General features: G+C 40.1%; 4 protein-coding genes and 1 pseudogene across 7 annotated transcripts; 4 read left to right on the top strand and 1 right to left on the bottom strand.

Annotated features, from left to right (window-relative positions):
- Positions 1-3,774: 3,774 nt before the first annotated feature.
- On the bottom strand, positions 3,775-7,500 carry LOC117533991 (zinc metalloproteinase nas-14-like). 2 transcript variants are annotated; one of them, XM_034198023.1, is made up of 11 exons: positions 7,409-7,500; positions 7,276-7,329; positions 7,156-7,191; positions 7,019-7,069; positions 6,899-6,952; positions 6,772-6,818; positions 5,456-5,525; positions 5,256-5,370; positions 4,589-4,761; positions 4,236-4,317; positions 3,775-4,078 (listed from the first exon to the last, which is right to left on the bottom strand). In XM_034198023.1, the coding sequence occupies exons 1-11, from the start codon at positions 7,461-7,463 to the stop codon at positions 3,946-3,948; spliced, it is 870 nt and encodes a 289-aa protein (XP_034053914.1). In that variant the 5' UTR covers positions 7,464-7,500; the 3' UTR covers positions 3,775-3,945. The 2 variants fall into 2 exon arrangements, with proteins under 2 accessions (XP_034053914.1, XP_034053915.1); XM_034198024.1 differs by lacking the exon at positions 7,156-7,191 and having other exon boundaries at positions 7,409-7,457.
- An 8,182-nt stretch (positions 7,501-15,682) lies between these two features.
- On the top strand, positions 15,683-18,961 carry LOC117533993 (zinc metalloproteinase nas-14-like). Its single transcript, XM_034198027.1, has 10 exons — positions 15,683-15,783; positions 15,854-15,907; positions 16,113-16,163; positions 16,230-16,283; positions 16,364-16,410; positions 17,210-17,279; positions 17,365-17,479; positions 17,973-18,145; positions 18,419-18,500; positions 18,658-18,961. The coding sequence occupies exons 1-10, from the start codon at positions 15,729-15,731 to the stop codon at positions 18,788-18,790; spliced, it is 834 nt and encodes a 277-aa protein (XP_034053918.1). The 5' UTR covers positions 15,683-15,728; the 3' UTR covers positions 18,791-18,961.
- An 11,935-nt stretch (positions 18,962-30,896) lies between these two features.
- LOC117533992 (zinc metalloproteinase nas-14-like) lies at positions 30,897-34,182 on the top strand. 2 transcript variants are annotated; one of them, XM_034198025.1, is made up of 11 exons: positions 30,897-30,997; positions 31,077-31,130; positions 31,214-31,249; positions 31,336-31,386; positions 31,453-31,506; positions 31,587-31,633; positions 32,431-32,500; positions 32,586-32,700; positions 33,194-33,366; positions 33,640-33,721; positions 33,879-34,182. In XM_034198025.1, the coding sequence occupies exons 1-11, from the start codon at positions 30,943-30,945 to the stop codon at positions 34,009-34,011; spliced, it is 870 nt and encodes a 289-aa protein (XP_034053916.1). In that variant the 5' UTR covers positions 30,897-30,942; the 3' UTR covers positions 34,012-34,182. The 2 variants fall into 2 exon arrangements, with proteins under 2 accessions (XP_034053916.1, XP_034053917.1); XM_034198026.1 differs by lacking the exon at positions 31,214-31,249.
- Positions 34,183-44,291: 10,109 nt separating this feature from the next.
- On the top strand, positions 44,292-47,473 carry LOC117533990 (zinc metalloproteinase nas-14-like). Of its 2 annotated transcripts, XM_034198021.1 has the most exons (11): positions 44,292-44,392; positions 44,472-44,525; positions 44,609-44,644; positions 44,731-44,781; positions 44,848-44,901; positions 44,982-45,028; positions 45,821-45,890; positions 45,976-46,090; positions 46,582-46,754; positions 47,027-47,108; positions 47,264-47,473. In XM_034198021.1, exons 1-11 carry the CDS (start codon positions 44,338-44,340, stop codon positions 47,394-47,396), a joined length of 870 nt encoding a protein of 289 aa, XP_034053912.1. In that variant the 5' UTR covers positions 44,292-44,337; the 3' UTR covers positions 47,397-47,473. The 2 variants fall into 2 exon arrangements, with proteins under 2 accessions (XP_034053912.1, XP_034053913.1); XM_034198022.1 differs by lacking the exon at positions 44,609-44,644.
- Positions 47,474-52,879: 5,406 nt separating this feature from the next.
- Positions 52,880-56,638, top strand: LOC117533994 (annotated as a pseudogene).
- Positions 56,639-71,535: the final 14,897 nt, after the last annotated feature.

Below are 71,535 nucleotides of genomic sequence, written 5' to 3'. Positions count from 1 at the left end.
AGAGCTATTTTAAAGTTGCCAGTCTGTCGAGATCTACCAGTCCAAATAGAGAGGCGTAGCCATTACTGACAGCCTACTACCAGGTAAATACACACTTCTACTTGTATAAAACTGACCTTTGTACGATTAATACTTAATAAAATCCTGCAGATCCTTTATCTTACCTCTTTCTAATCTACACACATACAAGTATTTAACTGAAGTCACACAACAGTGTTGTTGATACAGAGTTTATTCACACGTCACATACTACAGTGGGTAATGTTTTCAAGAAAAATTGAACAGTGCTGCCACATATGACACAGGACAAAAAGAAAAGACTCTGAACCCTTTCTTTGCCATTATATAAAAATAGTGTTGCTACAAAAGTATAAATTAGGCTTACTAATAAGACAACTCAGATCTGAAGCTACTCAGGAATCTGCTGCCAAAGTGCAATAAAAAAGACAAAATTAATAGAATCAAACCCTTTTTTGTTGCATTTTAGTAGATTATAAAAATAAATGCCTTTTAAAATAGGATGCAAGCAACACTAGTTTCTTAACCTGAATTGATAATAGACTATAATCAATTTAAGTTTGCATTCTTATACCATTTTGTACAATAATTATAATGAATAAGTTCAAACAAACTAAAACTTACAGCTGATTAATAACGGTATCTAACTTGAGTTTTTATTATATCAAAAACCTGTTGAAATTCTACTGTTATTTTTACTGTCCCAGAAAAGCGCGTCGGCAGCCTCCAGGAATGCTTCTTTCACAACTTCGCCGTCTTTGAAAGACTTCATGTGTTTCCAGGGCCGCCCCTCACTACAGGCCAATCACGCAGGCTGCATGGGGCCCCGCCCAGAGGGCCTCAGCTGCTGTGCGCAGTTCTCCGCTCAGTTCTCCGCGCACCCCAGGCTGACACGCGAGAGTGAGAGGTGACAAGGGGAGCACGTCTGTAACCCGACACCGTTGCAATGAATCGACATCTGACCAATCACGGCTTTGATACGGCCACTAGTGCAGGTGAAGAGATGTCGGTGAAAAGACAGTTTCAGTCCGGCGCAAGCTAGAGGGAAAAAAAAAAAAAACTTTAAGAAACTAGAGCATCACTCGAAGGTGGGTTATTGTATGAGTCAAATGTACAACTTGCGAATGTTGTATAAGTCAAATTGCCAATTGCCATATTAAAACATCAGCTGCAATTCACGACATGAAGAAGGCAGTCTCTGCATAGCATATAGGCTAATGGAGATGCAGTTATTTCCAGCATTCTTTATTTACCATTCATTCAAGTATGTGATGCCTTTTATCTGCTAATGTACAGGAGGAAGAGTGATACACTGTCTGTCTAGTTGGCTTACATAACAGTTAAAGTTTGCAGCCTAAAAAATATGGAGCATTTTTCCCCCTTATATTCATTTTTATGTCAATTTGCACATTTCATGGTGATGCTCAGCCTCTCCCCTTAACTCCTAACAGTCATCGTCATGGTGACGCTCAGCCTCTCCCCTTAACTCCTAACAGTCATCATCATGTCAACCACAACACAGAGAAATACTGATAGAAATGTGTGTGTAGTTGTTGATACATTGCTGACAGAGGGAACTACATTTGAATACAGATTTAAGAAATATCAGTTTTTGAGCATGTCATAAGCATGTTTTGTCTTGACTATACAACTATATTATAATAAAATAATATAGTATTTATATTATTGAATTGATTATGATTATTATTATTATTATTATTAGTAGAAGTTGTTTATTTGCATTAATTATATTTTAATCTTTTTGAGGCTAGTATTTGGCAGGAAATGCAGACGTATTCACCTGTAAACGCATACTGAACGACATACATGCACAACCATTTACCTCACTGCATAAAAAAGTGTTGACAATAATAATAAACAGAAATTATATTTGCAAAGTAGCCTACTTTGTTTCCAAAAAAAATGTGTTTCACTCCTGTCGGTTGGGGGGCGGGGCCTCATCTCACAATGTCGCTTAGGGCCCCAAGATGGCCAGGGGCGGCCCTGTGTGTTTCGCAAGAACGTGACTGACACGATAAGATGCTATGGTAGCAGCCTTGCTCTTGTTGTTGGGCCGGGTGAAAATGGACTGCTGTGCATTTAGCTGTCCTTTCAGACCCCTCCCCTTTTGGAGCGTAGGGCAGAATTAGGAGGGAATTCCGTCTCGTAGCGTTTGTGCACTGTTTTGAAATGCCGCTCCTAAATTACCCTTCTTCGATAAAGCTACGCTCGCATTGCAGATGAGTGTGTGTGCGGACTGTCACTCCTGTTGACACGGACAATGTTAGCGAACTAGTCCACCGACACATGGGGTCACGCCGGCCAATCACAAAGCTTTGATGCGTTCAAGTGCATTATTCTGGCACAGGAAGATTATGTTATAGAACATTAACGATAAAACAGAATATTGTTGTTCTATTTTTAGACACATCTCGCGATCGACTGGGAGGGGACCCCTGCTCTACATCATAGTCTATCGTTTCTGGCAGGTAAATGAAGTGATGGTATAAGAAGCTGTTAATGCAGGGGTTCCCAAACTTTTCAGCCCGCGACCCCGGGAATAACAGTGCTCGTGACTGGCGACCCCTGTCAACTGGGGGGGGTAGTGAATCTCGCGGGAATATCTCCGCAAGAAGAGTTAAAATGTCACTTTCGATTGCATGATATAGCCCAGCGCAACACCTTCGTCACACGTTGCCTGTTTGTACCATTTTCAGGCGATTTGTAATCCGTTCTAGAAAACTTTGTTTTTAGGATTTCAAGAAGCGTATAGAACAAACAATGGATGTATTTTATGAACAATTATCCAAGCTGGAAGTAGATTTATATGTTTTAGGAGTGAGAGATTATTATCTAGTAGGGGAGAAGGGGGTAAATTGAGCCAGTGGGTAAATTGAACCACCTCTGTAACCAGGCAACGCCTTATAGTTGTAATCAAGTGACTAGAAATTATGCAAGCTCCTCCCATTTCTCTAATATTTTCACTGCCCTTGATCATATATTAATTATCATTGCCATTGATAGGAGACATTCAGAACTATAGGTTTGTGTTTTCATTTTTACTGTGTCATTTCTCCTTGCTTAGAGATCAGCATAACTATCAAATGGCTCAACTTACCCCACTCTCCCCTATATGCATCCAATCCATGCATCATTTTTTTTTTTAAACTTAAAATAAAATGTGTTTTGTAGGCAGACCATGCAGGCCAGCCCGATGGTCACCAAGGTTCATGTTTTAATAGCATTTTTACAAAAAAAGCCCAGGCGAGCCCAACATGTGAAACAATGGCTTAAGTGTACAGTACACAGGCTGTGCTTTTAGCTCCTCCTACAACACACACGGTTGTCAGATACAATCAGAGCCTACTGTTAGCACTTCATTGTTTATTTGAATATATTGTGGCGATACCAACGAGGGTTAGAAAACTGTTTAAGGTACAACAAATGTTGGCATTTTAGCTCTGGATATTACTTACTTGGGTAAAAGAAAAAACATGAAGTGGCCTTTCCAGTAGTGACCCCCAATTTGCTTTCAATTAGATGAATTGATCACATTTTCTGAAAATATAAAAAAAAGTTTTCACAAGAAAGATGTTTTGATGTTTTTATTTCAGTGTCTTTCAAAGATGAATAAATTAAATACTTTCAAATTGTTACTTCTGATCACAGAGCGGTATATTAACCATTATAAAAATAAACAATATGCATTAGGGCTTGTAGGTATACGTTTTCAATAAAAGGAAAGAGCAAGCGGGGTAGGATTTTCAAAAACTTTATTAATCTCATGGTTAATGTCAGTTAACATCAGCGTGGCTCAGTGCGTCCTCATGTCTGAGTAAAGTTTGAATACTTTGCATGAACTGAAAACTGTACTTCAGTTTTGATTATGCATGCGTCTGTAATATATTTTGACAGTAGCGCAGTTGGTTAGTCGTCACCACAGTGGTAGAGTGAGTTCAGCCTCAGTACATCCAGATCACTGAGGTGTGACCTTTGACCTATCTGCACCCCGCTACTCTTCGACAACACCGTCGGACTGCCATCTTGACTGAAGTAATACCTGAAACAAAAGATCATTTACTAAATAGTTGTGTAGGATCATCACATACAGTTCTTCCCAAGTTAGAATTCATTCATCCTGTATTGGCATTATTATTCGTTTTTCTTTTTAAATGTGATGCAGGGGAAGAAATACACGAGGATGGGTTCAGACTTACTCTCCATAGTGCATGATGGAGTTGAGGTCATACGGCAGGTTCTGAGTGTCTCCTTGTTGCACCTCGAAGTTGCGCCGTTTCCCTTTTTAAAATCAGGAATTATTCATTACACCTTGATTTCTGCAGAACATGGAGTTGGTTTGTTCTAATCATCCTAAACTACAGCACCATTTTATGTTTTATTTCTGTGCCTTTAAGGATTTGTATCATCTAAAATAAAACATTAAAACCTTACAATGTACTTCTACATCGAATTGCCCCAAAAATACATATGCAGTTTAAAATATGCGAAATGGAAAACTATTCATTGTGTTTTCTTAATACAGGATAATGTCTCACAGCCAGGTGTTCACCTGGCATGATGTTGCTCCACTCCACAGAGATGTACTGGTCGCGGTCCCTGCGGTTGTGTTCGTGGTGCAGACCCAGAGCATGGATGATCTCATGGCAAACATTACCCACAGAGCACGAGGGGGCGGAGTACAGCCTCTGGGCTCCTCCTACACATCCAACGTAGGACGAACAGCTGCAGAGACAAGAAAAGGCATTTACTCTCCTACTTCTGGTAACATAAGGCCATGCAGAAAGACATTTTTTTAAACCAAATGTATCCACTTGTTGCTGCAGTATAGAGAGGCGAAGTGCCTCCCTTTCCGGGGGACCTCCATGGGACCTTATTTCTGAGAGTTATTTGCACCATTTTTACCCCAAGAAAATCTATCTTCCCAGTTATCATTGGAACTATACCCACTGGAGAAACTCCCTGAAATAAATACAAATAAATAACCTTCAGTCGAGGCTATTTATACGAGAGCAACACTTGTATTTTAACTTCTAATACTTAAAAAACAAAAGAGTTTGCCTTCATTTGCTGCCTTTTGTGAAAATAAAAATATATATTTAAGGTGTTCACAAGTGTTATATTACTACTAGATAGTTATGAGTGTAGACACGAATCAAAATACCTCTAGACAAGAGAGAAATAATAATAGTTTTGGGTTGAATAGTAACATCTCTCACCCTTTGCCATTGCGGAACTCGATGTAGTTCAGCTCTGTGGTGTGAGGCGTGAAGCGAATGCAGGTGACGTCTGAGATCATCTTGAAGGCAGCGTGGATGTCAAACGCTCGATCAGCTGTTGGAGTGAAAACATAACAGTTGCTAATCACTTGTTGCTAATGAGTCAAACATTAGAGCGGGTTAATAAAGAATCCACCCACTGAGTTCCTGACTGATGGTGTACGGCATGACGGCGTCCAACCACAGGTTCTGCACGGCATTCCTGTCCTCCTGAAAATATAAACAGCAACAACGGTTCGGTTTTATCACCACACTTTCAACACTTCCATGGATTTATAAATATAGTTGTTCATTGTCTTAATTGACCAGTTTTGAGCCCAATTTCCATCAACAATTGCAGAATTCTGCAGACTTAATTTTACAACTTAAAAGGTGGGGTTGTGGGTAAAGTCTTTAGTCTTATACATCCATGGGTAAAGTACGCAGTCGAAAAAAATCTGCCTCTTCCTTCAGACTTCCTCACAGAGCCCTTCCTCCAACACACACATGACCAATGAGGGCACGAGATGAGTTTGTGCACATGATTGGTCGTGCTTTTTACAGCGCTACGGCTTCCACAGATGACATTAGCATTTAATGTATTCATTGCTATCGGGATGTTAAGATCATTCCATGGAATATTCTTTCACACACACGGGTTTTGGGCCGAGGGCGACACCGTACTTCCGGTAACAACCATTTCACACGAGGTGCATACAGAATATCGTAGTCTATTCCTTAATCAATATAGTCAACTCTAAAATACCACATATATGCATTGGCATGATAATATTATTGTGACAAGTGGGGTATTCACCTGGTGTTTCCAGAAGATAGACGTAGATGCTGCCAAAATCGACCGAAGGCCACTTTTGAGGGTCGTAATTCCATACATTGTACATCCAACAACCACAGCTCTAGTTTACGCTGGTAACGACCTAAAGCACACCCCTCAAGTCCAGAGATGTAATCCGAAGACATGCAGCGATTTCTTCGGTCGTTAATTCAGAAAAAAAACCTAGTGCGCTCTGCCTGGTTACATTAGCTAGCTGTTTATATTAGCATCGCCAGGATTTTTGCACCTCCAGAAAAATGGCGTCTTTATAAAAAAATATATGGCGCGCGTTGCATTGTGGGTAGCTGTGACGTCACTGTGTGTGAAAGAATAACAAGTGTTTCTGAAGTGAATTACCTAGCCCACCTTTAAGGTCTTCCGGACTTAAAAAAAAGCATTATTATTATTTGTAATAATTCTAAGAAGTAGTCGGGGAGGGGAGTAGTGGTGGCAAAGGTAGAATTGGTATTAGTTTAAATATTTGTAGTTTAATGCATTAGTTTTATTAAGTTCCCCTTCAATGCTTTCCCTTAGTGTGCCGGCTCGCCCCTTGGTGCTCTTGTTTTGCAATAATAAAAACAGTTGGCCAGGAATGTCATTGCATCCTAAAGAAATGTGGGAAATAAAAGTTGTCCTTCTTACCGGGATCAAAATGTCTCCCTCATGGACAAACACGTCATCTTCAAGCCCTAGGACGTGATAAAACGAGTCACTGTACATTGCATCTATGAAATACTAGATTTGTTTTACACATGTATTCAAAGTTTACCTTCTAGAGTTTCTGAACTGGATCGCTGTGGCTCTAGCATTGAAACCAACACACCTAGAGAAATCTGAGGGTTAAATCTAATCATTTTAAAACACGACATTCAATATCTGATAAACGCACCTGTTGCAGGATGAGTCATATTCTGGGTGCCATTTAAGGGAATGACACTACCTGTACATTAAACATTCAGTGAAACATAGTTTAAAACAAATAGAGATAGAAACAGAATGTTCAGTTTCTATAAAATGACATTTTACCTTGTTTTTGCACATCTGACATCGTAGAAACATTGTCTACAAAAACAAGGAATTCCTCGTTAATAATTTGTATATTTGATCAAATGCTTTAAAAAAAACAATAATCAATTGAACACCAACCTGTTGCATGACTGGTATCCTCCTGTGTTACATTTATAGGGACACCACCAACGACTGCATGAAAAGAAAGAGTGAATAATCATTATTATTATTATTAGGCACAATTTGTACTTTTGAATGCTTACATTCTCACCTGAAAGCATGCAGATGAAGACCAGAAGCCACATAGTGCAACACAGTTTCAACATACTAACAAACTAGCGTCCTGACTGTCTCCTCAGCAGCTGTGATCACTTCACTGATTATAGGCTCTATATATAAGCATTCAGCCTGACCTGTAGAGGGCGCTGCAGTGGTTTAAAGGGGCTAACACAGTATGATATCTATTCATAATGTATTGATGTTATTTTTAGGCTTTTTCTTGACATATATTGCGCAATGGGGACTAATTATTAGGGTGTAGATCAGGGGTGGGGAACCTTTTTCCTCTCAAGGGGCCATTTCAATTTTTTCAACATCCTCCGAGGGCCGTACAAATCATTGAACTCAACATCTGCTTAAAAATACTAAAATCACCTCCCATTCATTTCGCCTTTCTTTCATGCTCTGCAAAGAAAAAGCAACCTCTTAATCCAGATATCTTACCATGACTCGCGTATGCATGCATGTGCATGGTTGTAGCAAAAACAGAAAGATATGGACACAAGATGTGTGCAAATGTATTTAGTATCCTATCCATGTGGACATTATTTAAGGGGGGGGGGGACCTAACCTCCTCTAGGGGGGTCCGGGGGGCATCCTCTCCCAGGAAGATTTTTTTTTTTAAATGTTGAAGTTAAAAGCATCAATCTGGTGCACTTTGAGAGCAACATTAAGAGATCTATGGATACATCTCTCAACATCCATATGAAACAGAACTGTAAGCAGATTTTATTTTTCTTTAAAAAAAAACTGTATTCTTGTTTATTAATAACAACTTTTTTTTACAGTCATATAGTATTTTATACCTGTTTACTTCATTCTCTTATTTTTTTATAACTATAATGATCATATAAAGATGTGCCTTTACCTCACTGGTTGTAGAAAAAGCTTCTTATATTCGTTAGCATAGCTAGCTAACCAGATGCTAATAACAACAAAGTTATTGACTGTATGATCAGTATGACAGATGAACAGATCGCCACTGGGCTTTCAACTAAAGACACAGCCACGCAAAAACTGCGGCATGTGTACGGCTCTTTATGGGCAGCGCCACATTCTATCTATATGGCGCTGCTTATGGGTAGGCTACTGCCAGAGCCATATAATAGAAGAGTTACGACAACGGAAGTCCAAAAACGGTTATCGTCACGTGGTTCATGTAGAAGAGGATCGTTCCCCGGAAGTTCATGGCGGGCAATGTGAATGCATTGATAACAGGAGATAGAACTATTTTTGGTAATTATTAGTGAATAAAGGTTTTGATTTGCAATATTTATACAACAAATCGATATGTGTATGTATTTACATCAATATGTTTAAAAAAATAGAATTTGCTAATATTAAGTGATAATATTAGGATTAGTGTGAACAACTAGTTTACATGTTAGGCTGACAGTGCCTTGGTTAAAGAGCCTGTTGCTGTTTATTTATAGCATTGAATTCTTTAAAACCAATATTATCTTCTTAAACTCGTATGGTAGTCAGGAGCATCACTTTCTAATGTTTATTGATATATTTAGAGGGAGGGGATCTAAAGTAATGCTTTAAAATTCAGATTAGATTAATGTCTACCATTTTCTTAAATTCATGGTAGTTTCAGTAATCCCATGGTAATTGAGGACACAAGTTATCTAAATGACTAATGTCATCTTTATGGCTTTCAGAAAGGACAGGAGACCGACATGTGACTATCAAAGGACTAGCAGCAGCAGCATGATGATGATGTTAAATGTGTTGTTTTAGGAACATCCATTGCAAATACATGGAATTCAATAAACATTGAATAGCATATCATGCAGTTTGTCTGTGCCTTTTCCTCCGTGTTGTCCTGGTTTGCTGTGCTGCCTCCTAGTCGCCACCATGGTTTGCTGTGCTGCCTGGGATGCTCAAATCGCTCCGAGAAAGGAGTACGAATGTACGGCTTCCCCACTGACACAGAGCGGAGGAAAAAATGTCTGGCTCAAGTCAGCAGGAGCAATTTCACAACCAACAGCAAAAACATATGTGATGTAATTATATACAAACACTGCATTTGCACTTTTTCACAAAACGAAAACCACACCATTGGGAAAGCTTAATGTTTTGTTTAATACAAAAAACAGGGAAAGGCTTGAAAAACACAGAGTTGAGACTCAGGGTGCAGGGTCTCAGTGCAGCTATTCAGCCTCCATTGAATCCCCCTCTGGTTCTTGTGCTGAAAGAGGGAGTAACAGACAGGAGAAAGGGTTATACACACCTATATAGCACACCTATTGGATGGGAAATTGCCTTGGGGAGATATGGTATTTACTTATATAAAACACTAGTATTAAACTTACCTTGTGTTTTCACTCTCACGTAAGTCCCTCTCCCTTTGCCATCAATCCAAAATCAGCTGAGCTGCAACATTATACAGACAGGTAATAATCAACATAATCACAAAGACACAATATGGCTCTGCTAAAAACACTCACTCTTACACGCACCAAAGTTATATTTATCTAATATTTAACTCCCTCCACCCCCGCATACAATCCCGTTTAGAAGCCCCTCTTCTCTAATTCAACAACGTTGGACCAAATAGACATTAAGAGAACGGAATTTACAATTAAAAGGCTGTTCAACGTGTGTTGCTAACTTGCTTCGGTATCCTAGCTTAATCTGTTATCTGTAAACGTTCCCTAAATCTACTAATTTAGGGATAATCCACTGACATCCTTTAATACACATGTTAATTTGAATCAGATGTACTGATAATATCCGCAATATACATCTTTAAACTTCTTCTTACCTTTAAAAGTCCGTCACGAACGGTCTATTATGCTGCAACTCCACAGCTCTGCTAGCCTTGGCGCTAACTTCCGGGGAACGATTGAGAGGCTCCACGATCCGCCATTGCTGTAAAAAAGTGGTCCATTGGAGTGAACGGAGATGTCGTAACTCTTCTATTATATGGCTCTGGGTACTGCCATTTTTGGAAGTGGCGGAGTAGCGTTCTGGTGCTCTCCGTCAGAACTGCACCCCTGTCAGACGAGACATATACCACGTGATGACACGTTAGGCTCGTGTTGTGTTCAAGGACCCTGACCTTGGCCAGGAAAAACAGGCACTCCCTTGTTTAATTTTTTTGCGGTCCATCCATCCATCCATCCATCTTCTCCCGCTTATCCGTGGTCGGGTCGCGGGGGTAGCAGTTCCAGCAGAGAGCCCCAAACTTTATTTTCCCTGGCGACATCAACCAGCTCTGACTGGGGGATCCCAAGGCGCTCCCAGGCCAGCAAAGAGATATAATCCCTCCACCTGGTCCTAGGTCTACCCCTTGGTCTCTTCCCAGCTGGACGTGCCTGGAACACCTCCCTAGGGAGGCGCCCAGGTGGCATCCTAACTAGGTGCCCGAACCACCTCAACTAGCTCCTTTCGACGCGAAGGAGGAGCGGCTCAACTCCGAGTCCCTCCCTGATGACCGAAATTCTCACCTTATCCCTAAGGGAGACACCAGCCACCCTGCGGAGAAAACCCATCTCGGCCGCTTGTATCCGCGATCTCGTTCTTTCGGTCATGACCCATCCTTCATGACCATAGGTGAGGGTAGGAACGAAAATGGCCCGGTAGACAGAGAGCTTTGCCTTCTGGCTCAGCTCCCTTTTCGTCACAACGGTGCGGTAAAGCGACTGCAGTACCGCTCCCGCTGCTCCGATTCTCCGGCCCATCTCACGCTCCATTGTTCCCTCACTCGAGAACAAGACCCCGAGATACTTGAACTCCTTCACTTGGGGTAAGGACTCATTCCCTACTTGAAGTGGACAGTCCATCGGTTTCCTGCTGAGAACCATGGCCTCAGATTTGGAGGTGCTGATCCTCATCCCAGCCGCTTCACACTCGGTTGCGAACCGATCCAGTGAGTGCTGAAGGTCGCAGACCGATGAAGCCATTAGAACCACATCATCTGCAAAAAGCAGTGGTGCAATCCTTAGTCCACCGAACTGCAGACCCCCTCCCCCATGACTACGCCTCGAAATCCGATCCATGTATATTACAAACAGGATTGGTGACAAAGCGCAGCCCTGGCGGAGGCCAACCCTCACCGGAAATGGGCCCGACTTACTGCCGAGGACCCGGACACAGCTCTCGCTTTGGGAGTACAGAGATTGGATGGCCCTGAGTAGAGACCCCCTCACCCCATACTCCCGCAGCACCTCCCACAGTAACTCCCTGGGAACTCGGTCATACGCCTTCTCCAAGTCTACAAAACACATGTAGACCGGATAAGCGTACTCCCAGGCCCCCTCCAGGATCCTTGCGAGAGTAAAAAGCTGATCCGTCGTTCCACGACCAAGACGGAATCCGCATTGTTCCTCCTCAATCTGAGGTTCAACAATCGGCCTGACCCTCCTTTCGAGTACCTTAGAGTAAACTTTCCCGGGGAGGCTGAGTAGTGTGATGCCTCTGTAATTGGCACACACCCTCTGATCCCCCTTTTTAAAAAGGGGAACCACCACCCCGGTCTGCCACTCCTTCGGTACCGTTTCCGACTTCCACGCAACGTTGATGAGACGTGTCAACCATGACAGTCCCTCAACACCCAGAGCCTTCAGCATTTCCGGGCGGATCTCATCCACCCCCGGGGCTTTGCCACTGTGGAGTTGTTTGACGACCTCAGTGACCTCCCCCCGGGAGATTGGTGTTGATCCCCCGTCATACTCCAGCTCTGCCTCTAACATAGAGGGCGGAGTTGTCGGGTTCAGGAGTTCCTCAAAGTGTTCCTTCCAACGCCCTAACACTCCATCAGTTGAGGTCAACAACGTCCCATCCTTACTGTACACAGCTTGGATGGTTCCCTGCTTCCCCCTCCTGAGGTGTCGGACAGTTTTCCAGAACAACTTTGGTGCCGCCCGAAAGTCCTTCTCCATGTCTTCTCCGAACTTCTCCCACATCCGCTGCTTTGCCTCGGCCACGGATGAGGCTGCTGCCTTTCGGGCCTGTCGGTACCTTGCAACTGCCTCGGGAGTCCCCCGGGATAACAAATCCCTGAAGGCCTCCTTCTTCAGTCGGACGGCTTCCCTGACCACCGGTGTCCACCAGGAGGTTCAAGGGTTACCGCCCCTTGAGGCACCTAGGACCTTGAGACCACAGCTCCCCGCCGCGGCTTCGGCAATAGAGGCTTTGAACACCGACCACTCTGGTTCAATGTCCCCAACCTCCACAGGAATGCCCGAAAAGCTCCACCGGAGGTGTGAGTTGAAGGCCTCCTGAACTTGGGCCTCCTCCAGACGTTCCCAGTTCACCCGAACTACACGTTTGGGCTTACCAGGTCTATCCAGAGGCTTCCCCCGCCACTCGACCCAACTCACCACCAGATGGTGATCAGTTGACAACTCCGCCCCTCTCTTTACCCGAGTGTCCAAAACATACGGCCTCAGGTCCGATGATACGATAACGAAATCGATCATGGACCTTCTGCCTAGGGTGCTCTGGTACCACGTACACTTATGAGCATCCTTATGTTCGAACATGGTGTTTGTTATGGCCAATCCATGACTAGCACAGAAGTCCAGTAACAAACCACCACTCCGGTTCAGATCAGGGGGGCCGTTCCTCCCAATCACGCCCCTCCAAGTGTCTCCATCATTGCCCACATGTGCGTTGAAGTCTCCCAGCAAGATTAAAGAGTCCCCTTCAGGAGCCCCATACAGGACTCTTTCCAGGGTCTCCAAGAAGGCCGTATACTCTGAACTGCTGTTGGGTGCATAAGCACACACAACAGTCAGAGTTTTCCCCCCCATAACCCGCAGGCGTAGGGAGGCGACCCTCTCGTCCACTGGGGTAAACTCCAACAACGAAGCACCTAACCGGGGACTTGTGAGTATCCCCACACCCCTCCGGCGCCTCACACCTTGAGCAACTCCAGAGAAGAATAGAGTCCAACCCCTATCCAGAAGTAAGGTTCCAGAGCCGACGCTGTGCGTAGAGGTGAGCCCAACCAGATCCAACTGGTAACGCTCCACCTCCCGCACAAGCTCCGGCTCCTTCCCCCCCAGAGAGGTGACGTTCCACGTCCCCAAAGCCAGCTTCTGTCGCCCGGGTCTGGTCCGTCGAGACCCTCCGCTTTTACTGCCACCCTTCTGGCAGCGCACCCGACCCCATCGATGTTTCCCGTAGGTGGTGGGCCCGCGGGACGGAGAAGCGGAGGTGTTGCCCACGTTGCCTTTTCGGGCTGGGCCCGGCCGGGCTCCGTGGCAAGCCCGGTCACCAGACGCTCGCCGACGAGTCCTCCTTCTGTGCCTGGCTCCAGAAGGGGACCCCGGGCTTCCTCCGGGCCGGGTATCCTCACTTCTTGTGTCGTCTTTCATGAGGTCTTTTGAACCAATCTTAGTCTGGCCCCTTGCCTGAGACCAATTTGCCATGGGAGACCCTACCAGGAACACAAAGTTCCAGACAACACAGCCCCCAGGTTCATCAGGGCACAAAAACCTCTCTACCACGGTAAGGTGCTGGTTCTTCAGAAAGGTTTTTTTTGCGGTCTAGATTTCTTAAATGTTTCTTTTTTGCGTGTGTTTATAAATGACCTCAAGGGCCGTACCAAATGGTCTCGCGGGCCGAATACGGCCCGGAGGCCGGAGGTTCCCCACCCCTGGTGTAGGTTAACAATTTGCAACAATATTTTTTACTCATCGCTTTTTACATAACATATTTATTTTCTCTTACCTTCTTTGCAAAGAACCTGGTATTTTCTGTTATTCATTACCTAAGTCACATGTGTCAAACTCAAGGCCCGGGGGCCAAATCAGGCCCGTGGTGGATTTAATTTCGGCCCGCAGGATAATTTCTAATTACTATTAGATCTGGCCCGCCGGTATATTGCACGCATACCTTCACTCCATCCTGAGGGTCTCCTCAGCTCAGAGCCTGAGCCCAAACATTGATGAACTTGCACCCAAGATGAGATGCCAAGTATCTGCTTGAACTAGCATCACAGAGCAGCACACTGAGCTGAATGGATGTTTTCTTCTGCCCTTTTTTTCCTTGTGACAACAGGGCAGGGCCTATTTTAAAAGGCATTTATTTTTATAATCTACTAAAATGCAACAAAAAAGGGTTTGATTATATTAATTTTGTCTTTTTTATTGCACTTTGGCAGCAGATTCCTGTGTAGCTTCAGATCTGAGTTGTCTTATTAGTAAGCCTAATTTATACTTTTGTAGCAACACTATTTTTATATAATGGCAAAGAAAGGGTTCAGAGTATTTTCTTTTTGTCCTGTGTCATATGTGGCAGCACTGTTCAAGGTTTCTTGAAAACATTACCCACTGTAGTATGTGACGTGTGAATAAACTCTGTATCAACAACACTGTTGTGTAACTTCAGTTAAATACTTGTATGTGTGTAGATTAGAAAGAGGTAAGATAAAGGATCTGCATTATTTTATGAAGTATTAATCGTACAAAGGTCAGTTTTATACAAGTAGAAGTGTGTATTTACCTGGTAGTAGGCTGTCAGTAATGGCTACGCCTCTCTATTTGGACTGGTAGATCTCGGCAGACTGGCAACTTTAAAAATAGCTCTCGGTTCAAAAAAGGTTGGGCACCCCTGATGTAGATCCTGCTTTACATATTCTAGCGTAAATGTTAAATGTCTCAATATCTCTATCTGCAGCTTTTCTTATGACATTTTTCCACAGGCCAACAACAGTTTCAAAAAAACTATTTCCCTCAAAGAGAAAACCAAACATGCCCTGTTGTCGTGAGAGAAAAAAGTGCAGAAGGAAACATCCATTGAACTCAGTGTGCTGCTCTGATGCTAGTTCAGATACTTGGCATCTCATCTTGGGTGCAAGGTCATCAATGTTTGGGCTCAGGCTCTGAGCTGAGGAGACCCTCATGATGGAGTGAAGGTGTGCGTGCAATATACCGGCGGGCCAGATCTAATAGTAATTAGAAATTATCCTGCGGGCCGAAATGAAATCCACCAAGGGCCTGATTTGGCCCCCGGGCCTCGAGTTTGACACATGTGACTTAGGTAATGAATAACAGAAAATACCAGGTTCTTTGCAAAGAAGGTAAGAGAAAATAAATATGTTACGTAAAAGCGATGAGTCAAAAATATTGTTGCAAATTGTTGACCTACACCCTAATAATTAGCCCATTGCGCAATATATGTCAAGAAAAAGCCTAAAAATAACACCAATACATTATGAATAGATATCATACTGTGTTAGCCCCTTTAAACCACTGCAGCGCCCTCTACAGGTCAGGCTGAATGCTTATATATAGAGCCTATAATCAGTGAAGTGATCACAGCTGCTGAGGAGACAGTCAGGACGCTAGTTTGTTAGTATGTTGAAACTGTGTTGCACTATGTGGCTTCTGGTCTTCATCTGCATGCTTTCAGGTGAGAATGTAAGCATTCAAAAGTACAAATTGTGCCTAATAATGATTATTCACTCTTTCTTTTCATGCAGTCGTTGGTGGTGTCCCTATAAATGCAACACAGGAGGATACCAGTCATGCAACAGGTTGGTGTTCAATTGATTATTGTTTTTTTAAAGCATTTGATCAAATATAGAAATGATTAACGAGGAATTCCTTGTTTTTGTAGACAATGTTTCTAAGATGTCAGATGTGCAAAAGCAAGTTAAACTGTAATTGTATAGAAACTGAACATTCTGTTTCTATCTGTATTTGTTTTAAACTATGTTTCACTTAATATTTAATGTACAGGTAGTGTCATTCCCTTAAATGGCACCCAGAATATGACTCATCCTGCAACAGGTGCGTTTATCAGATATTGAATGTCGTGTTTTAAAATGATTAGATTTAACCCTCAGATTTCTCTAGGTGTGTTGGTTTCAATGCTAGAGCCACAGCGATCCAGTTCAGAAACTCTAGAAGGTAAACTTTGAATACATGTGTAAAACAAATCTAGTATTTCATAGATGCAATGTACAGTGACTCGTTTTATCACGTCGTAGGGCTTGAAGATGACGTGTTTGTCCATGAGGGAGACATTTTGATCCCGGTAAGAAGGACAACTTTTATTTCCCACATTTCTTTAGGATGCAATGACATTCCTGGCCAACTGTTTTTATTATTGCAAAACAAAGAATAAAGACTCCTGAGCACCAAGGGGCGAGCCGGCACACTAAGGGAAAGCATTGAAGGGGAAATGAATACAACTAATGCATTAAACTACAAATATTTAAACTAATAGCCTACCAATTCTACCTTTGCCACCACTACTCCCCTCCCGACTACTTCTTAGAATTATTACAAATAATAATAATAATGCTTTTTTTAAGTCAGGAAGACCTTAAAGGTGGGGTAGGTAATTCACTTCAGAAACACTTGTTATATTCCATGGAATGATCTTAACATCCCGATAGCAATGAATACATTCAATGCTAATGTCATCAGTGGAAGCCGTGGCGCTGTAAAAATTACGACCAATCATCTGAGCCGGCCCGGCTAAAGTAACTGGATGGCATACCTGCCTGTCAGCCTTCCATCTGTGCACAAACTCATCTCGTGCCCTCATTGGTCATGTGTGTGTTGGAGGAAGGGCTCTGTGAGGAAGTCTGAAGGAAGAGGCAGATTTTTTTCGGCAGCGTACTTTACCCATGGATGTATAAGACTAAAGACTTTACCCACAACCCCACCTTTTAAGTTGTAAAATTAAGTCTGCAAAATTCTGCAATTGTTGATGGAAATTGGGCTCAAAACTGGTCAATTAAGATGATGAATAACCAGATTTATAAATCCATGGAAGTGTTGAAAGTGTGGTGATAAAACCAAACCGTTGTTGCTGTTTATGTTTTCAGGAGGACAGGAATGCCGTGCAGAACCTGTGGTTGGACGCCGTCATGCCGTACACCATCAGTCCGGAACTCAGTGGGTGGATTCTTTATTAACCCGCTCTAATGTTTGACTCATTAGCAACAAGTGATTAGCAACTGTTATGTTTTCACTCCAACAGCTGATCGAGCGTTTGACATCCACGCTGCCTTCAAGATGATCTCAGACGTCACCTGCATTCGCTTCACGCCTCACACCACAGAGCTGAACTACATCGAGTTCCGCAATGGCAAAGGGTGAGAGATGTTACTATTCAACCCAAAACTATTATTATTTCTCTCTTGTCTAGAGGTATTTTGATTTGTGTCTACACTCATAACTATCTAGTAGTAATATAACACTTGTGAACACCTTAAATATATATTTTTCTTTTCACAAAAGGCAGCAAATGAAGCCAAACTCTTTTGTTTTTTAAGTATTAGAAGTTAAAATACAAGTGTTGCTCTCGTATAAATAGCCTCGACTGAAGGATATTTTTTTTTATTTATTTCAGGGAGTTTCTCCAGTGGGTATAGTTCCAATGATAACTGGGAAGATAGATTTCCTTGGGGTGAAAATTGTGCAAATAACTCTCAGAAATAAGGTCCCATGGAGGTCCCCCGGAAAGGGAGGCACTTCGCCTCTCTATACTGCAGCAACACGTGGATACATTTGGTTTAAAAAGTTTCTTTCTGCATGGCTTTATGTTACCAGAAGTAGGAGAGTAAATGCCTTTTCTTGTCTCTGCAGCTGTTCGTCCTACGTTGGATGTGTAGGAGGAGCCCAGAGGCTGTACTCCGCCCCCTCGTGCTCTGTGGGTAATGTTTGCCATGAGATCATCCATGCTCTGGGTCTGCACCACGAACACAACCGCAGGGACCGCGACCAGTACATCTCTGTGGAGTGGAGCAACATCATGCCAGGTGAACACCTGGCTGGGAGACATTATCCTGTATTAAGAAAACACAATGAATAGTTTTTCCATTTCGCATATTTTAAACTGCATATGTATTTTTGGGGCAATTCGATGTAGAAGTAAATTTTAAGGTTTTAATGTTTTATTTTAGATGATACAAATCCTTAAAGGCACAGAAATAAAACATAAAATGGTGCTGTAGCTTAGGATGATTAGAACAAACCAACTCCATGTTCTGCAGAAATCAAGGTGTAATGAATAATTCCTGATTTTTAAAAAGGGAAACGAAGCAACTTCGAGGTGAAACAAGGAGACACTCAGAACCTGCCGTATGACCTCAACTCCATCATGCACTACGGAGCGTAAGTCTGAACCCATCCTCGTGTATTTCTTCCCCTGCATCACATTTAAAAAGAAAAACGAATAATAATGCCAATACAGGATGAATGAATTCTAACTTGGGAAGAACTGTATGTGATAATCCTACACAACTATTTAGTAAATGATCTTTTGTTTCAGGTATTACTTCAGTCAAGATGGCAGTCCGACGGTGTTGTCGAAGAGTAGCGGGGTGCAGATAGGTCAAAGGTCACACCTCAGTGATCTGGATGTACTGAGGCTGAACTCACTCTACCACTGTGGTGACGACTAACCAACTGCGCTACTGTCAAAATATATTACAGACGCATGCATAATCAAAACTGAAGTACAGTTTTCAGTTCATGCAAAGTATTCAGACTTTACTCAGACATGAGGACGCACTGAGCCACGCTGATGTTAACTGACATTAACCATGAGATTAATAAAGTTTTTGAAAATCCTACCCTGCTTGCTCTTTCCTTTTATTGAAAATGTATACCTACAAGCCCTAATGCATATTGTTTATTTTTATAATGGTTAATATACCGCTCTGTGATCAGAAGTAACAATTTGAAAGTATTTAATTTATTCATCTTTGAAAGACACTGAAATAAAAACATCAAAACATCTTTCTTGTGAAAACTTTTTTTTATATTTTCAGAAAATGTGATCAATTCATCTAATTGAAAGCAAATTGGGGTCACTACTGGAAAGGCCACTTCATGTTTTTTCTTTTACCCCAAGTAAGTAATATCCAGAGCTAAAATGCCAACATTTGTTGTACCTTAAACAGTTTTCTAACCCTCGTTGGTATCGCCACAATATATTCAAATAAACAATGAAGTGCTAACAGTAGGCTCTGATTGTATCTGACAACCGTGTGTGTTGTAGGAGGAGCTAAAAGCACAGCCTGTGTACTGTACACTTAAGCCATTGTTTCACATGTTGGGCTCACCTGGGCTTTTTTTGTAAAAATGCTATTAAAACATGAACCTTGGTGACCATCGGGCTGGCCTGCATGGTCTGCCTACAAAACACATTTTATTTTAAGTTTTAAAAAAAAATGATGCATGGATTGGATGCATATAGGGGAGAGTGGGGTAAGTTGCGCCATTTGATAGTTATGCTGATCTCTAAGCAAGGAGAAATGACATAGTAAAAATGAAAACACAAACCTATAGTTCAGGATGTCTCCTATCAATGGCAATGATAATTAATATTTGATCAAGGGCAGTGAAAATATTAGAGAAATGGGAGGAGCTTGCATAATTTCTAGTCACTTGATTACAACTATAAGGCGTTGCCTGGTTACAGGGGTGGTTCAATTTACCCACTGGCTCAATTTACCCCCTTCTCCCCTACTACACTGTAAAAAAAAAACTCGTAAAAAAACGGTCAAAGTACTGGCAGCAGCGGCTGCCAAACAAAAACCCTTAAATTAAAGTAAAAATACATTAACTGAAATAAAGTGAATAAGCCATTAATTTACGGGAATTGTCCTTAAAGATTTTACAGGAAAACACTGTAATTTTACAGATTTATACTCTCTTTTTACAGTCAATAACCTTAAATAAAAGTACAGCACTAAAACATCTACGGGCAAAAAACCTGTAAAAAAACGGTCAAATGACTGGCAGCAGCGGCTGCCAAACAAAAAACATTAAATTAAAGTAAAAATACATTAACTGAAATAAAGTGCAAAAGCAATTAGTATACAGAAATTGTCCTTAAAGATTTTAGAGGAAACTTTCCTCTCTTTTCAAAATCCATTGTCTTAAAATGTTACATTAAAATACCTTAAATAAAGTTCTGATGAGAAAAACAGTTTACATTTTTTTTATTAGATTTGTATGATCAAACACTAAAATAAATACAGAACCTAAAGTTAGAATACTGTTATCTTACAGCTTTTTTCTAACATTTTCCAATCAAACAGGTTCAACAAAATGACATCACAAAATGTTCTGTAGGAAACAATTACTCTGAAAACTTAAAATGAGTGCTGTCAAAATTATCGCGTTAACGGCGGTAATTAATTTTTTTAATTAATTGCGTTAAAATATTTAACGCATTTAACGCATGTGCAGAATGGCCCGCCCCATACGTGCCACCAGTGGCAGCGCCAGGGTATGGCTGGGGTAGGCTACACCCATACCAAGAAATGGCTTAGCCCCACCATGAAAAATGATGTTAAAGGAAGCAAAATAAAGTCTGCCAACTCGCGGAGTAAATTGCACAGACAGCAGTTAGTAAGATTGATTTCAGTAGCCACGGTTTTGAAAACTTTTGTCACGTAGTGATCGTCTTCTCAATAGAACATCTTTGATAACGGCGTGGTGTTGTTGCAGGAAGTCCCGACGTACAGGGCTGCTGTTAACGTCGGTCTGTACAACGGAATTGTGCCCAAACTACGCCAACCGGCTGCGGAGGGAGACTCCCCCCCCCCCCCTTCACTGGAGAACTGCGCTAAAACAGCTGATCACAACGTTCACACTTTGTGGTCACGAAGTACTCCACTAGCCGCCCCTGTAGGATAATGAATATTGGCTGCAAAAAACTTGAGGCCCAATCATGTTTCCTTTGTCCATTCTGCGCTACTGTAGACGTGGCAGTGCAACCTAGAGGACAAACCGATCAGAATCAGAAACGGGTTTATTGCCAGGTAGGTTCACACGTACGAGGAATTTGACTAGGTGTCGTGCACCACGACACCTGGACACACGACATACAAATAAAACAAATTAAAAAGTACACAGATAGCGAACTATATTAAGAACACTGTAATAAAAATATAGTAAGATAGAAATAAAATAAAGCAGTAACTTACATCGAAATAGAATGCAATAAATTATAGAATATAAAATATGTGCAGTAAGCAATATTTAAACATTGCATTATTTACCATCCTGTGATCTCCATTATGTAATGCATAGAGTCTGCGTTGTGGCTGAGGTAAAGTGTCAGTGGGGGGGGGGGCCTTGTTGAGGTGGCGAGAGGTTCTGGTCCTGATGGAGAGAGGTTCTGGTCCTGATGGAGAGAGGTGTTGGTCCTGATGGAGAGAGGTTTTGGTCCTGATGGAGAGAGGTTTTGGTCCTGATGGAGAGAGGTTCTGGTCCTGATGGAGAGAGGTTCTGGTCCTAATGGAGAGAGGTGTTGGTCCTGATGGAGAGAGGTGTTGGTCCTGATGGAGAGAGGTTCTGGTCCTGATGGAGAGAGGTGTTGGTCCTGATGGAGAGAGGTTTTGGTCCTGATGGAGAGAGGTTTTGGTCCTGATGGAGAGAGGTTCTGGTCCTGATGGAGAGAGGTTCTGGTCCTAATGGAGAGAGGTGTTGGTCCTGATGGAGAGAGGTTCTGGTCCTGATGGAGAGAGGTTCTGGTCCTGAGGGAGAGAGGTGTTGGTCCTGATGGAGCGCAGCCTCCAGCCAGAGTGTTGTGTTGAAGGCAGAGCTGAAGTCCACAAACAGGATCCTGGCGTAGGTTCCTGCTGTGTCCAGATGCTGGAGGAGGAAGTGAAGTGATAACTATTAGTAAACCATAATGATGGATGTTATTATCAGCAGCTGCCAATAGATCCCCTACATCTTGTATGATGGACCTTTGAAGCACAAGCACGCACTATTGTGGGAACAATCAAACGCACCCTCCCAGGCACTGCGTGTTAGCGAAGTACAACTGGGATTTCGAAGAGGAAGATATGCTTGGTCAATTCTTAATAAAAAATAAAAACCAACAAATTGAGCACTTGAGTTTTCATTAGCAGCGCCTAGCTACAGCTGCGGAGCTTTAGTAAATACCGTTAACAGTCTATTTCCTTAAAATGGTACATATCGCTGAATCTATATTTTTATCTTCAGGTGATGAAATCTGCATAATGTTCCTGTACAATAAGATTCGAGCATTTTGTAATACAGTGAGGAAATTCAAGACCAGTAAATATTGATTGATTAAACAACACTAAATAAAATGTTAGTGTTTTCTTCAAACTCAAGACTCTCTGCTGCGGCTGTACCTTAAAGACAAAACAATTGTCTGATGATCTTTGTTGAACAAGGTCTGATTGTCCTGTACATGTACAATGTGGGGTATTTTTAAATACTTTACTAAACCACATTCAATATTATGTTAGACACAAGTTAGTTATTACTCACATATCAAAGTATTGTCATCTGCAAGAATAGCTGGGTGCTGCCTGGAGAGACTGATGAGAGGGACACAGGCTGGCGTTAGCAGCTTTCCACACAAAACCATCACATCTTCTCTTCCATAGTCTTCGCTGTCCACTGGTGCTCTGTCAAAAGAGTGAACATCACAGATGTCACGTTAACCCTTTGTTACACAACATACAACCAACATGTGTCAAAAGTGACCCGAATTAGTTTTAATTGTAAATATCTTTGCAATAAATTACTTTAACCATTCAGGATCCCAGGTATTCCTCAATTAACATGTTTTGGATCAACACCAATTCTAAATTTGTATTTGTCCCTTTCTTACTTTTTGAATAAAAATCATGTTTCTATCACTACACTTCTAAGGCACAACATGGGTCAAACATTACCCGTATTCTTTTGCTATGATATTTCATGCATGGCTGAGTGTTTCTTTACTATACATTTTCAAAAATAATTAATTTTAGCAGTGATTTGGACCAAGCATGTATGATGTAGTAATACAAAAAGTATTTTAGTTCACAGTGTGACATTAGCTAGTCATGTTAGCGTGTAATATATAGAGCAGAGCTAACTAGCAAATTAGCCGAACGTTAGCGGTTAGCTGTTTATGCTATGCTAGCTGTTGGCTACTGAACATTAACAAACTAGATTCCGCTGTAAGAAAGCTGTGAAACTTTACATTAAACTTGGCGACAACACTGTGATACCCCACTGCATGTTTATGTGTAATTCTCCCGTGTTGGAGACGAGAGGGTGGGAGGGGGGCGGCACTGCAATAAACTGTAAACTAACGTTAGCAGCCGCATGTTAAGCCGGGTTTCCCGGGCGCAACATCTTGCAAGAAACAGCATCTCAGGGATTCTTAACATTTAACAACCTATTAATTATGCATACCAACTTAACGGGAAGAAACTCAGCTAACTAGAAGAAGAAACGTAACCGTAAATAAAAAATAAAACATTCACAAACTAAGTAAGGATTATCTAAATACATGTTTAACTCCATTACAGTTGCAGGACTCACCAGATCTCAAGTCTTCTGTTCTTTGTTGACGTCCCGATGCTCATATTTAACGTGTAGATGTAAAACGATCCCGATATGAATCCATAAACTCCTGTAACAGACACACAGATAGCTGTAGCTCCAGCAGGAGGAGACCCGCTCAAACTGACTTGGATGTTTCAAATGTGAACGACAGGCGCGGACAGTTCTCATTGGCAGGTTTCTTCGATGATGTTTATATTAACCAATCAGGAGTGTTGTGGACTCATTCCAAACATGCCTGACTTGTCTGCCGTGTTTTGGCTGAATTCTATTTCAAGTGCCGTAGCTCTGGCTGTCGGCCAGAATCCGAAAACCATACATTATACTGTAAAACTAAGGTTTATTACTGTAAATTGACCAATGGAAAAAAAACACAGCAACAGAACACATAAATAAAACAAGGATAACTGTGACTTATTGTTGAGTAAATAACAGTGTGTGTTTTAAACCTTGGTCCTCCCTGCAGAGATTTCTCCACTTTCTATGATTTTTTTTTTTAATGATATTGTCAACTGTAGATGTTTACAATATAGTAAGTTAGGAATTTCATGAAAACATATTTATTTACTTTTGTTTCAACATTGGATATTTTGTGTTTTTGTTGGATTCAATCGAATATTGAGAAAATGATTTATGTAAAAATGTTTTACTTACATTTTACGTTTTTTTTATTTTACGCTTTTCTTACAGTTTTATGTTTACCTTAAAATTACAAAGAACATCTTAAAGTCTTATAATAGTAATACACTTTTATATTACGAGTTACATATTTAATTACAGATAAAAACATTTTATTTTACGTACATCTGCATGTATTTTCTGAAAGTGCAAAAATACTGTAAATATTATATAGTAAATTTACAGTAAAAAAAAGACGAAATAAACGTTATTTGTTGTTATTGTCAAAATACTTCAAATAATGTTTTGGGTTGTTAATTTATAGTTAATATCTGTCATTTTACAGGATTTTGCAAGTTATTTAAAAAAACATGATAATTACTATACAAATTTACAGTTATTTCCTGTAAAATTACGATCTTTTTTTACAGTGTAGATAATAATCTCTCACTCCTAAAACATCTAAATCTACTTCCAGCTTGGATAATTGTTCATAAAATACATCGATTGTTTGTTCTTTACGCTTCTTGAAATCCTAAAAACAAAGTTTTCTAGAACGGATTACAAATCGCCTGAAAATGGTACAAACAAGTTGCAACGTGTGACGAAGGTGTTGCGCTGGGCTATATCATGCAATCGAAAGTGACATTTTAACTCGCTTGCGGAGATATTCCCGCGAGATTCACTACCCCCCCCCCCCAGTTGACAGGGGTCGCCAGTCACGAGCACTGTTATTCTGGGGGTCGCGGGCTGAAAAGTTTGGGAACCCCTGCATTAACAGCTTCTTATACCATCAAATAATTTACCTGCCAGAAACGATAGACTATGATGTAGAGGAGGGGTCCCCTCCCAGTCGATCGCGAGATGTGTCTAAAAATAGAACAACAATATTCTGTTTTATCGATTATGTTCTATAACATAATCTTCCTGTGCCAGAATAATGCACTTGAACGCATCAAAGCTTTGTGATTGGCCTGCGTGACCCCATGTGTCGGTGGACTAGTTCGCTAACATTGTCCGTGTCAACAGGAGTGACAGTCCGCACACACACTCATCTGCAATGCGAGCGTAGCTTTATCGAAGAAGGGTAATTTAGGAGCGGCATTTCAAAACAGTGCACAAACGCTACGAGACGGAATTCCCTCCTAATTCTGCCCTACGCTCCAAAAGGGGAGGGGCCTGAAAGGACAGCTAAATGCACAGCAGTCCATTTTCACCCCGCCCAACAACAAGAGCAAGGCTGCTACCATAGCATCTTATCGTGTCAGTCACGTTCTTGCGAAACACACAGGGCCGCCCCTGGCCATCTTGGGGCCCTAAGCGACATTGTGAGATGAGGCCCCGCCCCCCAACCGACAGGAGTGAAACACATTTTTTTTGGAAACAAAGTAGGCTACTTTGCAAATATAATTTCTGTTTATTATTATTGTCAACACTTTTTTATGCAGTGAGGTAAATGGTTGTGCATGTATGTCGTTCAGTATGCGTTTACAGGTGAATACGTCTGCATTTCCTGCCAAATACTAGCCTCAAAAAGATTAAAATATAATTAATGCAAATAAACAACTTCTACTAATAATAATAATAATAATAATCATAATCAATTCAATAATATAAATACTATATTATTTTATTATAATATAGTTGTATAGTCAAGACAAAACATGCTTATGACATGCTCAAAAACTGATATTTCTTAAATCTGTATTCAAATGTAGTTCCCTCTGTCAGCAATGTATCAACAACTACACACACATTTCTATCAGTATTTCTCTGTGTTGTGGTTGACATGATGATGACTGTTAGGAGTTAAGGGGAGAGGCTGAGCGTCACCATGACGATGACTGTTAGGAGTTAAGGGGAGAGGCTGAGCATCACCATGAAATGTGCAAATTGACATAAAAATGAATATAAGGGGGGAAAATGCTCCATGTTTTTTAGGCTGCAAACTTTAACTGTTATGTAAGCCAACTAGACAGACAGTGTATCACTCTTCCTCCTGTACATTAGCAGATAAAAGGCATCACATACTTGAATGAATGGTAAATAAAGAATGCTGGAAATAACTGCATCTCCATTAGCCTATATGCTATGCAGAGACTGCCTTCTTCATGTCGTGAATTGCAGCTGATGTTTTAATATGGCAATTGGCAATTTGACTTATACAACATTCGCAAGTTGTACATCTGACTCATACAATAACCCACCTTCGAGTGATGCTCTAGTTTCTTAAAGTTTTTTTTTTTTTCCCTCTAGCTTGCGCCGGACTGAAACTGTCTTTTCACCGACATCTCTTCACCTGCACTAGTGGTCGTATCAAAGCCGTGATTGGTCAGATGTCGATTCATTGCAACGGTGTCGGGTTACAGACGTGCTCCCCTTGTCACCTCTCACTCTCGCGTGTCAGCCGGGGGTGCGCGGAGAACTGAGCGGAGAACTGCGCACAGCAGCTGAGGCCCTCTGGGCAGGGCCCCATGCAGCCTGCGTGATTGGCCTGTAGGGAGGGGCGGCCCTGGAAACACATGAAGTCTTTCAAAGACGGCGAAGTTGTGAAAGAAGCATTCCTGGAGGCTGCCGACGCGCTTTTGGGGGACAGTAAAAATAACAGTAGCATTTCAACAGGTTTTTGATATAATAAAAACTCAAGTTAGATACCGTTATTAATCAGCTGTAAGTTTGAGTTTGTTTGAACTTATTCATTATAATTATTGTACAAAATGGTATAAGAATGCAAACTTAAATTGATTATAGTCTATTATCAATTCAGGTTAAGAAACTAGTGTTGCTTGCATCCTATTTTAAAAGGCATTTATTTTTATAATCTACTAAAATGCAACAAAAAAGGGTTTGATTATATTAATTTTGTCTTTTTTATTGCACTTTGGCAGCAGATTCCTGTGTAGCTTCAGATCTGAGTTGTCTTATTAGTAAGCCTAATTTTTACTTTTGTAGCAACACTATTTTTATATAATGGCAAAGAAAGAGTTCAGATTATTTTCTTTTTTACTGTTCAATGTTTCTTGAAAACATTACCCACTGAAGTATGTGACGTGTGAATACACTCCAACTCTGTATCAACAACACTGTTATGTAACTTCAGTTAAATACTTGTATGTGTGTAGATTAGAAAGAGGTAAGATAAAGGATCTGCAGTATTTTATGAAGTATTAATTGTACAAAGGTCAGTTTTATACAAGTAGATGTGTGTATTTACCTGGTAGTAGGCTGTCAGTAATGGCTACGCCTCTCTCTACCACGGGCCTGATTTGGCCCCCGGGCCTTGAGTTTGACACATGTGACTTAGGTAATGAATAACAGAAAATACCAGGTTATTTGCAAAGAAGGTAAGAGAAAATAAATATGTTATGTAAAAGCGATGAGTAAAAAATATTGTTGCAAATTGTTAACCTACACCAGGGGTGGGGAACCTCCGGCCCCCGGGCCGTATTCGGCCCGCGAGACCGTTTGGTACGGCCCTTGAGGTCATTTATAAACACACGCAAAAAAGAAACATTTAAGAAATCTAGACCGCAAAAAAATTAAACAAGGGAGTGCCTGTTTTTCCTGGCCAAGGTCAGGGTCCTTGAACACAACACGAGCCTAACGTGTCATCACGTGGTATATGTCTCGTCTGACAGGGGTGCAGTTCTGACGGAGAGCACCAGAACGCTACTCCGCCACTTCCAAAAATGGCAGTACCCAGAGCCATATAATAGAAGAGTTACGACATCTCCGTTCACTCCAATGGACCACTTTTTTACAGCAATGGCGGATCGTGGAGCCTCTCAATCGTTCCCCGGAAGTTAGCGCCAAGGCTAGCAGAGCTGTGGAGTTGCAGCATAATAGACCGTTCGTGACGGACTTTTAAAGGTAAGAAGAAGTTTAAAGATTTATATTGCGGATATTATCAGTACATCTGATTCAAATTAACATGTGTATTAAAGGATGTCAGTGGATTATCCCTTAATTAGTAGATTTAGGGAACGTTTACAGATAACAGATTAAGCTAGGATACCGAAGCAAGTTAGCAACACACGTTGAACAGCCTTTTAATTGTAAATTCCGTTCTCTTAATGTCTATTTGGTCCAACGTTGTTGAATTAGAGAAGAGGGGCTTCTAAACGGGATTGTATGCGGGGGTGGAGGCAGTTAAATATTAGATAAATATAACTTTGGTGCGTGTAAGAGTGAGTGTTTTTAGCAGAGCCATATTGTGTCCTTGTGATTATGTTGATTATTACCTGTCTGTATAATGTTGCAGCTCAGATGATTTTGGATTGATGGCAAAGGGAGAGGGACTTACGTGAGAGTGAAAACACAAGGTAAGTTTAATACTAGTGTTTTATATAAGTAAACACCTTATCTCCCCAAGGCAATTTCCCATCCAATAGGTGTGCTATATAGGTGTGTATAACCCTTTCTCCTGTCTGTTACTCCCTCTTTCAGCACAAGAACCAGAGGGGGATTCAATGGAGCCTGAATAGCTGCACTGAGACCCTGCACCCTGAGTCTCAACTCTGTGTTTTTCAAGCCTTTCCCTGTTTTTTGTATTAAACAAAACATTAAGCTTTCCCAATGGTGTGGTTTTCGTTTTGTGAAAAAGTGCAAATGCAGTGTTTGTATATAATTACATCACATATGTTTTTGCAGTTGGTTGTGAAATTGCTCCTGCTGACTTGAGCCAGACATTTTTTCCTCCGCTCTGTGTCAGTGGGGAAGCCGTACATTCGTACTCCTTTCTCGGAGCGATTTGAGCATCCCCAGGCAGCACAGCAAACCATGGTGGCGACTAGGAGGCAGCCCAGCAAACCAGGACAACACGGAGGAAAAGGCACAGACAAACTGCATGATATGCTATTCAATGTTTATTGAATTCCATGTATTTGCAATGGATGTTCCTAAAACAACACATTTAACATCATCCTCATCATGCTGCTGCTGCTAGTCCTTTGATAGTCACCTGTCGGTCTCCTGTCCTTTCTGAAAGCCATAAAGATGACATTAGTCATTTAGATAACTTGTGTCCTCAATTACCATGGGATTACTGAAACTACCATGAATTTAAGAAAATTGTAGCAATTAATCTAATCTGAATTTTAAAGCATTACTTTAGATCCCCTCCCTCTAAATATATCAATACACATTAGAAAGTGATGCTCCTGACTACCATATGAGTTTAAGAAGATAATATTGGTTTTAAAGAATTCAATGCTATAAATAAACAGCAACAGGCTCTTTAACCAAGGCACTGTTAGCCTAACATGTAAACTAGTTGTTCACACTAATCCTAATATTATCACTTAATATTAGCAAATTCTATTTTTTAAACATATTGATGTAAATACATACACATATCGATTTGTTGTATAAATATTGCAAATCAAAACCTTTATTCACTAATAATTACCAAAAATCGTAGTTCTATCTCCTGTTATCAATGCATTCACATTGCCCGCCATGAACTTCCGGGGAACAATCCTCTTCTACATGAACCACGTGACGATAACCGTTTTTGGACTTCCGTTGTCGTAACTCTTCTATTATATGGCTCTGGCAGTAGCCTACCCATAAGCAGCGCCATATAGATAGAATGTGGCGCTGCCCATAAAGAGCCGTACACATGCCGCAGTTTTTGCGTGGCTGTGTCTTTAGTTGAAAGCCCAGTGGCGATCTGTTCATCTGTCATACTGATCATACAGTCAATAACTTTGTTGTTATTAGCATCTGGTTAGCTAGCTATGCTAACGAGTATAAGAAGCTTTTTCTACAACCAGTGAGGTAAAGGCACATCTTTATATGATCATTATAGTTATAAAAAAATAAGAGAATGAAGTAAACAGGTATAAAATACTATATGACTGTAAAAAAAAGTTGTTATTAATAAACAAGAATACAGTTTTTTTTTAAAGAAAAATAAAATCTGCTTACAGTTCTGTTTCATATGGATGTTGAGAGATGTATCCATAGATCTCTTAATGTTGCTCTCAAAGTGCACCAGATTGATGCTTTTAACTTCAACATTTAAAAAAAAAAAAATCTTCCTGGGAGAGGATGCCCCCCCGGACCCCCCTAGAGGAGGTTAGGTCCCCCCCCCCCCACTTAAACAATGTCCACATGGATAGGATACTAAATACATTTGCACACATCTTGTGTCCATATCTTTCTGTTTTGGTGGCCATGCCACAACCATGCACGTATGCATGCGCGAGTCATGGTAAGATATCTGGATTAAGAGGTTGCTTTTTCTTTGCAGAGCATGAAAGAAAGGCGAAATGAATGGGCGGTGATTTTAGTATTTTTAAGCAGATGTTGAGTTCAATGATTTGTACGGCCCTCGGAGGATGTTGAAAAAATTGAAATGGCCTTTGAGAGGAAAAAGGTTCCCCACCCCTGATCTACACCTTAATAATTAGTCCCCATTGCGCAATATATGTCAAGAAAAAGCCTAAAAATAACACCAATACCTTATGAATAGATATCATACTGTGTTAGCCCCTTTAAACCACTGCAGCGCCCTCTACAGGTCAGGCTGAATGCTTATATATAGAGCCTATAATCAGTGAAGTGATCACAGCTGCTGAGGAGACAGTCAGGACGCTAGTTTGTTAGTATGTTGAAACTGTGTTGCACTATGTGGCTTCTGGTCTTCATCTGCATGCTTTCAGGTGAGAATGTAAGCATTCAAAAGTACAAATTGTGCCTAATAATAATAATAATGATTATTCACTCTTTCTTTTCATGCAGTCGTTGGTGGTGTCCCTATAAATGCAACACAGGAGGATACCAGTCATGCAACAGGTTGGTGTTCAATTGATTATTGTTTTTTTAAAGCATTTGATCAAATATACAAATTATTAACGAGGAATTCCTTGTTTTTGTAGACAATGTTTCTACGATGTCAGATGTGCAAAAACAAGTTAAACTGTAATTGTATACAAACTGAACATTCTGTTTCTATCTCTATTTGTTTTAAATTATGTTTCACTTAATATTTAATGTACAGGTAGTGTCATTCCCTTAAATGGCACCCAGAATATGACTCATCCTGCAACAGGTGCGTTTATCAGATATTGAATGTCGTGTTTTAAAATGATTAGATTTAACCCTCAGATTTCTCTAGGTGTGTTGGTTTCAATGCTAGAGCCACAGCGATCCAGTTCAGAAACTCTAGAAGGTAAACTTTGAATACATGTGTAAAACAAATCTAGTATTTCATAGATGCAATGTACAGTGACTCGTTTTATCACGTCGTAGGGCTTGAAGATGACGTGTTTGTCCATGAGGGAGACATTTTGATCCCGGTAAGAAGGACAACTTTTATTTCCCACATTTCTTTAGGATGCAATGACATTCCTGGCCAACTGTTTTTATTATTGCAAAACAAAGAATAAAGACTCCTGAGCACCAAGGGGCGAGCCGGCACACTAAGGGAAAGCATTGAAGGGGAAATTAATACAACTAATGCATTAAACTACAAATATTTAAACTAATAGCCTACCAATTCTACCTTTGCCACCACTACTCCCCTCCCCGACTACTTCTTAGAATTATTACAAATAATAATAATGCTTTTTTTAAGTCAGGAAGACGTTAAAGGTGGGCTAGGTAATTCACTTCAGAAACACTTGTTATATTCCATGGAATGATCTTAACATCCCGATAGCAATGAATACATTAAATGCTAATGTCATCTGTGGAAGCCGTGGCGCTGTAAAAAGCACGACCAATCATCTGAGCCGGCCCGGCTAAAGTAACTGGATGGCATACCTGCCTGTCAGCCTTCCATCTGTGCACAAACTCATCTCGTGCCCTCATTGGTCATGTGTGTGTTGGAGGAAGGGCTCTGTGAGGAAGTCTGAAGGAAGAGGCAGATTTTTGTTCGGCTGCGTATTTTACCCATGGATGTATAAGACTAAAGACTTTACCTACAACCCACCTTTTAAGTTGTAAAATTAAGTCTGCAGAATTCTGCAATTGTTGATGGAAATTGGTCTCAAAACTGGTCAATTAAGACGATGAACAACCAGATTTATAAATCCATGGAAGTGTTGAAAGTGTGGCGATAAAACCGAACCGTTGTTGCTGTTTATATTTTCAGGAGGACAGGAATGCCGTGCAGAACCTGTGGTTGGACGCCGTCATGCCGTACACCATCAGTCAGGAACTCAGTGGGTGGATTCTTTATGAACCCGCTCTAATGTTTGACTCATTAGCAACAAGTGATTAGCAACTGTTATGTTTTCATTCCAACAGCTGATCGAGCGTTTGACATCCACGCTGCCTTCAAGATGATCTCAGACGTCACCTGCATTCGCTTCACGCCTCACACCACAGAGCTGAACTACATCGAGTTCCGCAATGGCAAAGGGTGAGAGATGTTACTATTCAACACAAAACTATTATTATTTCTCTCTTGTCTAGAGGTATTTTGATTCGTGTCTACATTCATAACTATCTAGTAGTAATATAACACTTGTGAACACCTTAAATATATATTTTTCTTTTCACAAAAGGCAGCAAATGAAGTCAAACTTTTTTGTTTTTTAAGTATTAGAAGTTAAAATATGAGTGTTGCTCTCGTATAAATAGCCTCGACTGAAGGATATTTATTTGTATTTATTTCAGGGAGTTTCTCCAGTGGATATAGTTCCAATGATAACTGGGAAGATAGGTTTTCTTGGGGTGAAAATTGTGCAAATAACTCTCAGAAATAAGGTCCCTTGGAGGTCCCCCGGAAAGGGAGGCACTTCGCCTCTCTCTACTGCAGCAACACGTGGATACATTTGGTTTAAAAAGTTTCTTTCTGCATGGCTTTATGTTACCAGAAGTAGGAGAGTAAATGCCTTTTCTTGTCTCTGCAGCTGTGCGTCCTACGTTGGATGTGTAGGAGGAGCCCAGATGCTGTACTACGCCCCCTCGTGCTCTGTGGGTAATGTTTGCCATGAGATCATCCATGCTCTTGGTCTGCACCACGAACACAACCGCAGGGACCGCGACCAGTACATCTCTGTGGAGTGGAGCAACATCATGCCAGGTGAACACCTGGCTGTGAGACATTATCCTGTATTAAGAAAACACAATGAATAGTTTTTCCATTTCGCATATTTTAAACTGCATATGTATTTTTGGGGCAATTCGATGTAGAAGTACGTTGTAAGGTTTTAATGTTTTATTTTAGATGATACAAATCCTTAAAGGCACAGAAATAAAACATAAAATGGTGCTGTAGCTTAGGATGATTAGAACAAACCAACTCCATGTTCTGCAGAAATCAAGGTGTAATGAATAATTCCTGATTTTTAAAAAGGGAAACGACGCAACTTCGAGGTGCAACAAGGAGACACTCAGAACCTGCCGTATGACCTCAACTCCATCATGCACTACGGAGAGTAAGTCTGAACCCATCCTCGTGTATTTCTTCCCCTGCATCACATTTAAAAAGAAAAACGAATAATAATGCCAATACAGGATGAATGAATTCTAACTTGGGAAGAACTGTATGTGATAATCCTACACAACTATTTAGTAAATGATCTTTTGTTTCAGGTATTACTTCAGTCAAGATGGCAGTCCGACGGTGTTGTCGAAGAGTAGCGGGGTGCAGATGGGTCAAAGGTCACACCTCAGTGAGCTGGATGTACTGAGGCTGAACTCACTCTACCACTGTGGTGACGACTAACCAACTGCGCTACTGTCAAAATATATTACAGACGCATGCATAATCAAAACTGAAGTACAGTTTTCAGTTCATGCAAAGTATTCAAACTTTACTCAGACATGAGGACGCACTGAGCCACGCTGATGTTAACTGACATTAACCATGAGATTAATAAAGTTTTTGAAAATCCTACCCCGCTTGCTCTTTCCTTTTATTGAAAACGTATACCTACAAGCCCTAATGCATTTTGTTTATTTTTATAATGGTTAATATACCGCTCTGTGATCAGAAGTAACAATTTGAAAGTATTTAATTTATTCATCTTTGAAAGACACTGAAATCAAAACATCAAAACATCTTTCTTGTGAAAACTTTTTTTTATATTTTCAGAAAATGTGATCAATTCATCTAATTGAAAGCAAATTGGGGTCACTACTGGAAAGGCCACTTCATGTTTTTTCTTTTACCCAAGTAAGTAATATCCAGAGCTAAAATGAAGTGCTAACAGTAGGCTCTGATTGTATCTGACAACCGTGTGTGTTGTAGGAGGAGCTAAAAGCACAGCCTGTGTACTGTACACTTAAGCCATTGTTTCACATGTTGGGCTCGCCTGGGCTTTTTAAAAAAAAAAAAATGCTATTAAAACATGAACCTTTGTGACCATCGGTCTGGCCTGCATGGTCTGCCTACAAAACACATTTTATTTTAAGTTTTAAAAAAAATTATGCATGGGTTGGATGCATATAGGGGAGAGTGGGGTAAGTTGAGCCATTTGTTAGTTATGCTGTTCTCTAAGCAAGGAGAAATGACACAGTAAAAATGAAAACACACACCTATAGTTCAGGATGTCTCCTATCAATGGCAATGATAATAATAAATATTTGATCAAGGGCAGTGAAAATATTACTTCTTAAAAAAAAAAAAGTCTTGTGGCTCAACTTGCCCCAGTGTAGGGGTAAGTTGATCCAGGTCAGGGGGTTGTTTAGAGTCGGCGAGGTCCTGATAATTTATTCCGGTAAATTACTCTGACCTACTAATTGACCTGACCGAAGTTATTGAGTCTATGTAAGTTTACTGCTTGGCTCAGATCCACCAACGTCAGCAAGATCTCACCTCTATTAACCCCCCGAAGAACCAGGTTCAATTAACTGCTGTTTCAATTCAGACAACTCTTTTTTTAATCTGTTTAAGGGATCCCGAAGGATTTTGATATCAGTAAATGGAGTGTGCTCCTACCTAAGTGTGAGTGGCAGGGTGCAGTCTTACCTTTTAAGCAGGAGAGGAGAGCACAGGTTGTCTTTTAAGTTATCCCAGTCCAAAAAGGTGGGATCAGTTTATTTGAAGAAAAATAGGTCCAAACTAATACAGGGTTTTTACTTTCTCTCTTTACAACATTATAATCATACTAAAAAATGGTGCTGTGATCATGTTCAAATATGAAACTTTAATTCACAGTCTTACATTTATTACCAAAATGTTTAATTTCAACTGCCCAATTCAGTTGTGACATTTTAAAATTCTCCCGATAGAATTTAGAGGTATTTCCTCATAAAAAGACGGGTGACAATAAAAAGCGCATTCAACTTTTCATTCACCAAATCTATTCACATCAGTTTCATACCTTTTTTCCGACACAGACGGCGGGTATAACATTCAAAAACCCGTTCCTATCCGCATTAATTCGGAGGAAGATTCCTCACAGGTGGCGGTTATAATATTCACAAACACATCTCTCATCAAATCATTCCACTCAGCCAACAAACAAGAAATTGGAGAGATATTTACCAAGTGTGAGAGGACCTTACCGAGAGCTATTAACCCAGCTCTGAAGGACAAAGCCTACCGGGAGAGAGTCTACCAGGGGAAACCCCCCTCTCTCTCGCGTTCTCTCAAAAAACCAGTCTCTTTATGCTAAAAAAACCGGATCGAAACCCCAAAAAACAAACACCTCCTCTATTCCCAACCAACCTCTTCTATTGGCTATGGCCTAAGACACACCTTCCCATGTTTGTGTAGAAAACAGGACATGAACAGACATATTCTATGGCTATCATAACCAACTTTTTGACGCCTCAATGTATTTCTCCTTCAGTCAGGAGCCCCCCTCCCTGTGAACTGCTGTCAGAGGAGAGGGAAAAAACAGCCTACTCTCTTATCAGAGACAACCATAACTCTTATAGGCCTTACACTCAACTTAACAAACCACTTGGTTTTGTTTATACTGTAACTATAGAAAAAACTAAAATATGAAGCATTTTCATTGTGGGTTATACAAGAATATAATTGATTATATTTGATTATAACTAACTTTCGTTTTAAGTATTAAACATACTATGAAAACTCTCAACAGGGTAAATTGAACCACTGTTCAAACCTGGGCATACCTACAACAAATCTTAAAGGTAACTATAAACTATAAATAACAAACCAAATACAAGCTTAGTTTTTCAAATATTTTTAATATAAATTTCGATTGAATTGATTTTTTTTTTAACATGTTAAAAGGAAAAGTAATCATACAAATGGTGATACAATTTCATACATCTTACCAATCAAACACAGGGTAAATTCAACTTTAAATGTAGCCTACAATGAGCTCTTATTTTCAACTTGGCCTACTTTCATTCATTTCTCCATTGAAAAACTGACTCAACTTACCCCAAGGCCCATGGTTTACTTTACCCCATAGCCACCATTTTAGAAAAAATACCATAGCATTACAATTCAGAGTCATCTTTAGCTTAATGATTCACATGGTTTAATACGCTGCCAACAAATCAACATGTACAATATATGTGTTTAAACCTGGATACTTTTTTTTGACATGACAGCCGATATAGCTGACATCTAGAAAATGTACTTGACAAGCAAAAAACGTTTTTTTTGTAAAAATGTTTACTTACCAGACCACAATGAGCATCTCTCTTTCACAGGCAATGAGAAATGGGAGGAGCTTGCATAATTTCTAGTCACTTGATTACAACTATAAGGCGTTGCCTGGTTACAGGGGGTGGTTCAATTTACCCACTGGCTCAATTTACCCCCTTCTCCCCTACTAGATAATAATCTCTCACTCCTAAAACATCTAAATCTACTTCCAGCTTGGATAATTGTTCCTAAAATACATCCATTGTTTGTTCTATACGCTTCTTGAAATCCTAAAAACATAGTTTTCTAGAACGGATTACAAATCGCCTGAAAATGGTACGAACAGGCAACGTGTGACGAAGGTGTTACGCTGGGCTATATCATGCAATCGAAAGTGACATTTTAACTCGCTTGCGGAGATATTCCCGCGAGATTCACTACCCCCCCCCCCCCCAGTTGACAGGGGTCGCCAGTCACGAGCACTGTTATTCTGGGGGTCGCGGGCTGAAAAGTTTGGGAACCCCTGCATTAACAGCTTCTTATACCATCAAATAATTTACCTGCCAGAAACGATAGACTATGATGTAGAGCAGGGGTCCCCTCCCAGTCGATCGCGAGATGTGTCTAAAAATAGAACAACAATATTCTGTTTTATCGTTTATGTTCTATAACATAATCTTCCTGTGCCAGAATAATGCACTTGAACGCATCAAAGCTTTGTGATTGGCCGGCGTGACCCCATGTGTCGGTGGACTAGTTCGCTAACATTGTCCGTGTCAACAGGAGTGACAGTCCGCACACACACTCATCTGCATTGCGAGCGTAGCTTTATCGAAGAAGGGTAATTTAGGAGCGGCATTTCAAAACAGTGCACAAACGCTACGAGATGGAATTCCCTCCTAATTCTGCCCTACGCTCCAAAAGGGGAGGGGCCTGAAAGGACAGCTAAATGCACAGCAGTCCATTTTCACCCGGCCCAACAACAAGAGCAAGGCTGCTACCATAGCATCTTATCGTGTCAGTCACGTTCTTGCGAAACACACAGGGCCGCCCCTGGCCATCTTGGGGCCCTAAGCGACATTGTGAGATGAGGCCCCGCCCCCCAACCGACAGGAGTGAAACAAATTTTTTTTGGAAACAAAGTAGGCTACTTTGCAAATATAATTTCTGTTTATTATTATTGTCAACACTTTTTTATGCAGTGAGGTAAATGGTTGTGCATGTATGTCGTTCAGTATGCGTTTACAGGTGAATACGTCTGCATTTCCTGCCAAATACTAGCCTCAAAAAGATTAAAATATAATTAATGCAAATAAACATCTTCTACTAATAATAATAATAATAATAATCATAATCAATTCAATAATATAAATACTATATTATTTTATTATAATATAGTTGTATAGTCAAGACAAAACATGCTTATGACATGCTCAAAAACTGATATTTCTTAAATCTGTATTCTAGTTCCCTCTGTCAGCAATGTATCAACAACTACACACACATTTCTATCAGTATTTCTCTGTGTTGTGGTTGACATGATGATGACTGTTAGGAGTTAAGGGGAGAGGCTGAGCGTCACCATGACGATGACTGTTAGGAGTTAAGGGGAGAGGCTGAGCATCACCATGAAATGTGCAAATTGACATAAAAATGAATATAAGGGGGAAAAATGCTCCATGTTTTTTAGGCTGCAAACTTTAACTGTTATGTAAGCCAACTAGACAGACAGTGTATCACTCTTCCTCCTGTACATTAGCAGATAAAAGGCATCACATACTTGAATGAATGGTAAATAAAGAATGCTGGAAATAACTGCATCTCCATTAGCCTATATGCTATGCAGAGACTGCCTTCTTCATGTCGTGAATTGCAGCTGATGTTTTAATATGGCAATTGGCAATTTGACTTATACAACATTCGCAAGTTGTACATCTGACTCATACAATAACCCACCTTCGAGTGATGCTCTAGTTTTTTCAAGTTTTTTTTTTTTTTTCCCTCTAGCTTGCGCCGGACTGAAACTGTCTTTTCACCGACATCTCTTCACCTGCACTAGTGGCCTTATCAAAGCCGTGATTGGTCAGATGTCGATTCATTGCAACGGTGTCGGGTTACAGACGTGCTCCCCTTGTCACCTCTCACTCTCGCGTGTCAGCCGGGGGTGCGCGGAGAACTGAGCGGAGAACTGCGCACAGCAGCTGAGGCCCGCTGGGCGGGGCCCCATGCAGCCTGCGTGATTGGCCTGTAGGGAGGGGCGGCCCTGGAAACACATGAAGTCTTTCAAAGACGGCGAAGTTGTGAAAGAAGCATTCCTGGAGGCTGCCGACGCGCTTTTGGGGGACAGTAAAAATAACAGTAGCATTTCAACAGGTTTTTGATATAATAAAAACTCAAGTTAGATACCGTTATTAATCAGCTGTAAGTTTGAGTTTGTTTGAACTTATTCATTATAATTATTGTACAAAATGGTATAAGAATGCAAACTTAAATTGATTATAGTCTATTATCAATTCAGGTTAAGAAACTAGTGTTGCTTGCATCCTATTTTAAAAGGCATTTATTTTTATAATCTACTAAAATGCAACAAAAAAGGGTTTGATTATATTAATTTTGTCTTTTTTATTGCACTTTGGCAGCAGATTCCTGTGTAGCTTCAGATCTGAGTTGTCTTATTAGTAAGCCTAATTTTTACTTTTGTAGCAACACCATTTTTATATAATGGCAAAGAAAGGGTTCAAATTATTTTCTTTTTTACTGTTCAATGTTTCTTGAAAACATTACCCACTGAAGTATGTGACGTGTGAATACACTCCAACTCTGTATCAACAACACTGTTATGTAACTTCAGTTAAATACTTGTATGTGTGTAGATTAGAAAGAGGTAAGATAAAGGATCTGCAGTATTTTATGAAGTATTAATTGTACAAAGGTCAGTTTTATACAAGTAGATGTGTGTATTTACCTGGTAGTAGGCTGTCAGTAATGGCTACGCCTCTCTCTACCAAGGGCCTGATTTGGCCCCCGGGCCTTGAGTTTGACACATGTGACTTAGGTAATGAATAACAGAAAATACCAGGTTATTTGCAAAGAAGGTAAGAGAAAATAAATATGTTATGTAAAAGCGATGAGTAAAAAATATTGTTGCAAATTGTTAACCTACACCAGGGGTGGGGAACCTCCGGCCCCCGGGCCGTATTCGGCCCGCGAGACCGTTTGGTACGGCCCTTGAGGTCATTTATAAACACACGCAAAAAAGAAAAAACATTTAAGAAATCTAGACCGCAAAAAAATTAAACAAGGGAGTGCCTGTTTTTCCTGGCCAAGGTCAGGGTCCTTGAACACAACACGAGCCTAACGTGTCATCACGTGGTATATGTCTCGTCTGACAGGGGTGCAGTTCTGACGGAGAGCACCAGAACGCTACTCCGCCACTTCCAAAAATGGCAGTACCCAGAGCCATATAATAGAAGAGTTACGACATCTCCGTTCACTCCAATGGACCACTTTTTTACAGCAATGGCGGATCGTGGAGCCTCTCAATCGTTCCCCGGAAGTTAGCGCCAAGGCTATCAGAGCTGTGGAGTTGCAGCATAATAGACCGTTCGTGACGGACTTTTAAAGGTAAGAAGAAGTTTAAAGATTTATATTGCGGATATTATCAGTACATCTGATTCAAATTAACATGTGTATTAAAGGATGTCAGTGGATTATCCCTTAATTAGTAGATTTAGGGAACGTTTACAGATAACAGATTAAGCTAGGATACCGAAGTAAGTTAGCAACACACGTTGAACAGCCTTTTAATTGTAAATTCCGTTCTCTTAATGTCTATTTGGTCCAACGTTGTTGAATTAGAGAAGAGGGGCTTCTAAACGGGATTGTATGCGGGGGTGGAGGGAGTTAAATATTAGATAAATATAACTTTGGTGCGTGTAAGAGTGAGTGTTTTTAGCAGAGCCATATTGTGTCCTTGTGATTATGTTGATTATTACTAGGGCCGGGACTCGATTAAAAAAATTAATCTAATTAATTAGAGGCTTTGTAATTAATTAATCGAAATTAATCGCATTTTTAATCACATATAAATATTTGACCTAAGAACAGTGAGAAGCAATTTTTTTCACATGGATTTTAGTATACCATTAGGCACATTCACACCGCAGTACTTTTCCCACAAAGGTTCATGAGAATTTAGTTCATGAGAACTCTTTGAACCTGGGGGAGGATTAGGCAAATGAAGCCGCTGACGTCACTTCTTCTTCTTCTGCTTTGGGTTTACTGGCAGGCCGCAAACCACTTCACGGCGTATACTGCCGCCCAAAGTCCCCGGCCGGAAGTCCCCGGAGTTGGGGACTGGCTTCAGTAGAAGCTGCTGGGACTCCCAGCAGCCTTCCGAGTAAATCGCCAGAACGCGGACACCTCCTCATCTCCACCGCTCCCATGTTTTATTTTGTGTTGCCATAAGTTACTCTCTCTGCGTTTCTGCGCTGGGCTAATGCTAATAATGCTAATGCGAGAATAATAAAATGGCGGCTTCACAAAACTTTTTGGGAGTTTTACGGGGCGTGGTTTGCAATCCGCCCAGCCAATCAGAAATATAGCTATTTTCTCACAAGAGAGCCGTACGAAAGTCCCTGCTCTATAGCAGCTCTCTGCTCTTTAGCAGGGACTTTCGTGGGGGTAAAAAGGTTCTCATGAACTAATTTTAGTACCGGCTCTTTTTGGTGTGAACGCGATAAAATAGGCTAACGTCCACGCTAGCTTCCACGCTAGCTGCTATATATTTTGCATTGAGGTGATACTTGAGGCTTGATGTGCTGCGGTGATATGCGAATTCCTTTTTGCATAATTTGCACACAACCGTGCTCTTATCGACGCTTCCATCCGTCCGTTTTTTAAAACAACATTTCCCACTGTTGTTCACTGTGGTTTGTTGTTGTCTGAAGTCATGAACGTTAGTTGGTGCTCCAGTATAATCGGTACGCCTGAAACTCATCCAGTGAGAAACGTTCCGCGGTGCAAAAATAAGTGCGATTAAAATGCGTTAATTTTTTTAACGCGTTAATTTTTGTGTAATTAATTAATCTTAATTAACGCGTTAAAGTCCCGGCCCTAATTATTACCTGTCTGTATAATGTTGCAGCTCAGCTGATTTTGGATTGATGGCAAAGGGAGAGGGACTTACGTGAGAGTGAAAACACAAGGTAAGTTTAATACTAGTGTTTTATATAAGTAAACACCTTATCTCCCCAAGGCAATTTCCCATCCAATAGGTGTGCTATATAGGTGTGTATAACCCTTTCTCCTGTCTGTTACTCCCTCTTTCAGCACAAGAACCAGAGGGGGATTCAATGGAGCCTGAATAGCTGCACTGAGACCCTGCACCCTGAGTCTCAACTCTGTGTTTTTCAAGCCTTTCCCTGTTTTTTGTATTAAACAAAACATTAAGCTTTCCCAATGGTGTGGTTTTCGTTTTGTGAAAAAGTGCAAATGCAGTGTTTGTATATAATTACATCACATATGTTTTTGCTGTTGGTTGTGAAATTGCTCCTGCTGACTTGAGCCAGACATTTTTTTCCTCCGCTCTGTGTCAGTGGGGAAGCCGTACATTCGTACTCCTTTCTCGGAGCGATTTGAGCATCCCCAGGCAGCATAGCAAACCATGGTGGCGACTAGGAGGCAGCACAGCAAACCAGGACAACACGGAGGAAAAGGCACAGACAAACGGCATGATATGCTATTCAATGTTTATTGAATTCCATGTATTTGCAATGGATGTTCCTAAAACAACACATTTAACATCATCCTCATCATGCTGCTGCTGCTAGTCCTTTGATAGTCACCTGTCGGTCTCCTGTCCTTTCTGAAAGCCATAAAGATGACATTAGTCATTTAGATAACTTGTGTCCTCAATTACCATGGGATTACTGAAACTACCATGAATTTAAGAAAATGGTAGCAATTAATCTAATCTGAATTTTAAAGCATTACTTTAGATCCCCTCCCTCTAAATATATCAATAAACATTAGAAAGTGATGCTCCTGACTACCATACGAGTTTAAGAAGATAATATTGGTTTTAAAGAATTCAATGCTATAAATAAACAGCAACAGGCTCTTTAACCAAGGCACTGTCAGCCTAACATGTAAACTAGTTGTTCACACTAATCCTAATATTATCACTTAATATTAGCAAATTCTATTTTTTTAAACATTGATGTAAATACATACATATCGATTTGTTGTATAAATATTGCAAATCAAAACCTTTATTCACTAATAATTACCAAAAATAGTTCTATCTCCTGTTATCAATGCATTCACATTGCCCGCCATGAACTTCCGGGGAACGATCCTCTTCTACATGAACCACGTGACGATAACCGTTTTTGGACTTCCGTTGTCGTAACTCTTCTATTATATGGCTCTGGCAGTAGCCTACCCATAAGCAGCGCCATATAGATAGAATGTGGCGCTGCCCATAAAGAGCCGTACACATGCCGCAGTTTTTGCGTGGCTGTGTCTTTAGTTGAAAGCCCAGTGGCGATCTGTTCATCTGTCATACTGATCATACAGTCAATAACTTTGTTGTTATTAGCATCTGGTTAGCTAGCTATGCTAACGAGTATAAGAAGCTTTTTCTACAACCAGTGAGGTAAAGGCACATCTTTATATGATCATTATAGTTATACAAAAATAAGAGAATGAAGTAAACAGGTATAAAATACTATATGACTGTAAAAAAAAGTTGAACAAGAATACAGTTTTTTTTTAAAGAAAAATAAAATCTGCTTACAGTTCTGTTTCATATGGATGTTGAGAGATGTATCCATAGATCTCTTAATGTTGCTCTCAAAGTGCACCAGATTGATGCTTTTAACTTCAACATTTAAAAAAAAAATCTTCCTGGGAGAGCATGCCCCCTGGACCCCCCTAGAGGAGGTTAGGTCCCCCCCCCCCCCTTAAATAATGTCCACATGGATAGGATACTAAATACATTTGCACACATCTTGTGTCCATATCTTTCTGTTTTGGTGGCCATGCCACAACCATGCACGTGCATGCATACTCGAGTCATGGTAAGATATCTGGATTAAGAGGTTGCTTTTTCTTTGCAGAGCATGAAAGAAAGGCGAAATGAATGGGCTGTGATTTTAGTATTTTTAAGCAGATGTTGAGTTCAATCATTTGTACGGCCCTCGGAGGATGTTGAAAAAATTGAAAATGGCCTTTGAGAGGAAAAAGGTTCCCCACCCCTGATCTACACCTTAATAATTAGTCCCCATTGCGCAATATATGTCAAGAAAAAGCCTAAAAATAACACCAATACCTTATGAATAGATATCATACTGTGTTAGCCCCTTTAAACCACTGCAGCGCCCTCTACAGGTCAGGCTGAATGCTTATATATAGAGCCTATAATCAGTGAAGTGATCACAGCTGCTGAGGAGACAGTCAGGACGCTAGTTTGTTAGTATGTTGAAACTGTGTTGCACTATGTGGCTTCTGGTCTTCATCTGCATGCTTTCAGGTGAGAATGTAAGCATTCAAAAGTACAAATTGTGCCTAATAATAATAATAATGATTATTCACTCTTTCTTTTCATGCAGTCGTTGGTGGTGTCCCTATAAATGCAACACAGGAGGATACCAGTCATGCAACAGGTTGGTGTTCAATTGATTATTGTTTTTTTAAAGCATTTGATCAAATATACAAATTATTAACGAGGAATTCCTTGTTTTTGTAGACAATGTTTCTACGATGTCAGATGTGCAAAAACAAGGTAAACTGTAATTGTATACAAACTGAACATTCTGTTTCTATCTCTATTTGTTTTAAACTATGTTTCACTTAATATTTAATATACAGGTAGTGTCATTCCCTTAAATGGCACCCAGAATATGACTCATCCTGCAACAGGTGCGTTTATCAGATATTGAATGTCGTGTTTTAAAATGATTAGATTTAACCCTCAGATTTCTCTAGGTGTGTTGGTTTCAATGCTAGAGCCACAGCGATCCAGTTCAGAAACTCTAGAAGGTAAACTTTGAATAAATGTGTAAAACAAATCTAGTATTTCATAGATGCAATGTACAGTGACTCGTTTTATCACGTCGTAGGGCTTGAAGATGACGTGTTTGTCCATGAGGGAGACATTTTGATCCCGGTAAGAAGGACAACTTTTATTTCCCACATTTCTTTAGGATGCAATGACATTCCTGGCCAACTGTTTTTATTATTGCAAAACAAAGAATAAAGACTCCTGAGCACCAAGGGGCGAGCCGGCACACTAAGGGAAAGCATTGAAGGGGAAATTAATAAAACCAATGCATTAAACTACAAATATTTAAACTAATACCAATTCTACCTTTGCCACCACTACTCCCCTCCCCGACTACTTCTTAGAATTATTACAAATAATAATAATGCTTTTTTTAAGTCAGGAAGACCTTAAAGGTGGGCTAGGTAATTCACTTCAGAAACACTTGTTATATTCCATGGAATGATCTTAACATCCCGATAGCAATGAATACATTCAATGCTAATGTCATCTGTGGAAACCCTGGCGCTGTAAAAAGCACGACCAATCAGCTGAGCCGGCCCGGCTAAAGTAACTGGATGGCATACCTGCCTGTCAGCCTTCCATCTGTGCACAAACTCATCTCGTGCCCTCATTGGTCATGTGTGTGTTGGAGGAAGGGCTCTGTGAGGAAGTCTGAAGGAAGAGGCAGATTTTTTTTCGGCAGCGTACTTTACCCATGGATGTATAAGACTAAAGACTTTACCTACAACCCACCTTTTAAGTTGTAAAATTAAGTCTGCAGAATTCTGCAATTGTTGATGGAAATTGGTCTCAAAACTGGTCAATTAAGACGATGAACAACCAGATTTATAAATCCATGGAAGTGTTGAAAGTGTGGTGATAAAACCGAACCGTTGTTGCTGTTTATATTTTCAGGAGGACAGGAATGCCGTGCAGAACCTGTGGTTGGACGCCGTCATGCCGTACACCATCAGTCAGGAACTCAGTGGGTGGATTCTTTATGAACCCGCTCTAATGTTTGACTCATTAGCAACAAGTGATTAGCAACTGTTATGTTTTCATTCCAACAGCTGATCGAGCGTTTGACATCCACGCTGCCTTCAAGATGATCTCAGACGTCACCTGCATTCGCTTCACGCCTCACACCACAGAGCTGAACTACATCGAGTTCCGCAATGGCAAAGGGTGAGAGATGTTACTATTCAACCCAAAACTATTATTATTTCTCTTGTCTAGAGGTATTTTGATTCGTGTCTACACTCATAACTATCTAGTAGTAATATAACACTTGTGAACACCTTAAATATATATTTTTCTTTTCACAAAAGGCAGCAAATGAAGTCAAACTTTTTTGTTTTTTAAGTATTAGAAGTTAAAATATGAGTGTTGCTCTCGTATAAATAGCCTCGACTGAAGGATATTTATTTGTATTTATTTCAGGGAGTTTCTCCAGTGGATATAGTTCCAATGATAACTGGGAAGATAGGTTTTCTTGGGGTGAAAATTGTGCAAATAACTCTCAGAAATAAGGTCCCATGGAGGTCCCCCGGAAAGGGAGAGACTTCGCCTCTCTCTACTGCAGCAACACGTGGATACATTTGGTTTAAAAAGTTTCTTTCTGCATGGCTTTGTGTTACCAGAAGTAGGAGAGTAAATGCCTTTTCTTGTCTCTGCAGCTGTGCGTCCTACGTTGGATGTGTAGGAGGAGCCCAGACGCTGTACTCCGCCCCCTCGTGCTCTGTGGGTAATGTTTGCCATGAGATCATCCATGCTCTGGGTCTGCACCACGAACACAACCGCAGGGACCGCGACCAGTACATCTCTGTGGAGTGGAGCAACATCATGCCAGGTGAACACCTGGCTGTGAGACATTATCCTGTATTAAGAAAACACAATGAATAGTTTTTCCATTTCGCATATTTTAAACTGCATATGTATTTTTGGGGCAATTTGATGTAGAAGTACGTTGTAAGGTTTTAATGTTTTATTTTAGATGATACAAATCCTTAAAGGCACAGAAATAAAACATAAAATGGTGCTGTAGCTTAGGATGATTAGAACAAACCAACTCCATGTTCTGCAGAAATCAAGGTGTAATGAATAATTCCTGATCTTAAAAAGGGAAACGAAGCAACTTCGAGGTGAAACAAGGAGACACTCAGAACCTGCCGTATGACCTCAACTCCATCATGCACTACGGAGAGTAAGTCTGAACCCATCCTCGTGTATTTCTTCCCCTGCATCACATTTAAAAGAAAACGAATAATAATGCCAATACAGGATGAATGAATTCTAACTTGGGAAGAACTGTATGTGATAATCCTACACAACTATTTAGTAAATGATCTTTTGTTTCAGGTATTACTTCAGTCAAGATGGCAGTCCGACGGTGTTGTCGAAGAGTAGCAGGGTGCAGATGGGTCAAAGGTCACACCTCAGTGAGCTGGATGTACTGAGGCTGAACTCACTCTACCACTGTGGTAACGACTAACCAACTGCGCTACTGTCAAAATATATTACAGACGCATGCATAATCAAAACTGAAGTACAGTTTTCAGTTCATGCAAAGTATTCAAACTTTACTCAGACATGAGGACGCATGCTGAGCCACGCTGATGTTAACTGACATTAACCATGAGATTAATAAAGTTTTTGAAAATCCTACCCCGCTTGCTCTTTCCTTTTATTGAAAACGTATACCTACAAGCCCTAATGCATTTTGTTTATTTTTATAATGGTTAATATACCGCTCTGTGATCAGAAGTAACAATTTGAAAGTATTTAATTTATTCATCTTTGAAAGACACTGAAATAAAAACATCAAAACATCTTTCTTGTGAAAACTTTTTTTTATATTTTCAGAAAATGTGATCAATTCATCTAATTGAAAGCAAATTGGGGTCACTACTGGAAAGGCCACTTCATGTTTTTTCTTTTACCCAAGTAAGTAATATCCAGAGCTAAAATGCCAACATTTGTTGTACCTTAAACAGTTTTCTAACCCTCGTTGGTATCGCCACAATATATTCAAATAACCAATGAAGTGCTAACAGTAGGCTCTGATTGTATCTGACAACCGTGTGTGTTGTAGGAGGAGCTAAAAGCACAGCCTGTGTACTGTACACTTAAGCCATTGTTTCACATGTTGGGCTCGCCTGGGCTTTTTAAAAAAAAAAAAATGCTATTAAAACATGAACCTTTGTGACCATCGGTCTGGCCTGCATGGTCTGCCTACAAAACACATTTTATTTTAAGTTTTAAAAAAAATTATGCATGGCTTGGATGCATATAGGGGAGAGTGGGGTAAGTTGAGCCATTTGTTAGTTATGCTGTTCTCTAAGCAAGGAGAAATGACACAGTAAAAATGAAAACACACACCTATAGTTCAGGATGTCTCCTATCAATGGCAATGATAATAATAAATATTTGATCAAGGGCAGTGAAAATATTACTTCTTAAAAAAAAAAAAGTCTTGTGGCTCAACTTGCCCCAGTGTAGGGGTAAGTTGATCCAGGTCAGGGGGTTGTTTAGAGTCGGCGAGGTCCTGATAATTTATTCCGGTAAATTACTCTGACCTACTAATTGACCTGACCGAAGTTATTGAGTCTATGTAAGTTTACTGCTTGGCTCAGATCCACCAACGTCAGCAAGATCTCACCTCTATTAACACCCCGAAGAACCAGGTTCAATTAACTGCTGTTTCAATTCAGACAACTCTTTTTTAATCTGTTTAAGGGATCCCGAAGGATTTTGATATCAGTAAATGGAGTGTGCTCCTACCTAAGTGTGAGTGGCAGGGTGCAGTCTTACCTTTTAAGCAGGAGAGGAGAGCACAGGTTGTCTTTTAAGTTATCCCAGTCCAAAAAGGTGGGATCAGTTTATTTGAAGAAAAATAGGTCCAAACTAATACAGGGTTTTTACTTTCTCTCTTTACAACATTATAATCATACTAAAAAATGGTGCTGTGATCATGTTCAAATATGAAACTTTAATTCACAGTCTTACATTTATTACCAAAATGTTTAATTTCAACTGCCCAATTCAGTTGTGACATTTTAAAATTCTCCCGATAGAATTTAGAGGTATTTCCTCATAAAAAGACGGGTGACAATAAAAAGCGCATTCAACTTTTCATTCACCAAATCTATTCACATCAGTTTCATACCTTTTTTCCGACACAGACGGCGGGTATAACATTCAAAAACCCGTTCCTATCCGCATTAATTCGGAGGAAGATTCCTCACAGGTGGCGGTTATAATATTCACAAACACATCTCTCATCAAATCATTCCACTCAGCCAACAAACAAGAAATTGGAGAGATATTTACCAAGTGTGAGAGGACCTTACCGAGAGCTATTAACCCAGCTCTGAAGGACAAAGCCTACCGGGAGAGAGTCTACCAGGGGAAACCCCCCTCTCTCTCGCGTTCTCTCAAAAAACCAGTCTCTTTATGCTCAAAAAACCGGATCGAAACCCCAAAAAACAAACACCTCCTCTATTCCCAACCAACCTCTTCTATTGGCTATGGCCTAAGACACACCTTCCCATGTTTGTGTAGAAAACAGGACATGAACAGACATATTCTATGGCTATCATAACCAACTTTTTGACGCCTCAATGTATTTCTCCTTCAGTCAGGAGCCCCCCTCCCTGTGAACTGCTGTCAGAGGAGAGGGAAAAAACAGCCTACTCTCTTATCAGAGACAACCATAACTCTTATAGGCCTTACACTCAACTTAACAAACCACTTGGTTTTGTTTATACTGTAACTATAGAAAAAACTAAAATATGAAGCATTTTCATTGTGGGTTATACAAGAATATAATTGATTATATTTGATTATAACTAACTTTCGTTTTAAGTATTAAACATACTATGAAAACTCTCAACAGGGTAAATTGAACCACTGTTCAAACCTGGGCATACCTACAACAAATCTTAAAGGTAACTATAAACTATAAATAACAAACCAAATACAAGCTTAGTTTTTCAAATATTTTTAATATAAATTTCGATTGAATTGATTTTTTTTTTAACATGTTAAAAGGAAAAGTAATCATACAAATGGTGATACAATTTCATACATCTTACCAATCAAACACAGGGTAAATTCAACTTTAAATGTAGCCTACAATGAGCTCTTATTTTCAACTTGGCCTACTTTCATTCATTTCTCCATTGAAAAACTGACTCAACTTACCCCAAGGCCCATGGTTTACTTTACCCCATAGCCACCATTTTAGAAAAAATACCATTGCATTACAATTCAGAGTCATCTTTAGCTTAATGATTCACATGGTTTAATACGCTGCCAACACATCAACATGTACAATATATGTGTTTAAACCTGGATACTTTTTTTTGACATGACAGCCGATATAGCTGACATCTAGAAAATGTACTTGACAAGCAAAAAACGTTTTTTTTGTAAAAATGTTTACTTACCAGACCACAATGAGCATCTCTCTTTCACAGGCAATGAGAAATGGGAGGAGCTTGCATAATTTCTAGTCACTTGATTACAACTATAAGGCGTTGCCTGGTTACAGGGGGTGGTTCAATTTACCCACTGGCTCAATTTACCCCCTTCTCCCCTACTAGATAATAATCTCTCACTCCTAAAACATCTAAATCTACTTCCAGCTTGGATAATTGTTCCTAAAATACATCCATTGTTTGTTCTATACGCTTCTTGAAATCCTAAAAACATAGTTTTCTAGAACGGATTACAAATCGCCTGAAAATGGTACGAACAGGCAACGTGTGACGAAGGTGTTACGCTGGGCTATATCATGCAATCGAAAGTGAAATTTTAACTCGCTTTTGGAGATATTCCCGCGAGATTCACTACCCCCCCCCCCCCCCCCCAGTTGACAGGGGTCGCCAGTCACTAGCACTGTTATTCTGGGGGTCGCGGGCTGAATAGTTTGGGAGCCCCTGCAATAACAGCTTCTTATACCGTCACTTCATTTACCTGCCAGAAACGATAGACTATGATGTAGAGCAGGGGTCCCCTCCCAGTCGATCGCGAGATGTGTCTAAAAATAGAACAACAATATTCTGTTTTATCGTTAATGTTCTATAACATAATCTTCCTGTGCCAGAATAATGCACTTGAACGCATCAAAGCTTTGTGATTGGCCGGCGTGACCCCATGTGTCGGTGGACTAGTTCGCTAACGTTGTCTGTGTCAACAGGAGTGACAGTCCGCACACACACTCATCTGCAATGCGAGCGTAGCTTTATCGAAGAAGGGTAATTTAGGAGCGGCATTTCAAAACAGTGCACAAACGCTACGAGACGGAATTCCCTCCTCATTCTGCCCTACGCTCCAAAAGGGGAGGGGCCTGAAAGGACAGCTAAATGCACAGCAGTCCATTTTCACCAGGCCCAACAACAAGAGCAAGGCTGCTACCATAGCAACTTATCGTGTGTGTCACGTTCTTGCGAAACACATGAAGTCTTTCAAAGACGGCGAAGTTGTGAAAGAAGCATTCCTGGAGGCTGCCGACGCGCTTTTGGGGGACAGTAAAAATAACAGAAGCATTTCAACAGGTTTTTGATATAATAAAAACTCAAGTTAGATACCGTTATTAATCAGCTGTAAGTTTTAGTTTGTTTGAACTTATTCATTATAATTATTGTACAAAATGGTATAAGAATGCAAACTTAAATTGATTATAGTCTATTATCAATTCAGGTTAAGAAACTAGTGTTGCTTGCATCCTATTTTAAAAGGCATTTATTTTTATAATCTACTAAAATGCAACAAAAAAGGGTTTGATTCTATTAATGTTGTCTTTTTTATTGCACTTTGGCAGCAGATTCCTGAGTAGCTTCAGATCTGAGTTGTCTTATTAGTGAGCCTAATTTATACTTTTGTAGCAACACTATTTTTATATAATGGCAAAGAAAGGGTTCAGAGTATTTTCTTTTTTCCTGTGTCATATGTGGCAGCACTGTTCAATGTTTCTTGAAAACATTACCCACTGTAGTATGTGATGTGTGAATAAACTCTGTATCAACAACACTGTTGTGTGACTTCAGTTAAATACTTGTATGTGTGTAGATTAGAAAGAGGTAAGATAAAGGATCTGCAGTATTTTATGAAGTATTAATCGTACAAAGGTCAGTTTTATACAAGTAGAAGTGTGTATTTACCTGGTAGTAGGCTGTCAGTAATGGCTACGCCTCTCTATTTGGACTGGTAGATCTCGGCAGACTGGCAAATTTAAAAGTAGCTCTCGGTTCAAAAAAGGTTGGGCACCCCTGATGTAGATCCTGCTTTACATATTCTAGCGTAAATGTTAAATGTCTCAATATCTCTTTCTGCAGCTTTTCTTATGACATTTTTCCACAGGCCAACAACAGTTTCAAAAAAACTATTTCCCTCAAAAAGAAAACCAAACATGCCCTGTTGTCGTGAGAGAAAAAAAAAGTGCAGAAGGAAACATCCATTGAACTCAGTGTGCTGCTCTGATGCTAGTTCAGATACTTGGCATCTCTTCTTGGGTGCAAGGTCATCAATGTTTGGGCTCAGGCTCTGAGCTGAGGAGACCCTCAGGATGGAGTGAAGGTGTGCGTGCAATATACCGGCGGGCCAGATCTAATAGTAATTAGAAATTATCCTGCGGGCCGAAATGAAATCCACCAAGGGCCTGATTTGGCCCCCGGGCCTCGAGTTTGACACATGTGACTTAGGTAATGAATAACAGAAAATACCAGGTTCTTTGCAAAGAAGGTAAGAGAAAATAAATATGTTACGTAAAAGCGATGAGTCAAAAATATTGTTGCAAATTGTTGACCTACACCCTAATAATTAGTCCATTGCGCAATATATGTCAAGAAAAAGCCTAAAAATAACACCAATACATTATGAATAGATATCATACTGTGTTAGCCCCTTTAAACCACTGCAGCGCCCTCTACAGGTCAGGCTGAATGCTTATATATAGAGCCTATAATCAGTGAAGTGATCACAGCTGCTGAGGAGACAGTCAGGACGCTAGTTTGTTAGTATGTTGAAACTGTGTTGCACTATGTGGCTTCTGGTCTTCATCTGCATGCTTTCAGGTGAGAATGTAAGCATTCAAAAGTACAAATTGTGCCTAATAATAATAATAATGATTATTCACTCTTTCTTTTCATGCAGTCGTTGGTGGTGTCCCTATAAATGCAACACAGGAGGATACCAGTCATGCAACAGGTTGGTGTTCAATTGATTATTGGTTTTTTAAAGCATTTGATCAAATATAGAAATTATTAACGAGGAATTCCTTGTTTTTGTAGACAATGTTTCTACGATGTCAGATGTGCAAAAACAAGTTAAACTGTAATTTTATACAAACTGAACATTCTGTTTCTATCTCTATTTGTTTTAAACTATGTTTCACTTAATATTTAATGTACAGGTAGTGTCATTCCCTTAAATGGCACCCAGAATATGACTCATCCTGCAACAGGTGCGTTTATCAGATATTGAATGTCGTGTTTTAAAATGATTAGATTTAACCCTCAGATTTCTCTAGGTGTGTTGGTTTCAATGCTAGAGCCACAGCGATCCAGTTCAGAAACTCTAGAAGGTAAACTTTGAATACATGTGTAAAACAAATCTAGTATTTCATAGATGCAATGTACAGTGACTCGTTTTATCACGTCGTAGGGCTTGAAGATGACGTGTTTGTCCATGAGGGAGACATTTTGATCCCGGTAAGAAGGACAACTTTTATTTCCCACATTTCTTTAGGATGCAATGACATTCCTGGCCAACTGTTTTTATTATTGCAAAACAAAGAATAAAGACTCCTGAGCACCAAGGGGCGAGCCGGCACACTAAGGGAAAGCATTGAAGGGGAACTTAATAAAACTAATGCATTAAACTACAAATATTTAAACTAATACCAATTCTACCTTTGCCACCACTACTCCCCTCCCCGACTACTTCTTAGAATTATTACAAATAATAATAATGCTTTTTTTTAAGTCCGGAAGACCTTAAAGGTGGGCTAGGTAATTCACTTCAGAAACACTTGTTATTCTTTCACACACAGTGACGTCACAGCTACCCACAATGCAACGCGTGCCATATATTTTTTTATAAAGACGCCATTTTTCTGGAGGTGCAAAAATCCTGGCGATGCTAATATAAACAGCTAGCTAATGTAACCAGGCAGAGCGCACTAGGTTTTTTTTCTGAATTAACGACCGAAGAAATCGCTGCATGTCTTCGGATTACATCTCTGGACTTGAGGGGTGTGCTTTAGGTCGTTACCAGCGTAAACTAGAGCTGTGTGGGTTGTTGGATGTACAATGTATGGAATTACGACCCCTCAAAAGTGGCCTTCGGTCGATTTTGGCAGCATCTACGTCTATCTTCTGGAAACACCAGGTGAATACCCCACTTGTCACAATAATATTATCTTGCCAATGCATATATGTGGTATTTTACAGTTGACTATATTGATTAAGGAATAGACTATGATATTCTGTATGCACCTCGTGTGAAATTGTTGTTACCGGAAGTACGGTGTCGCCCTCGGCCCAAAACCCGTATGTGTGTGTGTGAAAGAATATTCCATGGAATGATCTTAACATCCCGATAGCAATGAATACATTAAATGCTAATGTCATCTGTGGAAGCCGTAGCGCTGTAAAAAGCACGACCAATCATGTGCACAAACTCATCTCGTGCCCTCATTGGTCATGTGTGTGTTGGAGGAAGGGCTCTGTGAGGAAGTCTGAAGGAAGAGGCAGATTTTTTTCGGCTGCGTACTTTACCCATGGATGTATAAGACTAAAGACTTTACCCACAACCCCACCTTTTAAGTTGTAAAATTAAGTCTGCAGAATTCTGCAATTGTTGATGGAAATTGGTCTCAAAACTGGTAAATTTAAGACAATGAACAACCAGATTTATAAATTCATGGAAGTGTTGAAAGTGTGGCGATAAAACCGAACCGTTGTTGCTGTTTATATTTTCAGGAGGACAGGAATGCCGTGCAGAACCTGTGGTTGGACGCCGTCATGCCGTACACCATCAGTCAGGAACTCAGTGGGTGGATTCTTTATTAACCCGCTCTAATGTTTGACTCATTAGCAACAAGTGATTAGCAACTGTTATGTTTTCATTCCAACAGCTGATCGAGCGTTTGACATCCACGCTGCCTTCAAGATGATCTCAGACGTCACCTGCATTCGCTTCACGCCTCACACCACAGAGCTGAACTACATCGAGTTCCGCAATGGCAAAGGGTGAGAGATGTTACTATTCAACCCAAAACTATTATTGTTTCTCTCTTCTAGAGGTATTTTGATTCGTGTCTACACCCATAACTATCTAGTAGTAATATAACACTTGTGAACACCTTACATATATTTTTTTCTTTTCACAAAAGGCAGCAAATGAAGTGAAACTCTTTTGTTTTTTAAGTATTAGAAGTTAAAATACGAGTGTTGCTCTCGTATAAATAGCCTCGACTGAAGGATATTTATTTGTATTTATTTCAGGGAGTTTCTCCAGTGGATATAGTTCCAATGATAACTGGGAAGATAGATTTTCTTGGGGTGAAAATTGTGCAAATAACTCTCAGAAATAAGGTCCCATGGAGGTCCCCCGGAAAGGGAGGCACTTCGCCTCTCTATACTGCAGCAACACGTGGATACATTTGGTTTAAAAAGTTTCTTTCTGCATGGCTTTATGTTACCAGAAGTAGGAGAGTAAATGCCTTTTCTTGTCTCTGCAGCTGTTCGTCCTACGTTGGATGTGTAGGAGGAGCCCAGAGGCTGTACTCCGCCCCCCTCGTGCTCTGTGGGTAATGTTTGCCATGAGATCATCCATGCTCTGGGTCTGCACCACGAACACAACCGCAGGGACCGCGACCAGTACATCTCTGTGGAGTGGAGCAACATCATGCCAGGTGAACACCTGGCTGGGAGACATTATCCTGTATTAAGAAAACACAATGAATAGTTTTCCATTTCGCATATTTTAAACTGCATATGTATTTTTGGGGCAATTCGATGTAGAAGTAAATTTTAAGGTTTTAATGTTTTATTTTAGATGATACAAATCCTTAAAGGCACAGAAATAAAACATAAAATGGTGCTGTAGCTTAGGATGATTAGAACAAACCAACTCCATGTTCTGCAGAAATCAAGGTGTAATGAATAATTCCTGATTTTTAAAAAGGGAAACGAAGCAACTTCGAGGTGAAACAAGGAGACACTCAGAACCTGCCGTATGACCTCAACTCCATCATGCACTACGGAGAGTAAGTCTGAACCCATCCTCGTGTATTTCTTCCCCTGCATCACATTTAAAAAGAAAAACAAATAATAATACCAATACAGGATGAATGAATTCTAACTTGGGAAGAACTGTATGTGATAATCCTACACAACTATTTAGTAAATGATCTTTTGTTTCAGGTATTACTTCAGTCAAGATGGCAGTCCGACGGTGTTGTCGAAGAGTAGCGGGGTGCAGATGGGTCAAAGGTCACACCTCAGTGAGCTGGATGTACTGAGGCTGAACTCACTCTACCACTGTGGTAACGACTAACCAACTGCGCTGCTGTCAAAATATATTACAGATGCATGCATAATCAAAACTGAAGTACAGTTTTCAGTTCATGCAAAGTATTCAGACTTTACTCAGACATGAGGACGCACTGAGCCACGCTGATGTTAACTGACATTAACCATGAGATTAATAAAGTTTTTGAAAATCCTACCCTGCTTGCTCTTTCCTTTTATTGAAAACGTATACCTACAAGCCCTAATGCATATTGTTTATTTTTATAATGGTTAATATACCGCTCTGTGATCAGAAGTAACAATTTGAAAGTATTTAATTTATTCATCTTTGAAAGACACTGAAATAAAAACATCAAAACATCTTTCTTGTGAAAACTTTTTTTTATATTTTCAGAAAATGTGATCAATTCATCTAATTGAAAGCAAATTGGGGTCACTACTGGAAAGGCCACTTCATGTTTTTTCTTTTACCCAAGTAAGTAATATCCAGAGCTAAAATGCCAACATTTGTTGTACCTTAAACAGTTTTGTAACCCTCGTTGGTATCGCCACAATATATTCAAATAACCAATGAAGTGCTAACAGTAGGCTCTGATTGTATCTGACAACCGTGTGTGTTGTAGGAGGAGCTAAAAGCACAGCCTGTGTACTGTACACTTAAGCCATTGTTTCACATGTTGGGCTCACCTGGGCTTTTTTTGTAAAAATGCTATTAAAACATGAACCTTGGTGACCATCGGGCTGGCCTGCATGGTCTGCCTACAAAACACATTTTATTTTAAGTTTTTAAAAAAAATGATGCATGGATTGGATGCATATAGGGGAGAGTGGGGTAAATTGAGCCATTTGATAGTTATGCTGATCTCTAAGCAAGGAGAAATGACACAGTAAAAATGAAAACACAAACCTATAGTTCAGGATGTCTCCTATCAATGGCAATGATAATTAATATTTGATCAAGGGCAGTGAAAATATTAGAGAAATGGGAGGAGCTTGCATAATTTCTAGTCACTTGATTACAACTATAAGGCGTTGCCTGGTTACAGGGGTGGTTCAATTTACCCACTGGCTCAATTTACCCCCTTCTCCCCTACTACACTGTAAAAAAAAAACTCGTAAAAAAACGGTCAAGGTACTGGCAGCAGCGGCTGCCAAACAAAAACCCTTAAATTAAAGTAAAATACTTTAACTGAAATAAAGTGAATAAGCCATTAATTTATGGGAATTGTCCTTAAAGATTTTACAGGAAAACACTGTAATTTTACAGATTTATACTCTCTTTTTACAGTCAATAACCTTAAATAAAAGTACATCACTCATACTTCTACAGGCAAATACTCTAATTTTATAGATGTATCCTCTCTTTTTACAGTCAATAACATTTAATAAAAGTACAGCACTAAAACTTCTACGGGCAAAAAACCTGTAAAAAAACGGTCAAATGACTGGCAGCAGCGGCTGCCAAACAAAAAACATTAAATTAAAGTAAAAATACATTAACTGAAATAAAGTGCAAAAGCAATTAGTATACAGAAATTGTCCTTAAAGATTTTAGAGGAAACTTTCCTCTCTTTTCAAAATCCATTGTCTTAAAATGTTACATTAAAATACCTTAAATAAAGTTCTGATGAGAAAAACAGTTTACATTTTTTTTTATTAGATTTGTATGATCAAACACTAAAATAAATACAGAACCTAAAGTTAGAATACTGTTATCTTACAGCTTTTTTCTAACATTTTCCAATCAAACAGGTTCAACAAAATGACATCACAAAATGTTCTGTAGGAAACAATTACTCTGAAAACTTAAAATGAGTGCTGTCAAAATTATCACGTTAACGGCGGTAATTAATTTTTTTAATTAATTGCGTTAAAATATTTAACGCATTTAACGCATGTGCAGAATGGCCCGCCCCATACGTGCCACCAGTGGCAGCGCCAGGGTATGGCTGGGGTAGGCTACAACCATACCAAGAAATGGCTTAGCCCCACCATGAAAAATGATGTTAAAGGAAGCAAAATAAAGTCTGCCAACTCGCGGAGTAAATTGCACAGACAGCAGTTAGTAAGATTGATTTCAGTAGCCACGGTTTTGAAAACTTTTGTCACGTAGTGATCGTCTTCTCAATAGAACATCTTTGATAACGGCGTGGTGTTGTTGCAGGAAGTCCCGACGGAGAATACTTTTGCTGTAGTACAGGGGTGCACATAACTGGTACGCAGGTTATGTGCGTAATCTGAAATGCGTCCCGTCACTTGTGTCACAAAGCGCATTTGCTTACCGACGTACTTGCGAAGCTTTTCCAGAAGGCGGTTAGATCACCGGACGACAGAGTCGGTCTCCGTGTGCACAGACAGGGCTGCTGTTAACGTCGGTCTGTACAACGGAATTGTGCCCAAACTACGCCAACCGGCTGCGGAGGGAGACTCCCCCCCCCCCTTCACTGGAGAACTGCGCTAAAACAGCTGATCACAACGTTCACACTTTGTGGTCACGAAGTACTCCACTAGCCGCCCCTGTAGGATAATGAATATTGGCTGCAAAAAACTTGAGGCCCAATCATGTTTCCTTTGTCCATTCTGCGCTACTGTAGACGTGGCAGTGCAACCTAGAGGACAAACCGATCAGAATCAGAAACGGGTTTATTGCCAGGTAGGTTCACACGTACGAGGAATTTGACTAGGTGTCGTGCACCACGACACCTGGACACACGACATACAAATAAAAAAAATTACAAAGTACACAGATAGCGAACTATATTAAGAACACTGTAATAAAAATATAGTAAGATAGAAATAAAATAAAGCAGTAACTTACATCGAAATAGAATGCAATAAATTATAGAATATAAAATATGTGCAGTAAGCAATATTTAAACATTGCATTATTTACCATCCTGTGATCTCCATTATGTAATGCATAGAGTCTGCGTTGTGGCTGAGGTAAAGTGTCAGTGGGGGGGGGGGGGCCTTGTTGAGGTGGCGAGAGGTTCTGGTCCTGATGGAGAGAGGTTCTGGTCCTGATGGAGAGAGGTGTTGGTCCTGATGGAGAGAGGTTTTGGTCCTGATGGAGAGAGGTTTTGGTCCTGATGGAGAGAGGTTTTGGTCCTGATGGAGAGAGGTTCTGGTCCTGATGGAGAGAGGTTCTGGTCCTAATGGAGAGAGGTGTTGGTCCTGATGGAGAGAGGTTCTGGTCCTGATGGAGAGAGGTTCTGGTCCTGAGGGAGAGAGGTGTTGGTCCTGATGGAGCGCAGCCTCCAGCCAGAGTGTTGTGTTGAAGGCAGAGCTGAAGTCCACAAACAGGATCCTGGCGTAGGTTCCTGCTGTGTCCAGATGCTGGAGGAGGAAGTGAAGTGATAACTATTAGTAAACCATAATGATGGATGTTATTATCAGCAGCTGCCAATAGATCCCCTACATCTTGTATGATGGACCTTTGAAGCACAAGCACGCACTATTGTGGGAACAATCAAACGCACCCTCCCAGGCACTGCGTGTTAGCGAAGTACAACTGGGATTTCGAAGAGGAAGATATGCTTGGTCAATTCTTAATAAAAAATAAAAACCAACAAATTGAGCACTTGAGTTTTCATTAGCAGCGCCTAGCTACAGCTGCGGAGCTTTGGTAAATACCGCTAACAGTTTATTTCCTTAAAATGGTACATATCGCTGAATCTATATTTTTATCTTCAGGTGATGAAATCTGCATAATGTTCCTGTACAATAAGATTCGAGCATTTTGTAATACAGTGAGGAAATTCAAGACCAGTAAATATTGATTGATTAAACAACACTAAATAAAATGTTAGTGTTTTCTTCAAACTCAAGACTCTCTGCTGCAGCTGTACCTTAAAGGGGACCTATCATGCAAAATGCACCTTTGGACGTCTTGTATACATGAATATGTGTCCCCGGTGTTCCAGGGAACTCACCAAGTGTCAGAAAACACAACCCTCTCTATTTTCCTCCTTCGCCAAATCTCTAAAAAAGTGGCTGAAACGGATCTGAAAAAAACGGATCCAGATTTCAACACTTTCCTACGTCACAAAGAGACGTGCTCCGCTTATTGGTCAACTCTCCACCTATCAGGGGAATGAGCCACGGCCACGTGCATTGCCGGGATCAATACCAACCATCCGGGAGCAGGCCAGTGAGGACACATCCAATTTTGAAGCTGTAAGTTTTTATTTAGCGGTGTTTTTCCTGATAAAGCTATCTCTAGCTTGTAGTATGTAGCATGTAGCATGTAGCTTCGCCGTATCAATGTCGCCTCAAACCCAAATAGTAATCGGTTAGGTGTTTATATGTTTTTATAACATTTTATGTTGTACGCTCCGCAGTCTTTGCTTTGTCTTTTATTTTAATTATCAGGCATTTGCTAACATGTTCAGACATACTGCCGTAATGGCGATCTGTGTGAAGGCTGTAAAGCCACGCCCTAGCCGATAACACAAGTATTTATTCTCCTATTTATTAGTATTTTGTATCCTCTAAAATCATATTGAGTAAGTTATAATAACAAACGTAATCTTCTGTAGGTAAGTGCCGTTTTTTGCAGCGTTATATGTAAAAGCTTTTGTGATTGTAGTCTGTAAGAACGATCAGATCTGTAAGCTAAGCTACGCTACGCTAATGAGACATGCCGTTTTTTGCAGCGTTATATGTAAAAGCTTTTGTATGTTTACTTGTTTGCGCACATGAATATAAATGGGGATGTGTTAGGATACAACACTGTGTATGTATGCGAGGGGACACACACACCATGAGTAAAACAGAACTAAAGCCCCGTTGGTCTGTTGTTGTTGACGAGGCCTTACCTAGCAACAGGCTAATTAGTGGCTAGCACTCATTACAGTCAGTCTACTGAGCTCAGCCCCTCTCCAACACATCATCTGTATTGAGTCAGAAACACAGCATGCACGTTACGGTTCAAAACTAACTCAGATTGGAAAAGGCTAAGCAAAGAGCTTTGCTAAATAGAGAGTTTTAAGCCCCATCTTTTGGGATTTCAGACGATATTTATCCAAATAGTATTTTCTCATCCTGAATACTAAATTGAGATGATTTTGTTCTAACTATGTTTTCTTCTTTACAGGCCAGCACCTCACATACTTACTAATTAGTGACAATTTGTACATCCTTTGCTATTATTTACATTTTTTTTTATCATGGCGGAAATGAAAGACTGTACCTGGCAGCCCTGCACTACAATGAAAACGCTGAGCGTGCACAAGCCACTACATCCACTGGAAAGCCTCTGTATAAACTGCAGTTCCCAAAGGCCAGGAAGGGAGAATGCAGAGCAAAACCAGTAAAGACTGACCCCACATTCCGTAAGTGTTTAAAATATTTATTATACAACTATTTACAAATATAAAATTAGAAAGAACTTTCAGTTTTTTACATGCATATACTAATCTAAACCACATTTTTTGTTGTGCTTTTTTTTAAACATTGCACAGGCTACGTGGCCAACTTGATGGACCTCATCTTCGACCAAGTCTTTGTGGACCCTGCACCATTATGAGCGACCTGACAGGGACGAGGTCATCGCCGGGTATGCTACACGGTTCAATTTGGCTGCTGTCTGAACCCAACATCGACATTTTGCGGATCAGGAAACTCCTGCCTCCTTGAGGACAACGCAGACCGGAATCACCACTCTGATCCTGCGTCCAAGGAAGCCCCAGCACCAGCTCACAAAGCTTCTGTAGGCTAGATACCTGTGACGCCTGAAATCATTAAAAAAATAATATTTAGTGTAATTTATACAAAATACAAGTACATTTCGTTTTTTTTTTATGGGTTCAAAGAACCGTTGATTTTGACAATAAAGTTCCGAGTTGATATCAAATGTGTCGTGATTATTCATGTTTGGATGGGTAAAGAATATTCTGATTTCAAAAGCATAAGGTTGTGTGTGGACTTTTTTTGTCGTACACATGGGTGTGTTATGCCATTGCTGTGTAATAATATATATATATATATAATAGTACATGTACAATGAAAGATTGCATAAAGCCATATACACCAGTATTTATTTCCATGAACAATATTAGCATTCGTTTTACAATTTCAGTCAAAAGAAACAAACCACTCACTGCTCTATTTGCCTCAACTGTAGTCCACCATGTTCAGCTCTGTAAATATTCAATGCATTCTGCAGGGAGAACACATTCAGGCACACAGGCTCCAATCCAGGATGGTCCACCATACAGGTTACAGAGTCCTCAAGTTCCTGCATCCGTCTTGACACCTAGTGTGATAAACATATTGAATGACATGTTAAAAATGCATTCTCTAAACAGACAACTTAGTGAAGCTATCAAAAATGTTACCTGTGGTATCTCCATGCAGCACACATTCTCCGTTCAGAAGGCATCGTGCCGCAATTTGCACATGTCCACCTGTAGAAAGAAGTCAATAACTGAGCTTTTAAAAACACATGAAACTACACACACTGCTGACAACTGAGGTGTTGTTGGAGTTATACTTTTTATCACTCTAAGTTATTGAACTTTCCAACGGTTGTTGCACGATGTTGGAAGAAAAGGGGTGTAAACTATTAATAAACGCAATGAGGCCATTGTATATATGCTGAAAATATGAATGTCTCCCTTTATAAATATATATATGTATCGCTGTTTTTGCGTTACAAGCTCTAAGTTATAAACTGTACACATAGCATTCTTGCTAATTAGCCAAAATATAAACGGAATAAGTAGCAATCATCGTAACAGAGTAAAATAAATAGGAACAACAGCTTGTCAACTAACCATTCAGAAACGTCCTGCTGCAACCGAGATCTTTGCACCTCCACCAAAACCTCCGCTGCTTCAGGGTCAATCTCTGGATCAAATTGATAATACGCTTGAACACATGCATTGCTTTGAGATGACATGTTTATTCCACACTCGTAATCACAGAAAGCATGGTAACGTGACTCTCGCCGGCGCATGCCCCGCTCTTCTGCAGGGGGGCGTGGTCAGCTGCTGCTCAGAATTTTCAAAGACAGGCTTGGAAAAGAGCGAAAATGAGCGAAACGAGGCATGGCTAAAAAATGATCTGTTTGGTATTTTGAAAAATAAAATGTATAAATATACCTTATATAGGTATGGTCATACACTATATCATTTAAATATAGCATGATAGGTCTCCTTTAAAGACAAAACAATTGTCTGATGATCTTTGTTGAACAAGGTCTGATTGTCCTGTACATGTACAATGTGGGGTATTTTTAAATACTTTACTAAACCACATTCAATATTATGTTAGACACAAGTTAGTTATTACTCACATATCAAAGTATTTTCATCTGCAAGAATAGCTGGGTGCTGCCTGGAGAGACTGATGAGAGGGACACAGGCTGGCGTTAGCAGCTTTCCACACAAAACCATCACATCTTCTCTTCCATAGTCTTCGCTGTCCACTGGTGCTCTGTCAAAAGAGTGAACATCACAGCTGTCACGTTAACCCTTTGTTACACAACATACAACCAACATGTGTCAAAAGTGACCCGAATTAGTTTTAATTGTAAATATCTTTGCAATAAATTACTTTAACCATTCAGGATCCCAGGTATTCCTCAATTAACATGTTTTGGATCAACACCAATTCTAAATTTGTATTTGTCCCTTTCTTACTTTTTGAATAAAAATCATGTTTGTATCACTACACTTCTAAGGCACAACATGGGTCAAACATTACCCGTATTCTTTTGCTATGTTATTTCATGCATGGCTGAGTGTTTCTTTACTATACATTTTCAAAAATAATTAATTTTAGCAGTGATTTGGACCAAGCATGTATGATGTAGTAATACAAAAAGTATTTTAGTTCACAGTGTGACATTAGCTAGTCATGTTAGCGTGTAATAAATAGAGCAGAGCTAACTAGCAAATTAGCCGAACGTTAGCGGTTAGCTGTTTATGCTATGCTAGCTGTTGGCTACTGAACATTAACAAACTAGATTCCGCTGTAAGAAAGCTGTGAAACTTTACATTAAACTTGGCGACAACACTGTGATACCCCACTGCATGTTTATGTGTAATTCTCCCGTGTTGGAGACGAGAGGGTGGGGGGGGGGCGGCACTGCAATAAACTGTAAACTAACGTTAGCAGCCGCATGTTAAGCCGGGTTTCCCGGGCGCAACATCTTGCAAGAAACAGCATCTCAGGGATTCTTAACATTTAACAACCTATTAATTATGCATACCAACTTAACGGGAAGAAACTCAGCTAACTAGAAGAAGAAACGTAACCTTAAATAAAAAATAAAACATTCACAAACTAAGTAAGGATTATCTAAATACATGTTTAACTCCATTACAGTTGCAGGACTCACCAGATCTCAAGTCTTCTGTTCTTTGTTGACGTCCCGATGCTCATATTTAACGTGTAGATGTAAAACGATCCCGATATGAATCCATAAACTCCTGTAACAGACACACAGATAGCTGTAGCTCCAGCAGGAGGAGACCCGCTCAAACTGACTTGGATGTTTCAAATGTGATGTTTATATTAACCAATCAGGAGTGTTGTGGACTCATTCCAAACATGCCTGACTTGTCTGCCGTGTTTTGGCTGAATTCTATTTCAAGTGCCGTAGCTCTGGCTGTCGGCCAGAATCCGAAAACCATACATTATACTGTAAAACTAAGGTTTATTACTGTAAATTGACCAATGGAAAAAAAAACACAGCAACAGAACACATAAATAAAACAAGGATAACTGTGACTTATTGTTGAGTAAATAACAGTGTGTGTTTTAAACCTTGGTCCTCCCTGCAGAGATTTCTCCACTTTCTATGATTTTTTTTTAATGATATTGTCAACTGTAGATGTTTACAATATAGTAAGTTAGGAATTTCTTGAAAACATATTTATTTACTTTTGTTTCAACATTGGATATTTTGTGTTTTTGTTGGATTCAATCGAATATTGAGAAAATGATTTATGTAAAAATGTTTTACTTACATTTTACGTTTTTTTTTATTTACGCTTTTCTTACAGTTTTATGTTTACCTTAAAATTACAAAGAACATCTTAAAGTCTTATAATAGTAATACACTTTTATATTACGAGTTACATATTTAATTACAGATAAAAACATTTTATTTTACGTACATCTGCATGTATTTTCTGAAAGTGCAAAAATACTGTAAATATTATATAGTAAATTTACAGTAAAAAAAAGACGAAATAAACGTTATTTGTTGTTATTGTCAAAATACTTCAAATAATGTTTTGGGTTGTTAATTTATAGTTAATATCTGTCATTTTACAGGATTTTGCAAGTTATTTAAAAAAACATGATAATTACTATACAAATTTACAGTTATTTCCTGTAAAATTACGATCTTTTTTTACAGTGTAGATAATAATCTCTCACTCCTAAAACATCTAAATCTACTTCCAGCTTGGATAATTGTTCATAAAATACATCGATTGTTTGTTCTTTACGCTTCTTGAAATCCTAAAAACAAAGTTTTCTAGAACGGATTACAAATCGCCTGAAAATGGTACAAACAAGTTGCAAACGTGTGACGAAGGTGTTGCGCTGGGCTATATCATGCAATCGAAAGTGACATTTTAACTCGCTTGCGGAGATATTCCCGCGAGATTCACTACCCCCCCCCCCCCCCAGTTGACAGGGGTCGCCAGTCACGAGCACTGTTATTCTGGGGGTCGCGGGCTGAAAAGTTTGGGAACCCCTGCATTAACAGCTTCTTATACCATCAAATAATTTACCTGCCAGAAACGATAGACTATGATGTAGAGGAGGGGTCCCCTCCCAGTCGATCGCGAGATGTGTCTAAAAATAGAACAACAATATTCTGTTTTATCGATTATGTTCTATAACATAATCTTCCTGTGCCAGAATAATGCACTTGAACGCATCAAAGCTTTGTGATTGGCCTGCGTGACCCCATGTGTCGGTGGACTAGTTCGCTAACATTGTCCGTGTCAACAGGAGTGACAGTCCGCACACACACTCATCTGCAATGCGAGCGTAGCTTTATCGAAGAAGGGTAATTTAGGAGCGGCATTTCAAAACAGTGCACAAACGCTACGAGACGGAATTCCCTCCTAATTCTGCCCTACGCTCCAAAAGGGGAGGGGCCTGAAAGGACAGCTAAATGCACAGCAGTCCATTTTCACCCCGCCCAACAACAAGAGCAAGGCTGCTACCATAGCATCTTATCGTGTCAGTCACGTTCTTGCGAAACACACAGGGCCGCCCCTGGCCATCTTGGGGCCCTAAGCGACATTGTGAGATGAGGCCCCGCCCCCCAACCGACAGGAGTGAAACACATTTTTTTTGGAAACAAAATAGGCTACTTTGCAAATATAATTTCTGTTTATTATTATTGTCAACACTTTTTTATGCAGTGAGGTAAATGGTTGTGCATGTATGTCGTTCAGTATGCGTTTACAGGTGAATACGTCTGCATTTGCTGCCAAATAGTAGCCTCAAAAAGATTAAAATATAATTAATGCAAATAAACAACTTCTACTAATAATAATAATAATAATCATAATCAATTCAATAATATAAATACTATATTATTTTATTATAATATAGTTGTATAGTCAAGACAAAACATGCTTATGACATGCTCAAAAACTGATATTTCTTAAATCTGTATTCAAATGTAGTTCCCTCTGTCAGCAATGTATCAACAACTACACACACATTTCTATCAGTATTTCTCTGTGTTGTGGTTGACATGATGATGACTGTTAGGAGTTAAGGGGAGAGGCTGAGCGTCACCATGACGATGACTGTTAGGAGTTAAGGGGAGAGGCTGAGCATCACCATGAAATGTGCAAATTGACATAAAAATGAATATAAGGGGGAAAAATGCTCCATGTTTTTTAGGCTGCAAACTTTAACTGTTATGTAAGCCAACTAGACAGACAGTGTATCACTCTTCCTCCTGTACATTAGCAGATAAAAGGCATCACATACTTGAATGAATGGTAAATAAAGAATGCTGGAAATAACTGCATCTCCATTAGCCTATATGCTATGCAGAGACTGCCTTCTTCATGTCGTGAATTGCAGCTGATGTTTTAATATGGCAATTGGCAATTTGACTTATACAACATTCGCAAGTTGTACATCTGACTCATACAATAACCCACCTTCGAGTGATGCTCTAGTTTCTTAAAGTTTTTTTTTTTTTTCCCTCTAGCTTGCGCCGGACTGAAACTGTCTTTTCACCGACATCTCTTCACCTGCACTAGTGGTCGTATCAAAGCCGTGATTGGTCAGATGTCGATTCATTGCAACGGTGTCGGGTTACAGACGTGCTCCCCTTGTCACCTCTCACTCTCGCGTGTCAGCCGGGGGTGCGCGGAGAACTGAGCGGAGAACTGCGCACAGCAGCTGAGGCCCTCTGGGCAGGGCCCCATGCAGCCTGCGTGATTGGCCTGTAGGGAGGGGCGGCCCTGGAAACACATGAAGTCTTTCAAAGACGGCGAAGTTGTGAAAGAAGCATTCCTGGAGGCTGCCGACGCGCTTTTGGGGGACAGTAAAAATAACAGTAGCATTTCAACAGGTTTTTGATATAATAAAAACTCAAGTTAGATACCGTTATTAATCAGCTGTAAGTTTGAGTTTGTTTGAACTTATTCATTATAATTATTGTACAAAATGGTATAAGAATGCAAACTTAAATTGATTATAGTCTATTATCAATTCAGGTTAAGAAACTAGTGTTGCTTGCATCCTATTTTAAAAGGCATTTATTTTTATAATCTACTAAAATGCAACAAAAAAGGGTTTGATTATATTAATTGTGTCTTTTTTATTGCACTTTGGCAGCAGATTCCTGTGTAGCTTCAGATCTGAGTTGTCTTATTAGTAAGCCTAATTTTTACTTTTGTAGCAACACTATTTTTATATAATGGCAAAGAAAGGGTTCAGATTATTTTCTTTTTTACTGTTCAATGTTTCTTGAAAACATTACCCACTGAAGTATGTGACGTGTGAATACACTCCAACTCTGTATCAACAACACTGTTATGTAACTTCAGTTAAATACTTGTATGTGTGTAGATTAGAAAGAGGTAAGATAAAGGATCTGCAGTATTTTATGAAGTATTAATTGTACAAAGGTCAGTTTTATACAAGTAGATGTGTGTATTTACCTGGTAGTAGGCTGTCAGTAATGGCTACGCCTCTCTCTACCACGGGCCTGATTTGGCCCCCGGGCCTTGAGTTTGACACATGTGACTTAGGTAATGAATAACAGAAAATACCAGGTTATTTGCAAAGAAGGTAAGAGAAAATAAATATGTTATGTAAAAGCGATGAGTAAAAAATATTGTTGCAAATTGTTAACCTACACCAGGGGTGGGGAACCTCCGGCCCCCGGGCCGTATTCGGCCCGCGAGACCGTTTGGTACGGCCCTTGAGGTCATTTATAAACACACGCAAAAAAGAAACATTTAAGAAATCTAGACCGCAAAAAAATTAAACAAGGGAGTGCCTGTTTTTCCTGGCCAAGGTCAGGGTCCTTGAACACAACACGAGCCTAACGTGTCATCACGTGGTATATGTCTCGTCTGACAGGGGTGCAGTTCTGACGGAGAGCACCAGAACGCTACTCCGCCACTTCCAAAAATGGCAGTACCCAGAGCCATATAATAGAAGAGTTACGACATCTCCGTTCACTCCAATGGACCACTTTTTTACAGCAATGGCGGATCGTGGAGCCTCTCAATCGTTCCCCGGAAGTTAGCTCCAAGGCTAGCAGAGCTGTGGAGTTGCAGCATAATAGACCGTTCGTGACGGACTTTTAAAGGTAAGAAGAAGTTTAAAGATTTATATTGCGGATATTATCAGTACATCTGATTCAAATTAACATGTGTATTAAAGGATGTCAGTGGATTATCCCTTAATTAGTAGATTTAGGGAACGTTTACAGATAACAGATTAAGCTAGGATACCGAAGCAAGTTAGCAACACACGTTGAACAGCCTTTTAATTGTAAATTCCGTTCTCTTAATGTCTATTTGGTCCAACGTTGTTGAATTAGAGAAGAGGGGCTTCTAAACGGGATTGTATGCGGGGGTGGAGGGAGTTAAATATTAGATAAATATAACTTTGGTGCGTGTAAGAGTGAGTGTTTTTAGCAGAGCCATATTGTGTCCTTGTGATTATGTTGATTATTACCTGTCTGTATAATGTTGCAGCTCAGATGATTTTGGATTGATGGCAAAGGGAGAGGGACTTACGTGAGAGTGAAAACACAAGGTAAGTTTAATACTAGTGTTTTATATAAGTAAACACCTTATCTCCCCAAGGCAATTTCCCATCCAATAGGTGTGCTATATAGGTGTGTATAACCCTTTCTCCTGTCTGTTACTCCCTCTTTCAGCACAAGAACCAGAGGGGGATTCAATGGAGCCTGAATAGCTGCACTGAGACCCTGCACCCTGAGTCTCAACTCTGTGTTTTTCAAGCCTTTCCCTGTTTTTTGTATTAAACAAAACATTAAGCTTTCCCAATGGTGTGGTTTTCGTTTTGTGAAAAAGTGCAAATGCAGTGTTTGTATATAATTACATCACATATGTTTTTGCAGTTGGTTGTGAAATTGCTCCTGCTGACTTGAGCCAGACATTTTTTCCTCCGCTCTGTGTCAGTGGGGAAGCCGTACATTCGTACTCCTTTCTCGGAGCGATTTGAGCATCCCCAGGCAGCACAGCAAACCATGGTGGCGACTAGGAGGCAGCACAGCAAACCAGGACAACACGGAGGAAAAGGCACAGACAAACTGCATGATATGCTATTCAATGTTTATTGAATTCCATGTATTTGCAATGGATGTTCCTAAAACAACACATTTAACATCATCCTCATCATGCTGCTGCTGCTAGTCCTTTGATAGTCACCTGTCGGTCTCCTGTCCTTTCTGAAAGCCATAAAGATGACATTAGTCATTTAGATAACTTGTGTCCTCAATTACCATGGGATTACTGAAACTACCATGAATTTAAGAAAATTGTAGCAATTAATCTAATCTGAATTTTAAAGCATTACTTTAGATCCCCTCCCTCTAAATATATCAATACACATTAGAAAGTGATGCTCCTGACTACCATATGAGTTTAAGAAGATAATATTGGTTTTAAAGAATTCAATGCTATAAATAAACAGCAACAGGCTCTTTAACCAAGGCACTGTTAGCCTAACATGTAAACTAGTTGTTCACACTAATCCTAATATTATCACTTAATATTAGCAAATTCTATTTTTTTAAACATATTGATGTAAATACATACACATATCGATTTGTTGTATAAATATTGCAAATCAAAACCTTTATTCACTAATAATTACCAAAAATCGTAGTTCTATCTCCTGTTATCAATGCATTCACATTGCCCGCCATGAACTTCCGGGGAACGATCCTCTTCTACATGAACCACGTGACGATAACCGTTTTTGGACTTCCGTTGTCGTAACTCTTCTATTATATGGCTCTGGCAGTAGCCTACCCATAAGCAGCGCCATATAGATAGAATGTGGCGCTGCCCATAAAGAGCCGTACACATGCCGCAGTTTTTGCGTGGCTGTGTCTTTAGTTGAAAGCCCAGTGGCGATCTGTTCATCTGTCATACTGATCATACAGTCAATAACTTTGTTGTTATTAGCATCTGGTTAGCTAGCTATGCTAACGAGTATAAGAAGCTTTTTCTACAACCAGTGAGGTAAAGGCACATCTTTATATGATCATTATAGTTATAAAAAAATAAGAGAATGAAGTAAACAGGTATAAAATACTATATGACTGTAAAAAAAAGTTGTTATTAATAAACAAGAATACAGTTTTTTTTTAAAGAAAAATAAAATCTGCTTACAGTTCTGTTTCATATGGATGTTGAGAGATGTATCCATAGATCTCTTAATGTTGCTCTCAAAGTGCACCAGATTGATGCTTTTAACTTCAACATTTAAAAAAAAAAAATCTTCCTGGGAGAGGATGCCCCCCCGGACCCCCCTAGAGGAGGTTAGGTCCCCCCCCCCCCCACTTAAACAATGTCCACATGGATAGGATACTAAATACATTTGCACACATCTTGT

The sequence above is a fragment of the Gymnodraco acuticeps genome, unplaced genomic scaffold (assembly GCF_902827175.1).
Source record: "Gymnodraco acuticeps unplaced genomic scaffold, fGymAcu1.1, whole genome shotgun sequence".
Classification (NCBI taxonomy): Eukaryota; Metazoa; Chordata; class Actinopteri; order Perciformes; family Bathydraconidae; genus Gymnodraco; species Gymnodraco acuticeps.
The sequence above is the reverse complement of the archived record's forward strand: the minus strand, read 5'-3'. Positions and strand labels throughout refer to the sequence as shown.

Coding starts and splice junctions, on each gene's coding strand:
- LOC117533990 (XM_034198021.1), top strand. CDS start 44,338: ATGTTGAAACTGTGTTGCACTATGTGGCTTCTGGTCTTCATCTGCATG. Junction 44,645..44,730: donor GTCAGATGTGCAAAAACAAG/GTAAACTGTAAT, acceptor TTTAATATACAG/GTAGTGTCATTCCCTTAAAT. Junction 44,902..44,981: donor CAGTTCAGAAACTCTAGAAG/GTAAACTTTGAA, acceptor ATCACGTCGTAG/GGCTTGAAGATGACGTGTTT.
- LOC117533993 (XM_034198027.1), top strand. CDS start 15,729: ATGTTGAAACTGTGTTGCACTATGTGGCTTCTGGTCTTCATCTGCATG. Junction 16,411..17,209: donor AGGGAGACATTTTGATCCCG/GTAAGAAGGACA, acceptor TTATGTTTTCAG/GAGGACAGGAATGCCGTGCA. Junction 18,501..18,657: donor TCCATCATGCACTACGGAGC/GTAAGTCTGAAC, acceptor CTTTTGTTTCAG/GTATTACTTCAGTCAAGATG.
- LOC117533992 (XM_034198025.1), top strand. CDS start 30,943: ATGTTGAAACTGTGTTGCACTATGTGGCTTCTGGTCTTCATCTGCATG. Junction 33,367..33,639: donor GTGGAGCAACATCATGCCAG/GTGAACACCTGG, acceptor ATTTTTAAAAAG/GGAAACGACGCAACTTCGAG. Junction 33,722..33,878: donor TCCATCATGCACTACGGAGA/GTAAGTCTGAAC, acceptor CTTTTGTTTCAG/GTATTACTTCAGTCAAGATG.
- LOC117533991 (XM_034198023.1), bottom strand. CDS start 7,463: ATGTTGAAACTGTGTTGCACTATGTGGCTTCTGGTCTTCATCTGCATG. Junction 7,192..7,275: donor GGATACCAGTCATGCAACAG/GTTGGTGTTCAA, acceptor TTGTTTTTGTAG/ACAATGTTTCTACGATGTCA. Junction 6,819..6,898: donor CAGTTCAGAAACTCTAGAAG/GTAAACTTTGAA, acceptor ATCACGTCCTAG/GGCTTGAAGATGACGTGTTT.